This window comes from Fundulus heteroclitus, chromosome 5 (assembly GCF_011125445.2).
Source record: "Fundulus heteroclitus isolate FHET01 chromosome 5, MU-UCD_Fhet_4.1, whole genome shotgun sequence".
Taxonomy (NCBI): Eukaryota; Metazoa; Chordata; class Actinopteri; order Cyprinodontiformes; family Fundulidae; genus Fundulus; species Fundulus heteroclitus.
This window is the reverse complement of record NC_046365.1, coordinates 24,298,227-24,370,315: the sequence shown is the minus strand read 5'-3', so window position 1 is coordinate 24,370,315 and position 72,089 is coordinate 24,298,227. Positions and strand designations below refer to the sequence as shown.

General features: G+C 39.4%; 3 protein-coding genes and 1 long non-coding RNA gene across 4 annotated transcripts; 1 reads left to right on the top strand and 3 right to left on the bottom strand.

The window, feature by feature from the left end:
• Positions 1-16,103: 16,103 nt before the first annotated feature.
• LOC105917298 (stromal membrane-associated protein 1) lies at positions 16,104-29,783 on the bottom strand. Its single transcript, XM_012852067.3, has 10 exons — positions 29,500-29,783; positions 28,923-29,056; positions 25,744-25,829; positions 25,563-25,638; positions 24,770-24,832; positions 24,597-24,672; positions 21,845-21,975; positions 19,060-19,267; positions 18,634-18,971; positions 16,104-16,774 (listed from the first exon to the last, which is right to left on the bottom strand). The coding sequence occupies exons 1-10, from the start codon at positions 29,615-29,617 to the stop codon at positions 16,637-16,639; spliced, it is 1,368 nt and encodes a 455-aa protein (XP_012707521.2). The 5' UTR covers positions 29,618-29,783; the 3' UTR covers positions 16,104-16,636.
• Positions 29,784-34,382: 4,599 nt separating this feature from the next.
• cenpk (centromere protein K) lies at positions 34,383-43,850 on the bottom strand. Its single transcript, XM_012852044.3, has 10 exons — positions 43,765-43,850; positions 43,436-43,537; positions 43,270-43,326; positions 37,860-37,923; positions 37,578-37,624; positions 37,398-37,480; positions 37,163-37,261; positions 36,665-36,800; positions 36,530-36,583; positions 34,383-34,757 (listed from the first exon to the last, which is right to left on the bottom strand). Exons 1-10 carry the CDS (start codon positions 43,828-43,830, stop codon positions 34,602-34,604), a joined length of 864 nt encoding a protein of 287 aa, XP_012707498.3. The 5' UTR covers positions 43,831-43,850; the 3' UTR covers positions 34,383-34,601.
• Positions 43,851-48,245: 4,395 nt separating this feature from the next.
• Positions 48,246-52,559, bottom strand: lbx1b (ladybird homeobox 1b). Its single transcript, XM_012852045.3, has 2 exons — positions 51,911-52,559; positions 48,246-49,596 (listed from the first exon to the last, which is right to left on the bottom strand). Exons 1-2 carry the CDS (start codon positions 52,233-52,235, stop codon positions 49,100-49,102), a joined length of 822 nt encoding a protein of 273 aa, XP_012707499.1. The 5' UTR covers positions 52,236-52,559; the 3' UTR covers positions 48,246-49,099.
• Positions 52,560-53,256: 697 nt separating this feature from the next.
• Positions 53,257-54,412, top strand: LOC118563177. The gene is made up of 3 exons (XR_004931073.1): positions 53,257-53,301; positions 53,959-53,967; positions 54,162-54,412. It is a non-coding gene; the product is annotated as an uncharacterized LOC118563177 (long non-coding RNA).
• The last annotated feature ends 17,677 nt before the right edge of the window (positions 54,413-72,089 follow it).

Sequence of the window (72,089 nt, the reverse complement as noted above, 5' to 3'; positions counted from 1 at the left end):
GTATAGCATTCTCACTGATTAAATGCCATCCAGTTTGACTCTAGCTATAAAGTAATGTATTTATCTTCAGTTTGTCATCCAGTCATCCATTGTCCACACCTGCTCACCATTGCACGGTCACAGGTGCCTATCTCCAATGGTCACTGGGCGGTCCCCATGCTGAACAGGTCGCCAGTCTATCACAGGGCAACCAACCATGCACAAACACACTCACACCTAAGGACAATTTAAAGAGACCAATTCACCTAGTAATCATGTTTTTGGACTATGGGAAGAAGCCAGAGTACCCAAAGAGAACCCGTGCATGCAAACGGAGAACATGCAGACACCATGCTGGAATTTGATCCCAGGACCTTCTTGCAGGAAAGCAACAGTACTGCCAAGTGTGCCGTAGGGCAGCCTCAGATTATTATGCTAATTGATAAAAAATTAAATATTATTCTAATTGCTAAAAAACAAAAAAGGATTTCTATCCAAGGAGACCTATAGAAATCCTTTAGGAATCCCCGCTCCTTAAAGGTGCCATGAAATCATTATATAAACCATTTCATGTAGTTTATATTGCTCCATATGTAAATACTCCAGAAGAATTTCCTGAAAAATAAATAACGTCAGCTTGTTTTTTTGTCAGGCCAAATGTCCCTCCTCATTAAAAGGGTTGGGTACAGTAATGATATGCAGCTCTACCAAGTTGACTTCACTCTGATTGGATACAACCATATTTGGAAAACCTGTAAAACGCGGTCCCCCCCACACCACTTTGCCCCTCCATCCACACCCCCGCTTCTCAGCGCAACACTCCCTCACAAATCCATTATTCTTCTTTTATGGCTAGTGGGTATGTTTATGTTGCAGGATGTCGGACAGGCGAGGCCAAGTTGATCAAAAGCTTGAACCTGGCAGCTCGATTCAACACAGTGGGACAGAAATAAACGGGCACATAGACCGCGCCGGGGAGCTCGTTGCAGCAGCACAGCCGTGACACAGGAATATTATGCAGCTGGCTGCCAGCTCTTCACTGTGGTGACTGCGGAGGAGAGCTCACTCTCCCGGGCAGCGACAGGAAAATCATGCAGCTGTGAAGTTAGGTTGAGGTTGAATATGGGATAATGGCGCTCTGCGGCTTCTGCGACGACTGTCTGTTCGAGCCGATACAGGGAGGCTGATCTGGGGCTGCCGTCTGTTCATTGCTCTGCCTTCCTCCTCTCAAGTGGAGCCGTCAGACATGCTAGCGCGACTCACAGCAGCTGCATCAGCTGTGGGGATGAGGGGAGGGGGAAGGCTGTTTGGTTGATGGTGTGTTCTGATTGGAGAATATGAATTACGTAGAAAGATAACCTGCTTTCTGATCTGACCGCTTTTGAGCAAAGAAACAAAGCTGACCACGGTATTCACTTTTGACCTTGACTGAGCCTCATCAGTGCACAACAGATCATATTATACCCCCCAAAAAAACTCAGAAAATTTTAATTTATTGTCATGGCTCCTTTAAGTGTTGCAAATTAAAAATAATGGTTGGACTAATCCAAAAAAAAGCAGATGTTTATGTGTGTTCTTATACATATATTTGCCACAAAAAACGGGGGCAGAAGCATGCACTTTTTAAATATTTCCTTGCCCAAAAATGAAAATAAATTAATAAATAAATTGAGTTGGCCAGCACATTTTTTGGTCCAAAAGAGCAATCAATATTTATAAAATCTGGACTTAATTTAAGCATATTAAATGACAAGATCTTCAATCGTCACGTAAATGGTAGGGGGGGGGGGGGGGGGGGGGGACCTACCATTAAATGGTAGGTCTCCACCCCTACACAGCTACAGCTTCTTTCTGGAGCGTGTTATTTTTAAAGGGTGAAGCTTGAGCCTTCAGTTCCCATTTTTCATTTTAAGTGAAGCCAAAGGCACAGGAAAGTTTTAAGTGAGGGGACATGCAAAGGCCCACATTACATACATAGGTCCAAAAGAGACGGCAGAAACCGTCCACATGTGTGCAACAGCTGAACTGTGTCTCTACTGCCTGCAGACATGGTCGCCAAGCGATCAATCAGCACTCAGCTCGTGGGATAATGCAGCCGCTCTTTCTGCTTTAATGCCCAAGGTTTGCCCCTGAATAAAACCCTGAGTGAATTATTAATTCACCAGCGAACAGTGAACTGTTAAATTACATCGGAGTGACCAAGTTCATCATGTAAAATGATTTTTTTCAGAGTTCTCAAACATTTAAACAACTCCATTCTTGCAATCCATTGGTAAACCATGAAGTTAATTTAGTTTGGGATGGTTTCTACTAAGAATAAATAATATATAGAGTATACATATAAATAATCCATCCTTCACATTGTTATTGGTGTGCTACCTTGGGAATCAGTTCTTAGACCAAACCTCTTCAACATCTAAACTATACATCTGGATTACGTTATTGGCAAGTACAGAGTACTATTCACTTGTTCAATGGACGATACTGAATGCTCTACAAATTCTCAAGGAATTCACGACATAATCCTCAACAGGAAACACCCGTTCCACAAACACCTCTGCCAGCCAAGAACCAGACTTCACACGATGGCCGATAGAGTCGTTGCTGCTGCTGCCCTAAGGCTGTGGAAAGCACTTCCAGACTGTGCTCTGTTTTAAAAAGACACCATTGTGAGGTCTGTTCTGATCAGGAAAGCCCACCAGCACAATTTTAAGCTGTGTTGTGTCTTGCTTCTTTTTTTTTCCTCTTTTTGTTTCATCCTTAATGTAGCTTTTGGCAATTTCCCTTTAAAAGTATAGTGTTGACCAAAATTAATTAATTATGATTATTGTTATTAGTAGTAGTAGTAGTAGTAGTAGTAGTGGTAGTAGTAGTAGTAGTAGTAGTAGTAGTAGTAGTAGTAGTGGTAGTGGTAGTTGTTGTAGCATTGGGTTTCACAAATCACTCATAAACTCGTGTGATCTTATTTGTTGCTGTAGCATGATTGTGGTTCATCGTCTATTGACAGCTGAGGGTTTTACACATCAAAGAGTTGCTCCTGGTATTTGCCCACAGACAAATTTCTGCACTTTGAAGGTCTTATTGCATTGAACATGTTAAAACAAGTATAATCAATAATATAAAGATAACACTTTTCTGACTATATTTAATGTACCCTTAAAGGACTGAGATGCATCGTTGTTGGAAAAGATGGTTTCCACACATACATCTCCCTGCCTGCTGTTGTGAGTGGCTTGGGCCTCGCCAACGCGGACACACTTTTTTTGGTTCACCGTTTACCACAGTGATCCATTCAGAGATGTGCAGATTTCCCTATTGTCTCGCTTGTCTTTAGTGTACGATTCAAAAGAGAAAAGGAAGTACTGCAGAGTAAAAAATACCTGTTATCTCTACCCAGGATTTTGTTCCTGAGAACAGCAGACCTAACCTGGCCAGCCAGACTGATAATGTGTAGCACTCTAGTTCTGCACATTATCAATCAGGGACTGCTCCTATTGAATCCGTTTTGGGGAAAGAAGTGACATGTAGCAGAACTCTCTGCACTGAATGAAGCACACCTGGTGCCCACCTACCAAAGGTTGTTTTTTTAGCCAATAACGGTATCAAATTAAAATGCAAGGCAAGGCAAGTTTATTTATAAAGCACTTTTCAGTAACAAGATAATTATAAAAAAAACATAAACAGCAGATGTCACGAGAAACCACGACAAGGTAAGCTAGTCAAGGGTTCTTCTTCTGCTCCTGATCGGACTTCTTGATTTCATTAAGTGACGTGTGCTTGGCGTCCCATTTTTGATCTACTTTTCATGGAATCAACTTGGGATTAAATGTGATATTTTTATCAGCTTTTACTTTTTTTTGATTGCATCTGCTACGATTCAAAGAAATTACGAAATAAATCAAGAATTGTTGCATTCAATTTAGCGTACCTTTTGAACTTAGCTAGCCTCATAATGTCTGGTTCACTCAAAACATGTTTAAATAAACTGTGGTTAAAAATGTAAAAGAAAGCAAGTTCAAATGGAGTTTTTGCAAAAAAAAGAATGCAATGTAATCTTATATGCTTTAGAGGCGCTGGTAAAGATGCAAGGAGTTTCAGTCAGACAATACAATAATGCTGCTGGGATTGGATTTATGTCGCAAGTCCGGCATGTGTCATCAAGGGAAAGTGGGAAACGGAAACACCCAAAATGGCAGAAACAGGAACAAAGGCAGCTTTGAGCACCAGGTGTTTATAGGAGGACGGGTGTGGTCTAATCCATGTTCACTCAGTAGTGGCGTAATGCAGAGTCCACCCATTTCTTAATCACCGGTGATCTAACAGAGCAGGTAAACATTCCATTTGATGTACCTGCCTCTCATCCCCATGTCATCTGTTATGAGTATATTTTTTAAAGGATGATGACGATACTATTCTCTTTGACCAGAGACTGACTTAATCATCTCACAAGTTAAGGCAGGTTACCTCTAGACATGATGATTAGAGGTTGGTAAACCAGTGCGTGAGTCAAACTTTACTCATTTTACATGCCTTGGCATTTCTTCTCAACAAAATAAAATATAGCAAATTATTGATGATTAAGGCAAGACTAGGCTAGGCAAGTTCATTTGTGCAGCACCATTCATGCACACAGTAATTCAAAGTACGCAACAAAAAACCATAGAAATAGAACAAATAAAAAGCCGAAACATGATAGAAATGAAATAATAAAACAATCTTTGGCCTTTATGGGAATGCTGCAGTGAACAGTACAGTTTTCAGCCAACAGTTTCTGCACATCTTGGGCTTTAAACGGACTTTAAGGAGCATAGAAACTAATCAAAAAGGAAAAGTTAATACAATGTGGGCCTCATCGGCAACAACAAAGAGGGAGACTACATGTAAGAGGTTTGAATACTGGCAACATGGTGCAGGGAGAAAGATCTCATCCAGAACCCCAGAAAGATGAAAAAAAGGAGGATAATCCATCCAGGGATGAGCATAGATGGTATGCAAGTGCAGAGGGTCAGCAGCTTCAAATTCTTGGGGGCCCACATCTCGGATGATCTCACCTGGAGCCTCAACACCAAACAACTGATAAAAAAAAGGCCCAGCAGAGACTCTCCTTTTTGTGAACTCTCAAACGGTGCGGTCGGCCCAAAGAACTGCTGATTACATTCTACTGATAAACGATAGAGTCCACGCTGACTGCTGCACAGTGTGGCACTTAAACGGCACAGCAGAGGAAAATAGGAGCTTGCAGAGGGTTACCAAAACAGCACAGTGGTTCATCGGTTTCCATCTGCCTAGGATTGAAGACATCTACTCAGCCAGCCTGCTCAGGCGGCCAAAGAGCATCCTTAGAGACCCTTTACACCCAGGACGCAGCCAAGAATGCGTCCAAGAATGGGAGCAAATACCAACAATTTAGAAATAGCACAGGGCTCAGCCGTGCAAAAGGTCATAAAGGAATGTTAAAGACGACAATGATGACTGGACATACAAAGACGGTGACTTTTTTTTGTCAGATCTTATATTACTGGGTTTTTTTTATCTTTTGTTTTCTTTGTTCTGTTTGCATTTTGAAGCTCAACATGCCACCAAGATATGATCCAGCAGCTCAAAATACAAACAATTCAGTAGCGTGTTTGCATATATAGAAGCAGGGCAAGGGCAAGGGCAAGGTAGATCTCAAATGACCACCGATTAAAAGAAAACAGAAAGGAACCAAGGAAGTACCTGCAATCCTGATAATAAACAAAGGGGAAGCAGGGCTGCTTTTAACTGAGAGAAATGAAAAGAAGCAAAGGATGTCGGTACTTACTACAAAGTAAAACAGCAAGTTGTACAAAGGAAACTAAATACAACACAACATGAATGCAGAGAGGTCCAAAATCCAGAAACAAAAAAAGGAATCCACTGTTTCAAAAACCTTAGTTTAAAACAGCATATTGTGTAGTTTTAACAGTTTTACCCACATCTCCTCTCCAGCTGATTTTAAGGTTTATGTTCCTGCTAAATACAGCAGAACCTATCTGTAAATGTGCAATCATTGAAGGGTGCGTAAACAAATTGTTTTTTTAGTCAGACACTTTTCCAACTGAGCCGCTGATCCCTGCAGCTCCTCCAGAATTACAAAGGGCCCCTTCACTGCTCCTCTGATTCATTCTCTTTCAGTTTTGCTGTCCTCTGGGAGTTTGTTCCAGGTAAGTCTGGTCTGTACTATAAATTCTAAACAAGAGACACAAAATGTGAAAAATCTCTCTAGGTATTTGCGCTGTAATTATGAGGGATTGTTGTGACATTCACCGGCAGATATGCCTGGTATCTAAACTTCTAGTACAACATAGTTTCTGCTGCTTTTTATGACGTGCCATTTCAGCAGGGAAAACCAATTGAAACAAAAATGTTGTTCAGAATCAGATTCAGAATCAGACATACTTTAATAATCCCAGAGGGAAATTACTTTTGTTACATGCTCCAGACATACACACATTTATATATATATATATATATATATATATATATATATATATATATATATATATATATATATATAAATATATATTTAGTTGTTTTGAAGGCAACAAATGGTTATGAGTTGCAACTTTAACTTTTTGACAAACATTCCAGTCTATCTACATTGCTATTTAATGGGGTATCATCCAAATATTTTCCTTAAATAGAAAAACCGTAAGATCCAGGTGAGAGGTATAAAAAGGTTTGCTCTGAAACCACCTATAAAAAGATCTACAAAACGATTTGGACCAATTACTAATTCTTTTATCACCTTTTATAGTCATACTCGTTGCTGCAGGAACATACCATGTAGATTCACAGCAGTTGCTGCAATGAAACTAGAGTATTGTTCAAAATGTTGGGAGCTTAGGTATTAAAGGTGGGAGATGCTATAAATTTAAGTTGCTACATGATGAGTAGAGATGGGTTTACAGCTCTTTGAATGGAGCCAGATCAAACATGTTTCAACGGGCTGTTGACAGGCACATGTTTAATAATTGTTTATATTTAAGACGCCGGTCTGGAGTAGCATTCTTTTAATCTTTTAATTGTATTTGGAATATAATAACTGGGAGGATTCTTTTTTTAAATTATAGTTTGCTTGAGACAATTTTTTTGAAAATGTTCCGCTTTGCTTTACGGTTTTATGTCATTTTTCAGATGCTGCTCTGTTTTCTCTAGAACTTGTCATTTTGCCTTTTGGAGTGTTATCAAATCAAACTTCTGAATATCATATGGTTCTAAATTCGGCAAAAATAAAAATCCGCATACATATACATTTTAATTGAAAGGTCATGTCGTTCTATATCGTCCAAGCGCTCTTTCTCCTTTGCACCTCAATGTATTGGAGCAACTAAGCTTGTAAAAACAAACAAGGAAAAAGCATCTGAACCACCTGTAATGTTTGTAATGCTCCACGTATGCTTTTACTTTGAAGTCTCAAAACGGAGGTTAAGACAGGAAATGCCATCCATCCATCCATCTTCTTCCGCTTATCCGGGGTCGGGTCGCGGGGGTAGCAGCTTCAGTAGGGAGGCCCAGACGTCCCTCTCCCCAGCCACTTGGGCCAACTCCTCAGGAGGAATCCCAAGGCGTTCCCAGGCCAGCCGGGAGACATAGTCCCTCCAGCGTGTCCTGGGTCTTCCCCTGGGCCTCCTCCCGGTGGGACGTGCCCGGAACACCTCACCAGGGAGGCGTCCAGGAGGCATCCTGACCAGATGCCCGAGCCACCTCAACTGGCTCCTCTCGAGGTGGAGGAGCAGCGGCTCTACTCTGAGTCCTCCCCGGATGACTGAGCTCCTCACCCCATCTCTAAGGGAGAGCCCAGACACACTACGGAGAAAACTAATTTCAGCCGCTTGTATCCGGGATCTCGTTCTTTCGGTCACGACCCAAAGCTCGTGACCATAGATGAGGGTAGGAACGTAGATCGACCGGTAAATCGAGAGCTTCGCCTTTTGGCTCAGCTCTCTCTTCACCACAACGGATCGGTACAGCGCCCGCTTCACAGCAGACGCTGCACCAATCCGCCTGTCGATCTCCCGCTCCATCCTCCCATCATTCGTGAACAAGACCCCAAGATACTTGAACTCCTCCACTAGGGACAGGAAATGATATATGGTAAATACGATCGGAGATGCAGTAAATTTGTCAATTTAAATGGTGTTTAGACACATAATGTAAACAGTCAATCAAAAACATCACCGTAGAAATCAGCACCTCTCTGATAACATTAATATTTACTCCACCACATGGTCAAGTCCATAACAATGGTGCCACTTGTGACGTCAGCGCAGCGTTATTCGTCGCAGACTGATGCATTGGCCGGACCCTAAACCTGTGTTTTGCCATGAAGATGCAAACATAAAAACTAAGTTGGCAGAAATATCCACTTCGGTCATTTTCAGATATAATTGTTTTTAATGACATAAAAGAGTTTCTGCCTTGACGAAAGGCCAACATTGCACAAAACTTTAATTGTTTTCCCAGATGCCCAGCTATGTTTGGCTTGCCCTTTTCTTATTGAAGTAATTTTTTTTTAGTGATGTAGTGACTACAACACTAAAGTCTGTTCTTCACAAGAATCACCAACCAGTGTGAGTGCTGCTTTATAACACAAATGTGGCAACAAACAGAAAACGTTGAGTAACAAAAAACTGAGCTAACATGCTAGATGGCAGGAAGTGATTACATTTCTCACCATAGCAGGGTGTCTCATTTAACCACCGGTATTTTCTGGCTTCAGCTTTCATATGCTAGGACTGTAATATGAACAAAGTTCAATTATGGCAAGTTGTCTGGTTGCATAGACTAGTGTCATACAGCTCTGTTTAGTCATGTAATACAGTGCTGCTCTCATCTCTCTATGTTGCCCGTTGAGTGTACCCAGCCACTGGGAGGAAATGGCACACGATGTATTCACTTGTACCTGGAAATCTAGACATCTATCCCTTTAAGTACCAGTGTCGATGTCACAAAAGGTGCAAATAAAGGTTAGAGCAGCGCGCTTGAACTCTGACAAGGTTGCAAGTACCCGGTTCGATCCCCGCAGACTGCCACTGTGGGTCCTTGAGCAAGACGCTTAGCCCCAGATTGCTCCCTGGGTGCTGTGATAGCTGCCCACTGCTCCCCAAAGGATGCAGAAGACAAATTTCACTGGAATGTACAACTGCAATGACAAAGAAAGATTTCTTCTTCTATATTGTTTTAGTAGTACAAAAAATCAAATGTAACACAAATTGTAATATATTTCTTTTTACAGTTACTATAATTTAATGAAATGTTTTCTTCGTTAACTGTTACTTATTAAAGTTACTTAAATGTTGTGATTTAATATTCTCATGCAGTTTATGTAACAATTTACCCCCCAACTATGAGTGGTAGTCATATTTACTTCAATTCCTTAAATGGTAATCGGCACAATTTGAGGGAGCTGGATATTAATTAAATTTGTGGCTCATTTAACTGGATTAATGAACTGCCAGGTCCACTAACTGATAGAAAAAAATGGTTTGACAAGGCCACATTAGGGAGTTTGACAAGCAGCAGTGTCAAGTTACTAACTCTCATGTTTCTAACTTCTGTCCATTACAGCTTCCTTTCAGGCTAGCCCGGGGCAGGAGAATCAAAGCATGGGAGTGGAAGAGAAGACGTTTTTTGTTCGATGCCACATATTTGACAGATAACCAAAGTTCAGCTCCAGTCTCACATGCAATTTCTGTTTATTGTCATTTAGGGAAAACATCTGTACTATCTGTAACCCTTTCCTGTTGGCATCTTGCTGTTTAGTGCTGTGAGAAAAAAAAAATGTCACATCTGTAAAGACACAGGACAAAAAAATAGCTTACTATGTATGTATGTATGTATATATATATATATATATATATATATATATATATGTCCATCCATCCATTTTCTGATCCGCTTAATCCCTCATGGGTCGCGGGGGTTGCTGGTGCCTATCTCCAGCGTTCACCGGGCGAGCTTTACTTGAATTTCATTCAGAACTTTTAGATATCTCAGTAACTAGCTTTTAAAAAGAAACATTTTGTTAAACTTATGCTCTCATTATTCACATAGCCTTTAAAAATAAGTTCCAGCTGCCAATGGAAGCCCCAATTTAGAAACTTTTTGTTGGTTGACATTTTTTTTTTTAAAGTGCTCTTCTTGCAATGCATTTTTTGTTTCTCATTTTATGAATTTTTATGGCTGGAAAAACAAATGCTGATATTTTGCCATGGCTATCAAAGGGAACTACCAGAACTATGATGAAGCACACAGAATAAATAAAATGTATGTCTATTTAAGAGATGGACAAAGAGGCAGAAAAGCCAACACATTCCAAAACCATGAAGCCAATAAGATTTTTATTCCTTACTTTGCAATAAACTCTTGGCGAGTCGCCTTTTGTCAGAAGAGAAGAGTTTTAGCAAAAATATTTCTTTGGCAGGCCTGGTTCATTTCAGTGTTACATATAACTAGATCAAATTAACCTTTCATATCAGTGAAACGTTTGTCAAAGCATCAGTCATGTCTGTAAGAGTTAAACGGGAGGCCGGCAGCATGCATATCAGCAGGAATGTTGATGTCAGTGGGTCAAGGAGGACATTAAAGGGCTGGAAAAAGAAGAAGCATTTTTTTACTTGGATTACAGTTTGGGGGGGGGGGGGGCTCTATTCTGGAGGAGTGTTAGATTGAATCACACGCTGGGAGGAATGCCTAACCTCTTCGCTAAAAGCTGTCGAGCACCGCACGGCATCGAACCTCGATGTGAAAGTTTTCAAGCTCCCTGTTGCAGCGACGAGTAGGAATGAATGAGAGGTAGAGCCTGGACCAAACCCACAGTCGGCGCTTTTCAGACCATGCCAAGCATGAAACAGATGTGGCCTTTCATACATTTCCATGCCGGATGATCCTCCCAATGGTGTATTCAAACCTTAAAAGTACACTTTTTATTCAGTCCATTGTATTCCAGAGTGTAATCAGTTATTACTTAACCTTGTTGTTGGGAGCAAAGGGTGCCAGAGGAAAAAAAGGAGTCTAACTGGCAGGGTTGGTTTAAAGAAACACGCCCTCCGTAAGACTACAAATAAGGGCAGTAAATACCTTCAAGTCTACTGCTGTTGCTAGACTGAAACAGCAGCTTTGCACCGGTCTAGAACAATGAAAATTATAGTGCAGCGTGTTTATACAGTGACACTAAAACTTCCCCCATCATAGGTGCTGATGATTACCAGGATACACCATACCCTGTGTGTTTCAAAAAGGTACATTTATCTTGAAATTCACTTTAAATCTTTCCCAGTATACAAAAAGCCTGGAGTGGCTGTAACCACTCCATAAAAGTACAAACTCAAAAACCCTGAGAGGCCCAGTGAGGCAAACTTTCCCTCACAAAAAAAAAAAAAAGAAAAAAAAAAAAAGAAATGCCACTGACGCTACCGGTATGGCTGTATTTTTTCCTAATTCAGTAAGTGTTGCCCTAGGTCCGTATAAAACTTTGAAAAAAAGAGTCTTCATCGGAGCAGTTACATAAAACAAGCTTCAGGTCCCCCACATATGTTTCCTTTGTTTTTGCATGACGACAACAGGACAAACAGAGCACTGAGATCTTGGACATATTCTCCTCCACCACAGTGACACCGCCCCCAGCTGAAAGTTTGCCTGAACACAGAGGCTGGCTTTTTTCACAGATAGGAATCCACACTTCCAGAGACATATTTGAACCGCAAAACCCTCAAAGAGGCAGATGTTGCTTCCGGTGACAATCATTTTTCAGCCAGGGAAGATATGGTTTAAGTGGGCTGTGGAGCTGCTAAAGGTACCTTGCATAGTCAGCACAATTTCTGGGGGGTTTCTTTGCATTTTTACCTTTAACAGAAACTTCCTCAGTGTATCGCATTTAGGATAAAATATAAGAGCTAAGATGATAAACGACTGATAGAGATTATGTTTTTAAATGAATTTGGATTTTGACAGGGAGGGAGAAACTTAACTAGGGGATTATGACAATGTGAGTTGAACACAGTAAATGGCGATAATTGGATGGTGAGCAGCAGGAAATCCCCACAAAACAGTGTTACACACTCACTGCGCATGGTGCTTGTTATGTGTCTCGGTGGTATGCATCACTGGGGTGCAGTCTGGATCCATTTACAGAGCAAGCTCTGCTGAATGTTTCTAACATCACAACACTGCCATCTGGAGGCCATTAGCTGAAACGTCAGACACATTGGAGCTGGTTTGCAATTTGTCTGATCAGTTCTACTGAGGGGAAAATGGAGCAGGAGATCGACAGGCGGATTGGTGCAGCGTCTGCTGTGAAGCGGGCGCTGTACCGATCCGTTGTGGTGAAGAGAGATCTGAGCCAAAAGGCGAAGCTCTCGATTTACCGGTCGATCTACGTTCCTACCCTCATCTATGGTCACGAGCTTTGGGTCGTGACCGAAAGAACGAGATCCCGGATACAAGCGGCTGAAATGAGTTTTCTCCGTAGTGTGTCTGGGCTCTCCCTTAGAGATAGGGTGAGGAGCTCAGTCATCCGGGGAGGACTCAGAGTAGAGCCGCTGCTCCTCCACGTCGAGAGGAGCCAGTTGAGGTGGCTCGGGCATCTGGTCAGGATGCCTCCTGGACGCCTCCCTGGAGAGGTGTTCTGGGCACGTCCCACCGGGAGGAGGCCCAGGGGAAGACCCAGGACACGCTGGAGGGACTATTTCTCCCGGCTGGCCTGGGAACGCCTTGGTGTTCCTCCTGAGGAGCTGGCCCAAGTGGCTGGGGAGAGGGACGTCTGGGCCTCCCTACTGAAGCTGCTACCCCCGCGACCCGACCCCGGATAAGCGGAAGACAACGGACGGACGGACAGTTCTACTTAATTCTAAGCATACTAATTCACTACATAAAGCTGCTGAAAAAAAGTTTTGATTTGCATGTGCAGGAGAACTACCTAAATGCACCTAAAACTGCTTTTAGCTACAATCTTGACTCAACCAGCTACTTAAGATTACAGATGTGGATAATAATCCAACCTAATATCACATATATCATACTATTGAAGTATAATTCTATAAATTTAGAGCATTGCATAGCATTAAGTGCATGACTGCAAAGTTCTTTGTGCATGCTGCCAGGGGTTAAGAGCTCCAACGGACAAAAACAAAATCTCCTGACCCGAGTCGTTTTCTGGTTGTGTCATGTGCTTTTCTCCCACTGACCCTTTCCTTCAGACAAGTACTGCCAGTTCCTAAAACTTCTCGTTCCAGCGAAGGGAGGTGCTCTGGAGAACATTGACCTTTTTCTTTTTGGTCTCCAAAGAGATATGATGAATTAGTTTTCCACAAGCCAACATCTATCTGAAGAATTGCCATACTAAATTTGCAAGCTGCAGATTGTTGGACAAAAAAGAAAAAAAAAAACATTCTCTTCAAGACATGTTTGTCCAGTACTTGTAAGTTCGGCAAACTGAAAATTTGTTTTAAAAAAACAAAGTCTAAAGAGACACCTATTGACATTTATAAACACTATGACACTATGAAAAAAATTAGCTGTGACACACATTGTGGCACGGAGTCCATCAGGTCTCTGAAGGTCTGCTGTGTTGCCTGGTATCAAGCTGTCAGTAGCAGAAACTTTACATCTGTACGTTGCAGCTGGAGTGGAATGACACTTCCGTATTACTTCCCACAGATGGTAGATTGACCCGGGGTCTGGGGAACTCTAGAGGGCTTGCATTGTTGGTCTCCTTGAACTATCTTTGTATGGGTAGAGAGAATACATTGTGTAGGAGAGGAAAGGTCACTCTCTGTACTGGATACCGTTTCTATGCAGGGTTATATTTGGTTTGCAACCGTAACAATGTTGCACATGAAAACATCCTGGCTTTTCCCCATGGTACATATTGCTACAAGGCCTTTCCATATCAAGCAACAAAGAACCCTGTTAATCAAAACGAGGAAAGCAGAAAAAAGTGACTCATCAGACCAAGCTGCAGTCTTCTATCGTCCATATTGCAGCGCTGATGTGTGCATGCACGTCGCGGGCAGCGTCTGCAGTATGTACTATATACCCTGAAAGGTCAAAACACGTATTCAATGAATTTTGGTCTTTTTTTTCCTGCAGCGGCAGAAATTGTTCCATTTCGACCTGAACAGCTCTGCTTTTAAAGATCACATGAACTAACCTTTGCTCTTCAGATGGTTCTACGACTGCTGCTGGCTCAGTTTTCAGTGCTAGGAAAGGTGTTTATTTAGATGATTCAAGATCCAGTTTGGGATTCTCAGCATCATGGGGTGGGTAGAGATAACTGATACTGGAAACCTCACCTACTCCATCTGCAATTGATCCCTATTCAATTTAATTAAAAAATATTTAGCAAAACTCATGAGTCCGATTACTCTGAATTTTGCTCCTGTTATAGGCTAGAGATTGGAAACTAATGTTTGTTGCGATTGTTAGTTAAAACGTCCTTTAACACGATCATTTATTAAGTGAAAGAAAGTCAAGCTCATCACTCTCCAAACCGCTGAGTATTGAGTCCACACATTTATATTTACACTAGCATCACCTCCATTCTGAATTACCGTTTAGAAATCACAAACCAACAAGAATACGCTTTTAATGACTGCAGTTAGTCACACAAATTGGGTAATATCTATCAAATATTACATTGCTACAATAGACAATAACACATTTGTCTACACTCATAGCTTTCTTTAAATGTAGGATTTAATTTACAGGTTAATAAATCTGTGTATTCTGACCTCTTTTATGAGCCCAATATATTGATTTTGTATAATTTATCCAAGTTTAAAAAAAAAAAAAGAAACATTTCTTGGACTCTTACCTGTGCCTGACTGTCCTTTGCTGCTCGGCCTGTCACTTGTTACACAGATGCAGCCTTAGAGCTTTCAACCTCTGGCCATCATGGAACAAGCAGGATTTGGAAAAGGTATTTTCAAATCTAAGCTAAACTGCTGGGGAAAAAAAACACATTTGTCTGTATGTAATTCTTCTGTATTTGCTATTTTTTGCCATACTTTCATGTTTCAGATCAAAAACTGAGACAACGACGTTTGGAAAAAGGTGCAGAAGCACCAACTAAATGCACACTTTTAAATCATTAAAAAGCAGAAAACAGACTGGCCTTCGTATCATTTTTGTCTTTACCTCCCACCCATAAACAAATAAAAATATAATGTAAGTTTCAGAGTTGTCTCTTAAGCCCTCAGTTAAAGCTCTTCCTATTAAAGTGAAGCTGAAGGCGGCATAATCAGCTTCACAAGAGATACAGTAGCAGATATAAAGGCCGACATTATCAATATGGGTTCTCACAATGCTGGAAATATATGCTGCCCCAACACACACACAGCAGCCATCTTGATGGAAAGGTGTCAGGAACTCTTGACTATAAATTCACAATATCAAATATAGCACTGTTTTGTTCTCAAAAATGTGAGCCTCCCTCGTCAACGCAGTCATGCGAGTTTGTTTATATGCAACACCGACGACGTATTAGAGCAGAGACCTGGGGGCCAAGCCTTCTCGTGGAACATCAGTGTCTGACCTGGCAAATGCTTTTGGTGCAAAAACAGTTACAAACTCCCCAAAAAGACACCCGCAGACCTCTTGGAAAACCTTCTCAGAACAAGTGAAGCCAGTATAGCTGCAAAGGGTGCGCCGAAATTATAAAAAGAAAATGTATGGGTTTAAGACAGAGATGAAAGTCAAGTTTATCTGTGCAAAAGCAGACAAGAGAAATACCTTTGGAAATATAATGTGTGTAGGTTTAATTGGTGACGAGTATGTTATTATTTGAGCTCATCATTCTGGATATTCCAACCTCGTCATACACAAAGTTAAATGTCTTAAGAATTTTTTTTAAAGAGGATTATTAAGTGAAAACATATTAGCAGAGCTTGAAACCTATTTTTCCTCTTTTCCTGTTACCTGTGTGACCTCTAAGCATGGAAGGATAAAAACCTTTTCTAGAAGAACACAAACATTTTAAAGAGCCAAAATATAGAAGTCTCTCATTAAAATAACATGAGTCACTTCTAGAAGTCAGCTAACCTCTTTAAATATTTTTTTTATGGTTTAGAACCAAACTGGTAACAGAAGACACACAAGTGCAATCGGCTTTATCAGTTTAATTTTATAGGGGAACCACAAGTACTTTAAAAGGTTATACAGCGCTGTACATCTGGGAGCCGCACTGACTGACTTATAGCCGCATCTCCTCCCTTTAAATACTAATTATTTAAATGTTCTATAATCTGATATTGATACAGTGATACAATAAAAGCTTGTGTAACTGGTCCTGCAGCTTTACTGATATGTCGATGGTGGGACTGTTTCCTTACATTTAGTTTGTTTTGCTTTTTTTCCAAAAAAGGAAAATAAAAGTTAGGAGGCAGAAACTGCCACACTGTAATCCTGTATTACTCCCAATTCACTCACACAATAGAGAGAAAGAGAGCTGGAGAAGGGAGAAAGTGGGGAAAAAAAAAAAAAATAGAGAGAGAGATATAATTGTCATGTTCTGAAGGCTGGTCCGTGATGGAAAGGGGCATCAGTTCATAGCGAGGTCCAGAAAAGCCCAAATTATCCTTTGAGCGTTCTGCGACCTTGGCTCCTACTCTGCCCGACTCCCGACCCACTGGAGGGCTCACTTCCATAGCTGCGTGCTCAGAGTCTGACCGGACCCGGCGGCGGCGGCCCAACCGCCCATGGCTGAGGGAGGCTGACCAAAGGCCATCTGGCCTCCGGCACCGTTCAGAGTCATCCCCGACATCTGCTGGTTCACCTGAGGACGGCACAGAGGTCGGTCAGCAGCAACAAAGGAGTCCAACATTTGCTATTCATAATGATGGAAACCCCCTTTTGTCAATAAAACTGGAACCATCAAATATCCCTCTCTCTGTACAACTTCTCAAGCTCATCCCGAGTCCTTTGTCCTCTCCTATAGTCCTTTCTCTCAAGTTTAATCCTCAGAGGACAATGTAAATTGTCTGTTGAGCTATGTTTGTGTTTATTTGACCTTCTTTTTATATTATCCTGCTGAAAGACCCATTGCAGGCCCATCTTGAGTTTTCTGACACAGCCTGGAAGACTTTTACATAAAATAAGCGGATGTCCAAGATGCCTTGAACACTGGATGGTTCCCACTTCTTGTTCCTTACGTTTAATTTAAAAAGGGATTGTAACTCAAGGTTTCCACAAATGTCAGCATATCTAAGACAGACCAACTAAACTGTAAAAATCATCAACACCCCATGCTGTGACCAGGATCTCATATACGATTACGATTTAAACGTAAGAATTACAGGAAGTATAAAAAATACAATAACTTTTGTTTACTTAGTACCAGTACAGCTGGTAATCATAGTAAATACAACTTTGTCAACCTGAAATTTGCACCTAGGCTACTGAACTGCAACAACTGCAGTATACAGCTTCTTAGAAAACTATTCAAATTTTAATTAACTAAACATACAATTTTAAGCCAGAGGAGTAGTAGACATTTTTTGTCAGGTTCATGGGGAACGCTGAATGTATTTTCAACAGAGTATTGACGTTTTGCCACAGCATAAACACCCAAATTACTCACCATCAAACCATAGAAAACAGCTGATTCCTCCCCCCCCGAAAAAGAATAAAGGATTTCACAAATTAAAGCTTAAAATTGGCCTTAATTTAAAGTCACTCCTTATTGACTGTGTGGGTTCGGGATGCCAATTGCTTTTTTTCTTTGTTTTTTATCTTAACACATTTTTTTGTGCATCTTTTGTCAACAGGCGTTACCATGTATGTATATTAATTTATTTTATACCGTGGCCTGGATGAATACTCGATTCTGATTGGCTGCTGGGTGTCCGTTAAAAAGTGTGGCAGGTCACCTATGAAAAAGTTCTGGTCAAATAGCTTGATTGTTCTAAATTGTTCTAATAAGCTGGTAACAAGATGGCCGAGACATATTAAATAGCCCTCTCAACCGTTTCTTGAGAAAAACGTATGAATTTATCTGTGGGGAAAAAAAACATTAAAGTATTAATAATTGATTTAATATTTATTTATTTCGTAAGTGACCGTGGTATAAGCAGGATAATAAATGCATTTTGCGGTGTCCATTCTCAGAAATTAATGGACGACGCGGAAGCTTCACATCTCTGCGTCGTCCATTAATTTCTGATAATTGACACCTTGTCAGGCACAATCACTCACATATTACATAATATTGCATTATATTATTATTTTATAATGCATTGCTTTGATAAAAATGCAAAAGTGGCTTCAGAGTCCCTTTTTTATTATTTGTACCCTGTGGTGAACAGCTTTCTTTACATTTTTGTGCATTTAAAAGTGGAACAACAACGTGATAAAACAATACATAGTTTTATTGTGCTTTCTGGATATTTTGTTTAAAATATCAACATTTTCAAATCACGTGGAAAGAGTTGGTAATAAAAATTAGAGGTAACCCCTAAAGTTGTACAGTGCTGCCACCTGGTGGCTGTTGTATGGTAGTGTGGGCATATGTGAGGCAAGTTCCACCAGTCAAGAGAGCTACACTACTGAACCTGTTCCAAAATCCAACAATTTACACTTTAGATTAGACTTGCTGGTCAATTTTAATGCACTACTAAAGGAAAACAGTCTCCATACCTGACCCATGTTCCACTGAGCCTGCTGCCCCGGCTGGATGGCGTACATGCCCTGAGCAGGCACCATGCCCGCAGGCATCGCTGCACCCTGTGGTCCCATCATCCTGGGGGCCATGCCCATCATTCCAGTGGCAGGCGCGTTTCCCATGAAGCCGTTTGGCATCGTCATCCCGACCATCATGGCGGGATTGGGCCCCATCATGGCCGTCCCACTCTGGGCCATCATTGCGCCCATGACAGTGGTGGGCGGCACAGCTGCGCCCATGCCAGGAAAGGCCTGATAACCCGGAGTGGCCTGGACAGGAAACTGCATCTGAGAGGGGCCCATGAACATGCCGGCTGACGGGGAGAGAAAAACAACAGCGTTGAGAAAGTTTATAAAAGTCAAGGAGTCCCGACATATTTACTTTGACTCATTGGTTCTCACCAGCGGGGGCCTGCTGGGACATGCTGTTGGTTCCATACAGAGACAGAATTGAGTCCTTGGACATCAGCTTCTTGGCTCCGTCCTCGGCTTTAGCGGTGCTACTGCTGTCGCTGAACAGGTCCAGGTCGGCCTGTCCAGACCCTGAGCCGGCTGCGCCTCCTGCAGCCGGAGCTTGTGTCGGCGTGCTCGCCGAGGTACTGGAGCTCCCCTGGAGGGAGGAGAAAACGCTGGTTTTGGCAAGGAAACGTGCTGCTAAACAAACCCAACAAACCCTTTGTCTTTCTGCACACACAAGAAAGCACATCTTCTAAAATGTTAACATAACCCCCACCCAGTAAAAAAAAATGTTTCACCCCCCCACAAGATTGAACTACTTTTCTAAACTCATGGTTTTGTCACAATATGAATAGTTTATGGTCTAAATAAAAAAGCAACTAAAAACCATCAATTGTATATTTTCAACGTATTTCAAGTAAACCTGATTTTTTTGGTTTTAATATTGCAGCCTAGTAAATGTGAAAGATTAGCAACATTTATTTATAATAATAATTAGATTTTTCGTAATGTCAAATATCCTAATATGCTCATGTTGAAGCACCAAGCGCATGAAAATCTTTGTAAAAACTTTAAGTACTTTTTTATTTGAAAAAACATTTCTAGCTAAACATCAGTCTCCATCTCTTACTCTTATCTAAGAATAAAGAAACCAAAACATATAAGGTCTCACTGGGGTTATTGCTTTAGGGGAACAACAGACAGCTGTTTTGATGTGAACTTTAAGAATTTGGTGGAATTGCTTATTTGAGGTTGATGCTGACATCAAGCTGGCTCATCTCCTGATCTTCCTCCTGTCCTGATCATCTTCAGGTTGTTGATATGTGCCAGCCTCCATAATTCCCTGTTTTCTTCAGACGTCCTAACCAGTGAATTACCCTCATCTGAGGGTTGAAACCTGGACACATTTTGGGCGTTCTCAAAGGACGATGACCCAAACCAATCAGAATAACTGGATTTAGAAAGAATAAAATGGGCTGACGTTAAGCCTGGAATGGCTCCGACCTTACCTCTAAACCAGGGGTTCCCACCATCTGGACGAGATGATCCAAAATCTCTAACTTTACAATGTCAACAAGTATATACTTGTTTCAATATAGCAAATTCATGCCTTTAATCGTGAAAGATTATTTTTTTCTCGAAAATTCACATTTCTCGCAAATGTGTTTTTTCTGTGTGTGGAAATGTACTCCTTTGTGTCCAGTTATTTATTTTCTTTCATCTTTTTTGTGGCGATAACAAGAATAAAGAACATTATGAGAATAAAATAATATAATAATGTAACATTAAGAGAATGAAGTCATATCGTTTCAAAGTCCTGACACTGATAACAATTTGAAGCCGATTTGCTAAAAAGATTTAGTATTTCTTTATTTGTGAAATCAATACCAAAGTATCACTTTACAAAATGCTCAACATTCCTCATTTTACCAAAGACTGCACCGTTTTGTAAGAGTTCTTCTAAAATTACTACTTTAGTCTCGCAATTGTATAACTTTATTCTTGCAATTTCCAAAAAGAACAAAAGAAAGTGGTCAAACATCCAATCCGAATCATCCATGAAGCTTGGTGATGGCCAGTAATGTTACATGCTTGAGGAGTAACTTGCTGATGAAGACTTAGGCATATATCTGAGTAGGGCAGGACAATAATTCAATAACAATATATATAGATCGATAGACGTACATCGACGATATATATATATAAAAAAAGAGTAAATAAACAGTTCAATTAAACATTTTTCCTTCCTTTTGCATTCTAGCCTATCATGTAGGTTAATATTAGAGTCATTACATCCTCCCAACCAATCAAACGCAGAGCCAGGAATGCTCCGTCACCAAGCTCCGCCCCCTTCAAAAAGCTCAGAGAGCAAGCGTTCTTTTTCATTTTTTAAATCCTTGCAGTTTTGATAAACAGTTGGTTGAATAAAAGGGTTGAGTTTAAATTCAGTGTTTGTGAATTTTGCATATAAATATAGGTTGCTAAGCAACAGCATAAAACGGCCATGGCAGCACTTAAAATATATGTTTTGAATTTGTTGATAATTATCGAACAATATGATTTCTATTTTATCGATATGCTTTTGGTCTATATCGCCCCGCCCTGTATTTATCCCTGTGTGTATCATTCTGACCCTGAGGATCATTTGAAAAACGTGCAAATATTTCTTGTTATAAAGCTTGATATTACAACACACAACAACAGTTGTGTGTTGTAATATCAGTCACAGCGATAGCAAAAACTGCATGTAAACTTCTGATAGGAAATGCACGTCTGTTTACTAGAAATGCTACTTTTTTTCATCCTTTGATTGAAACTATACCTCACGTGTAGAAAATATTGCCCCATAGCATCACTATAAACACACGATAGTTAAAGACATAGTAATACATTTGGAAGTGGAAGCTTTCTTTTTTCATTTTTTAAATCATTGCAGTTTTGATAAACAGTTGGTTGTTATGTTTTAATTGACAGGTTTAGCTAAATCTATATGGAGACTGTTAATAAAGAGAAAATCCTGTATTAAAATCTTTAACTGTGTAATCAAGAGTGAAATTCTGCTCTTTTTAAAATATATTGATGTCACTAGTTCCCATTTCCTACATATCTACGGTAATTTCAGTTCTACAACTAAGAAACCACCGCTGGCATGCTCTGCTGAGCAGTCGACTATATTCATTGTTGAATCAGGTGAGAGGTGTTATGGGATGGTTTCTTTTTTTGTATTTACCTGAGAAAACTGAGCTGCAGATGTGGATGATGGCAGAGGGTTGGACACCATTGGGCCAAATATATCCAGGTCACTGTTCTGGTTTGTGCTTGTGTTACCATTGTTAGCTGATGCTGCAGCGGCGGGCGTGTCTGTGACAGAACGGACAACAAACCAGTTTTACAGGAGGAATATCGGCTCACACGGAGAGCTGCATTCTTCCAAGCCGCGTTGACGCATCGCGGTAAATCTCGCAGACATTCGACATGTATTCGTTTCAAAATGTAGAATGACGAAAACACGGAAACACAAATGATTGAATACGTGCCACAGCTGAATCAGAAAAAACACAACTGGATAAACATTATCAGCTCAATAGCTGATTTATTTAAGGAAACAGAGGCAAACTAAAGAACGCGACCACTTCTCCCTGTGTGCCGTGATGTCGGCCCGTGTGCGATCACAGATCTGTAATACAAAGTGGGATTAGGGGCTTATTGAGGCGACTTCGGGTTCAAGGATTTTCACTTTGACAAAGCTGGTTCGTTTGTCACATGGTAAGGTGAGCTGGAAACCTAACCTAAATCACGGCAGGTTGAGTACGCAGTGAGGATTAGGAGGTCAGCACACCATAGAAATGCCAAATTTCAATCAGTCAGTGCAGTTAAAACCCCGCGTGGGTCAAGGATGGCTCAGGCAGCTGTACTGATGTATACCAAATATTTTAACAGCAAAAATCTCAAAGCTAAACCTAGAGCTAAAACCTTTCCTCATGCCAATCCAACAGTTGAATGTCCTCTTTATGACGTGGCAGAGAAAGCACGGAAGCCCCAGGAGTTGGCTCTGGCTGTAAGGAGCATAACGGAGCACGGCGTAGCCTCTCCCCCACCTGTTGCTGCACGTTGCTGGTCAGCTGGCTCACAGAAGGCTACTACAGGCTGTATGGAAATATTTCCAGTTGCAGAAAAATAAGGACAATTTGTTGCAGCGTCCCCGCTCAATATTATGAATCTGGTTAAACTTTGATCAGATATAAAAAAGCCTCATTAATGCCAAGATTAGTCCATTTTGGCGAGTCTCGGCCTCGCCCAAGGTTAAAGTTGCACAATTTGAGCAAAATATGCCATTGTTAATTTATCATTGAAGACTGGCGATGAATGATGATATTTTGTTTCAACTAACTAGATCTGAACAATGCATTCCGGCTTTCTATGAGAGAAATTTGATTTTAATTGTTGTTTAATAGAGCTGAACATTTTCTAGTAAAGTCATTAACAAACTAAGTTGTTTATTTGCCTGAACAGTAAGTATATCCAAACCCATTTTTTTTATATATATATAAAACTGTGCAGCTAAGATAGAAACAATGAATTTCTATTTTCCTAGTAGCTGGTAGACTACTTATAATCTGGGGTCAATGTTAGCAATGAACCCAAAACAAAGACACTGACACTGTTTGGCTAATTATTTGTTTACCACAAGTCACATCATCACTGCGACATTCACAATCATTATCATGTTTCCCCCACAAGACCCACAATTAGCCCAGATTTTCCCTCACTTGTTTGCCGGGATTTCAGCAACACTCTTTCTGAACTTTAGCATTTATAAATATTTTTGGCAAACACAGCAGTAGGGCACAACACTTATTATGGAGCAGGCTACCAAATGTTGCATTCAAGCACAGTGTTGCCATTGCAGCATTGCATATATTAACAGCGCCATGCGGTGAAGGCAATTGCAATATTGTGCATCTCAAAGTAATTTACTTCAGCTGGCTTTAGGTGATTTTATAAAGGCATCAGTGGACTCACTGCGGGTGTTACCGGAAGCCCACTAAGAGATGAGATTATTGGAGAAGTGTGTAACTGAGATTTGATCATGAAGATAAGACTTTAATACCAGGTGTTAATGGCCGGGCTTTGCTTTGTCTACCTGTAGGTGAATCAGCCACTTTAACACCTGCTGTAACCAGAGCCAGTGGTTCTTTCCGTTTTATTTTGTCTTTGTTCATTTTATTTCTGAGTTCAGGAATCAATGTAATTTTGTTGCAGTGCTGGCAACAGTGTGCAACGACAAATAAACCTTTGATCTCATCCACAGCTCCCCTGAAAGTTGCCTTCAATGTTATGTCAGGTCTCTGGAAACCCTGGCCATGCTGAACCTACTTCATGACGCAGGCCTCTGGTGCTGTGTTATTTAACTGAGTGTAACCGGGCCGCTGTAAACAACCCGTCCTATTTGTTGCATTTGATACTGAGCCGCAGAGAGTGTGAAACGCGTATCAGGTTTTTAATCGAAAACAAGAAGTTAGAGGTCTGGCGTCAGCAGCTTTAGCACTTCCTCTTCTGAACGCAAACAGACACAAAACAGCATTCGGCGGTTTCTGGTGTAAAACAGTAGGAAGAACGTCCAACAGGAAGTTAGAAGTCTTGTGCTGCTTCATGGGAGGAGTGAAAATATTTTAGCTCAAATGCAAATGGTGCTGGCTAAACAGACTTATTTGTTCTGATCGGTGATGTTAAAGAGGGTTTGGCAGAACAAGCTTCCTCTCCAACTCACCGGCTTGATCAAAACAACAACATAACAATGAATCAAACACAGAAAGGGAAATAAAGATTTTCATTAAGCACTGCTGTTAATATGATATACTCCTATAGCAGTTTGACTACGACTTCAGCAAATGTAGAATGTACACAAAATAAGAGAACTTAAAAACTTTTTAAACTTGTATTCCTATCTAATAATATCTGTTTGCCTAGTTCACACTCACCAAGTCCTAGTAGGTTCACAGGGGGCTCTGAAGTCTTTGCAGGGCTGATTTTAGGAGCAGGCCTGGGTTCTTCACTCTAAAAGCAAAATAAGTTTTTAAAGCAAAATTTAAAAAACAGAAAACAAATCAGAGGGACACCTTTGAGGCTTAAATTATGGGTATATCGGACTTACCTTGGTGTAAGATGACACCTTGGTCCCTCTCTCCGGCTCCTTGTCCTTCTTACTATCTTTTGGCTGACGACACACACACACACCAAAAACACTGAACAGCTGATACCACTTCTATTTACAGCCCCTTTGTTAGGATGTGTAAAACAGCCTTGAGAGAAAGTATTGCTATGGAGACCCGATGACCCCCTAAAAGGTCATAATTTGGTTTTCTCCAGATAGTTTGAGAGATTTTTTTTTTAGTTAACTGATCATCCTACTCAAATTTTCAGTAGGTTTAAACTTGTAGTTATTGGTCTGGCTGCTGATGCCGACAAGTTTTTGCAGCCGTTTCTCACTCCAGTCGTATCTTTTCTTGTTTGTTAAGTTGATATAAAGACTTCTGGGTCCTATCATCTTATATATTACACATATATACACATCCTGCACCACTGGTGTGTGTGAATGGCTGACTGTAGTGTAAAGTGCTTTAGGGTTATCGGACTAGTTAAGGACAAGATGTATCATTTACATCTGGGAAGCATGAATAGACTTTACTAAACTCTCCAACTGCATAAATGAACCTTTACATTTAAAAAAGGATTTGGTTGCATTTATTTTATAGGATTTTTTTTGGACATCCCACCAATCTGGGAACAATTTTGTTAAAAAAAGAAAACAATTTCTTTAAAATTTCAGTCTGAGATTACGCTGCTTGAGAAAGGATAAAACTATTACATTTTAAGGCTTTTTACACATCTTTAACAGGGGTGCCAATACTTATGTAGGGGGCGTTATATGGGCATTCTATACATACACTGCTTCTATTGATTCCATTCTTGTTGTAGTATTTCTTCTTTTCATATTTATCCCTGATGAAGAATTCAACTGCTCTGAGGGCAGAGTTAAGAAAGAAACGGAGAAACAAAGATGCAAAAACATAAAACAAAATGACCACCATTAGGGAGGTTTCTTTGTCGGCTGACAGCAAAGGATACTGGTCTGTCTGAGGTCTTCTGAAGCTGTCTGGAAGGTTGGCTTCATAAAGCTGCCTGGCCTTGGTGTTACCCATTTCCTGTATACTCTGGAAAAAAGTGGATTAAAAAGGTGTAAGCTCGGCAATCAAAAAGACCCTGCCAGACCGTCATTGAAAAGAGGCTCAATGATGCAATATCAGACTTATCAGAGGTTAATATTTATAAAAACAGATCTGCACTGTAAACCAGAGGCATGGAAACATGTCAAAGTAAAAGCAGCAGTTTTGCATTTAGTTTGAATGGCAGAGCTCCGTTGGTGCAGGACTTTTTGTCCAACGCATCTATAAGTTTAAAAGTGGAAGGTGCCGTCTTCATTTAGAGACTAAAAGATATTTAATGGGAGGTTTCAACACAAAACCTTTCTGTGTGGTTAACAAAAAGCAATTTAACAGGCAACACAAATCTTCTCGTGGTAACGTCTCCCATAACCTTAAAATTAGAGCCGAGAAAGCCTAATACAGCTCTACTTTCTTTGTTACTCCAAATGTAAAGTTTTCAAGCGTAACCTAAATGCACAAAATTATGCAATTTAATTTGAAACAATGAAGTAACAACTCAGGATTATAATAATTTGCTTTTCAATAAATTTATTTTAGCAGTAATATCATTATTACTTTCAGATTGACAGGGGTTGTTTTGTCTGTCGAGACTATCCTGTATTTTGTTAACAAAAAAAAAAGAAAATCAAAAAACAAACAGCAGTTTTGACTGGTATCAGATTTCAGCTGCTGTTCGGTTCAGTCCTTTGTTTGTTGCTTTCCTTTCTGCGTGTTTCAAATGACACGACAGACAACAAATCGCCGCTACTGGCATGTCAGATTTACAAGCTACAATTACAGGGTCGACCAACCTGGAAGTAACATTTAAAAACCAGGCTAGCTGCTGGTTAATAATCATGACAGATTATTTCTTTTATTTGGCTTTTTTTCCTCTACCTGTCAATTTTCCCTTTGAACACGGATGAAATGATTATTAGTAGTAGTACTGCGCAAACAGCAAATATTTGCAAAAAAAAAAGGGGAGGAAAAAAAATAACTGTCATCTGGCTAACAAGGCTGGGTCAGATAAGCAATATCAAGGAGCATAAGCTGTCGAACTATCAAAGTTTAAAAAGCGCTAAAAGTTGCTCTCATACTGCATGTCCTTTCAATAAGATGCCGGAGAAATTTTTCTCCACAGCACAATTGTTGCTGCACTCTGCTGGTCAGCTGGCCGAAAGAGGCTACCACGCTTTCAGCCCACTTCCAAGAAATGCACTTGCAAATATAAACAAAAAAAAATAAAAATCATGGGGTGGATCCAAAAGGCGCGCCGCCCATCGCTCTTGAAGGCGACGGCGTCTTAGAGCAACAGTCTGCAAGCAACAGCAGATCTGCTAGGCGGCTGACTGAGCAAATAGCATGACTAAATAAGCCAAATCAAAACTGCAACAAATAAACGCTTAACATTGCACTACTGTAACTGAAATAAGTAACATGCCCATTGTTTTAGCAGCCCCAGGAATATGTGCTGCATTGCTGCTCTGCGTGATGCAACGCAATTTGCTTTCAAACCTTTGAGCCATTCACATAAATTTGTGGTATTTTTACTTCAGGTTATCATAATGTAAGAACCTCACACCAGCCCCTGCCTGGTCTCAACATTGTCTTGTTAAGACACCAAAGTTATTTAGAGGCTTTTGTCGTTATTGGTTTTCAACTGTTAACAAAATGTGCCACCGGTGGAAATCAAAACTAATCCAAGTTAAAATTGAATAAGCTAGGCATTGATTAAGAAGATCTTAGTTTTACTACTGGCAACGTATTAAAAGGATTTCAGTGCTTTTAACCTTTTTCTAAACATGTGATTTACACTCGATTCCATCGTTCAGTTACATTATTCAGACAGGCAAACAGATTTCATAATCACGGTTCTGTTAGACATTCAGGATGCAGCTTACAAGACAGATATGGAGAGTTAGAAGTAGAGAAAACCCGTGTGTGAGGCTGTTTCTGCAATTTATTGTTTGGTTTTTTGCTCCAAATGCTTGATTAGTGACTAAATCAATGACATGCTAAATATTTTCATTTATTTACCCTTTATTTTTCCAGGAATGAAATCTGTCTGTTTAACAAGGACGTCCTGGCCAAGAGGAGAAACAATGTGCAAGGTGCAAACAAGCCATTACAATTACAAAGTAACACTAACAGATGCACAAGTGTCATTTGCCCATAAAAAAATTGGAAGTAATTTATTTTTTGTTTTGGGGTTTAGTAATGATTCAGAAGAAAAAAAAAACGCAAGCTGAAAGCTTTTTTTGTTTTTCTTTAATGCAGAACAATGCGTTTTGAATAGAAAACATCACATTCCTCTGAAATTAATGTTAGCTTTTGGTTAGTTCAAAGTAGGGCAGGTCAATTAATCGCAAATTTCAAAAACATCATTTTCTAATCGCAGAGGTCTGCAATTTTTGGCTATGTAACAAATTAATGAATAAGACGTGCACTTTAGGAGTCTGTAATTATGTTTAAAGTGGGTTTGCCTCCACATAGAAGGGAAGAGAGTTGCAGCAGTGAGATTATCTATTTTTATAATTTCTTTTACCGTTTATATAATCATACTTTTTACCAGAAACTTTCAGGAATCTCATCATAGCATTAAGCTCTGGTTAAAGTGTTTAATGCATGGACTTGTTTGTTGGTTGCACTTTGCACTATATGTTCAACCAGGATTGATGTCCAACTCAATTAAAAGCTATTCTCTTGAATAATAATATTCTGATTAATAAAAACAGTCAATTTTCTTGTTTTAAATAGTCCTTGTTTACAAACATCTTTATCCACAAGGTATTTTTGTGGCTTGTGGTTAATTCAGAGAAAAGTAAAAATTAAAATCGCAATTATGGTTGAAATATATCACAATTTTGATTTTTGGCAAAAATCGTACAGCCCTACTTCAAAGGACTGTGAACAATTAACTGTTATTTATTCAGAACATCAGTATGCTGAATATTTCATGGGAATATCTTAATATCTTGGATCCCCCACCCCAGAATTACATGACACAAGTTTTTCATCCCATACACACAATCCTGGTATCGTTTAAATGAGCTCGTTAGCTTCTGGAAACCCTGCTAAGAGAAAGCATTAGCAGAAGAGCACCTGGATCTGTTCTGAGGTCCACTGGTCCAGGTTGACCGACTTCACTCTGGATATATGGACCCCCAGGTTCCTGTGGATGCCTGCACACCGGATGCAGATGAAGACCCCCAGATTCCAGGATGCCCATCTTGGACCTGTTGAAGACGGAGAACAGGGGAAGGTATTGAGACGTTCGCGGAGGAACGGCACCGAACATGTTCGATCTTGCTGTGAATTTAATATACCACCACCCAAAAAAAAAAAAAAAAAATGAAAAAAAAAAAATGGAGAGCTACTAAAACGTGCCCGAACAAGAAAGCAAGCCCGGAGTTTCTTGGAAGGAACGATCGGTGTATATTACAGCGGCGGGCAGAGGGAAGCACCGGGGGAGCTTAGGTAGATTTACAGAAGTTAGCTCGCTGCTTAGCAACTTAGTTTAGCTCCGGGGGAAGAAATGTCAGCTGACCAGTTTGAGCCGTTTAGCTCAAAAGAGCCACACAACGGTACAGAGGCGCTGCTATTTCTATCACAAAAGGTTTAAAATATTACATATTTCAAATTAAACCAACAAAACAAGTGTCCGGTGTGAACGCCGCACCTTTCGCTTCGCAGTCGGCGCAGTACTTGTTGTCTTCCTCCCTCAGCATTTTGGACAGGATGGCCTGGTGCTGCTCGTTAAGTTTCTGGGCCTTTTCTCTCTCCGAGCGGGTCGTCATGTTCGCGGCTTCGGTGGCGCTTGTTTCGGTGAAGGAAACGGTACCCTAATCAGTTGTCAGTGAAGAGAAGTTTTGCGGTAAAATATCATAATCGGAGGTCTGAAAACCTCCGACTGGGAAATGAAAACACCCGGAACCGGAATCCCGTCTCCGCCCACAAGAATTCTAGAGCTGACGAGGCGGACGCGCCGGATTGGACGAGAGAACTGACGTAATGTGACGCGTCACACAGAGAGGCACTGTAGCAGTTATCCATACAAATAAAATAAAAATAAAAACGTTTTACATGGTTTTAAACATGAATTTTAATTTTATAGAAGGGAATAACAATGTGTGCATGTTTACTTCTTTATGTTCAAGAAACAACAACATCAACAACAATAATAATAAAAATATAAAGTATAGTATAAATATAATACTTAGTAACCAGAATTCTTTAAAAGTAAATTTTAAAATAACAATAAAAACGCATGATTAATGTTTTATCCGGAAATCAATTGAATCTGTGACGTTTTGAAATCATAAATAATTGATTAAAGTCAATGACTAATCATCTTTATTTATGAGCATTGGACCACCCCACTGACATTGATGGGTAACGCTGACAAAATAAATCCAAGATGTGCTTCAGAAATGGGACCATGTAAATTAATATATTATATTAATAAACTGAAGATATTTAAATATTGACCCATTCAAACGTCTTTTGTAAAAACATTATTTTACGTATGTCTTTAGAATCCCAATTATTTAATGACTTCTTTTGTTTTTTTTTTATCATTGTGTTACAGGACTTTTGGCTTTGAAAGATATAGATGGTGAGTCACAGTGGTCACATGGGACACTGCTGTAGGCAACTGGCTGTGGGGGTCTTATCAGTGGTTAGGGTCAGTCTCACTGAAATTATTTCATGGTGCACAGAAAATCAGCAACCATGAATTTGTAAAAAAAAAAAAAAAAAAACATTTTAATAAGTAGTATTATTATGGTATTTAGATTTAAAAAATTTGCAAAGTTAACAGACAAATTTAAATAAATCCACTTTTTTTTATTTTTGAGAAACATGTAATTAATGAACGAGTCCTTTATCGGTTTATGGTACTTTTGCCCCTCCATTGAGTTCCTCCCAACTGTTTGTAATTTTATTTAGTAAACATATTTAAACTGTCCATACCGTTTAAAACTTTGTAAATTATGCTGTTTGCTCTGTTTGCAACAATCTAACTTAGACACTATTGTGACAAAATAAATTAAAAACACTCTATATAGCAGCAGTTCACAACACCTCATCTCAAGGCAGAGCCAATTCAATCAAATCATACAGACAGATTGGCCAAAAAGTTTTATTTTTATCGAGTCATTGACTAGCAGCATTCTCTCTTCTTGAAGAATCACGTAGCTACAGTGGACAGTTGTCTGCATTGTGTCATTGGCTTTGCAGCAATCCCTCATTCCGAGCATTTATAGTGGCAGGGGAGAGGAAAACTCCTCTTTAACGGAATGAAAGCTCCAGCTGAACTCAGTGAGAACAGCCATCTGCCACGACCTACTGGGGGTTTGAGAAGAAAGAGCAGAGACACAAAAAACACAGAAGTGCTGATCCAGGAATACTTTCTGGTGGGTTAAGGGCCTCTGACGGTCCTGTCCAGCTCTCACAGAGTAACTGCCTGCTCCTGGAATCTCCTCCATGCTCTTGAGACTGTGCTGGGAGAAAGAGCAAAGCTTCTGGCAATGGCATTGGTATTGAAGTGTCATACTGGTGGAGTTGGACCACCTGTGCAACCTCTGCAGGGTCCAGGTATTGCCTCATGCTAGGGGTAAGCTAAAGGTAAAGAATGGTCATGACCTCCACCTACAAAACCATTCCTGTTTTCAGGGTCGTCTCAGTTTTGCCTCTATAGATAAAACCAAAGATTTAGTGTTTGGACCGAAGCCAGTGTCTCGCTAAAATTACATTATGGGTCACACATTCTTTAATAATTAACAATAGATTCTTTATTCTTGAAAGGAAGATAATTTACAAGTCATTGCTCTGCTCACCTTTAACCCGTTGGTTCAAAAAAAGCTCTAAGAACGCCAGAAATCTTGTGGTCATCATGGACCCTGAACTGAATCCTTACAACCACATAAAATGTATTATAAAGACAACATATTATCCCCAAACAAACACTGCCATACTTAGATGGCTGATGTCCCAACAGGCCCTGAGAAATTAGTTTGTACGCTTGTTTTTTGTAGCAGACTTGACTACTGTAATGCTACTTTTACAGGACTTTTAAGAAACTTCATAAGAAAACTACAACTCATTCAAAATGCTGCTAGAGTCCATACAAAAAAAAACAAAAAACATCCTGATTAGTCCAATTCTGGGTTCCCATCTACTGAGGCTACGTATCGCTCAGAGAGTAGCTTAAAATTACATTAATCGTCTATAAAGCACTCATGAGTCAGAGTCCTAATCACATCTCTGATATTTTGCAGTGCCATACACCTTTAAGAAAATCTGACTCAAACCTACTCTTCATTCCAACGAGAACAGGACACGCAGCAGCAGCAGCAGCCTCCAGTTTTTACGCTCCAAGAATCTGGAATAAGCTCCCTGTCTGCTGCAGGACTACTTCCACCCTGAGCTCCTTTAAAACAACCTTAAAAGCCCTTTTCTTTACAATTGCCCACTCTTATTTTAGCTGTTTTTAAGCCTTATTTTTCTACAAACTTTTACAATGTCTAAGCACTTTGAGTTGCCTTTGGCCAAAATGTGCTACATAAATAAAGTTGACTTGCCTTTAGTGCACCTGTTATTATTTTCATTTAACACTAGACACTGATAACCAACCGCCTCCACTACTGAACTGACCAGATTAATATTCCTGAAGTAAAACGGACTTGGTATGATGCTTTGATTAAAAAGTGTTCCTTTTTTTAGCTATATATTATCCCTAATTGCAGTTCACCTTTTGTGGAGTAAAACAAGTAAAACAAACTGATATTGCCGGATCTGTCCACTGCTTAACAGACTTGCTGTTCATAGCTTGATAATAGTAATTCTAAGCCTGATGGGTGATGCTCATATAGTTTCGTATAGTAGTGGCTATTGTGACAGAAAAAAAGAGATTTTTTTTCTTGAATGCAAATTACAGTAGCCTGTTTTTGGCCAGGACACATGCAGTGTGCAGCTGCAGGTAAGGGAGGGACTTCGCTGTGTTGTTACATGAGCTTTACAACTGCAAAAAGGAAACTACAATCACTCTAGCACCTTCTCTGGAATATTATTAAAAGAGCTTTAAACCAGCGGAACGATAGGATGTGGCGTTTTTAAAAACATTGATAACAGCCAGAACCGATGAAGAACATTGCGTGTTTCCAGAAGCTTGAAGAATGACTTGGAGTCACCAAGCTTTATTACAAAGTCTTTACAGTTTTAGCTTTTGAATCAAGCATTATACATTGATACATAGAACTCTTTCATTAAATATAAAAATTTAGCATTGTTTGAGGCAAATTTGCTTTGCTGCTGTCCCATCTTGTAATTTTAAGCAAAATTAAAAATGCATCCTGTAAGTCCTCTTTAGTGTTGTATCCTTTTTTTGTTTGTTTTTGTTTCAATTAGTCTCTTTCTCAAATATCAATAACTGAATAAACTGTCTAGCAGTCCTAAAAAAGTAGTTTATTAAAGAAACAAAAGCATTCAGAAATAAATATCAAAGATCAAAATACATGCAGTCTGCATATTAGAACGATGAATGTGACTGTTTCAGTGATGTCAGAACAACAAATGAAGACCTGGTTTATTTCTAGTCTGTATCAAGTTATACTGGCTTGAAGAACATGAAATATAAGGAAATAATTTTTTTTATTATTATTTATCTACAGGGCCACAGGAAAAATGTAGTTTACAAACTTTTCAGATTCTGACAAAAAAGAATACCTACTAAAGAACCCCAACAGCCACTTTTGTTAATCTCCCCTCGAAATCTGAAACATGCCTTAATCCACCAATTTGTCATTTAATTTGATCTTCTCAATCTTCTCAATAAGAGCTTCATGAGCCAACGTGAAGCCCTCAGCAACACGGAGCTTGATTTGTCTCAACATTCGGAGTTGGGAATAATAACCAGTCCAATTAAGAGAGCATTCTAGTCGCATTCCAAAAAAGATTTAAAAATAAAAAACAACTGGCCTTCTATTCTGAAGCTGAAGATGTTTGGCTTCCCATCCAGGAAGCTTTCTCAAATCAAAACATCTGGAGTAGTGTGGCGATCCAAGCTTTATAGACTTGCTAGCGAGGCCTCATCAGAGCTTTGGAACTCCACCCTACTACAGACGTTTTGATTTGAGAGATAGAAGTCCAGTATTTTTATTTTTTAACCTTTTTTGGATTGATCAAGACCTGGATGACTGAGAATCTTCACAAACATATTCTAGTTGCAGGCTGGAAAACCAGCGTAAATGCAAATTGGTAATGAGCTAACTATCACCAGCGACACAAGAAGATAACGGATTTTATGCAAACCAAAGGAACATGTTCACAAAAATATATTGTTGCACTACATTATGTTGGTGCAACAATATATTTTTGAAATTGTAACTTTCAGTACATTTTAGATGCATTAGGATCCTGAACTGTCTGCTGCTCGGTAAGCTCCGGCTGACCCTGTTGGAATGTCGGCTTCAGCTGATCAGTGTCTCGCGTTTACAAAGGAGAACTCAGAAAATGAGAGAGCGCACCCTTACTGCCCAGAGAACACCATGCACAAGTTGCGTTGGGGGGGTTGGTTTTATTACAAACACTGTAAGAACTTTAAAATACAAGTTTAAACTTATCAAATTGCACATGGTCACTGTAAATACAAAACATCTAAAAATTACAAATAAATGAAAACCAGCTTAATAACTCTAATACATATATTATCCAATAGAAACAGACATGAATAAAAGACAATTAAAAATGTGTTTCCTTACGAGGATAATAAGGATCAGTCAGTTAGAAAAAGGTTTCCAGGCGGATCTTGAAGTTATTCTCCTGGTGTCTCACTGCGACCCCGTATCGAAGCAGCATCTCCACGTACGGTGGCCAGAACGTGTCATCTACTGTGACGTAAGGGTCATGCGGTGTGTTTATGACTTTGTCCATAAGAACCTGCGGGTGTTGTAAAGACAGAGAGGTTTTGAGGTTTTCCCAGACTGTTCTGGAAAAGGAACCATCAGGTGAAAACACGCCATGCGTTTAATTGAGTTAGCTCTGATGTTCTGATTCCTTATATTAGATCTTATTTTGACAAGTAGACCAATTCGGTCAAGAAGTCCGGTCAAATCTCCAACCAGACATCAGCCAAAAGCTTAACAGTTACCATAAACCTCCAGGGTACAGCTTGATGAATTACATTAAACCAAATGTTAGACTGATTTGGCCTTAATTCAAACATTTTTACTGAAGGACTTTAATCTTCAGTGTCAAACTCTTGAATTGTAACATGAAGCCAAACTACAATGGATATATAGTTTTTTGCTAACATTGCCTTTTATGACATGAATTGATGCATTATTTCAGCTTGTTTTTATGCAATAATATGAAATAACTTTAGGCTCTTTAGGCTCATTCTTACATTCTTTAGACTAAAGAAAAGGCGCAGGATCTGACATGAAATAAAACCTTGATGAACCTTTTGTTTCATATAGTTAATTACTACAGTAAAAAGGGAACACAGGAAGCAACTCCTGTTTTTACTTTATAAATGGACTAAAATAACCATTGCATAACGGATGCAAAGTAAACTCTAGCAACAGTTTAGCCCTAAAAGACTCATAGCTCTTTATTGTCATTATTAAATCATAAATCGCTTGTACTTGTATAGAGCTTTATTAAGTTCTGAGGACCTCAAAGCGCTTTACACTACATTCAAGCTACATTGTAGCCATAGCTGCTCTAGTATGTGCATGTGTGTTTCGCGCCTACATCTGTGTGCAGGTTGTTCAGCCTCTACACTGTTCGAAGGTTACAGCTGTCTGGACTTAAGGAACAATTTAAAACGTCTAAATGTGAACCAGAGAGTTACAGAGGAACTTCATAGCTTTGGCCTTCTCTGAGGCGTCGGAAGCGTTGTGAAAGGAAACGGACGCTGGTTGAGCACTGAGAGTCCAGACAAGTCTAGCAGTTAGCCCACACAAAACATCTGTACCATCCTCAACTATGGCGATCATCCATGAAAACTTAGACTGCGTCCAGCTTCTATCTGTGCAACGTGATGTGAGGGATTGCTGTGTTTTTGTCTTCACGTGGAGATGGCTATATGACTTAATCCTGGACTCTGCTATCCAGGCTAACATGCGGCAAGCGAGTTTTAGTAGAAGGCGGAAAGACTTGCAACTGTGAGTTGGGTTTAAATCAGCGATGCTTGGTGCCGCAACACAGTGGTGTTCCTAATCTGCTTTATCCACCAGGCTGTCAGGAAGCCTCATTTTCTGGCCCCTGGCCCTAGATTTTAACCCTCATTCCTGTTCTTATCCATTTATTTTATCTTTTTTATTAACTTTTTTTCTTTGAGAAACTTCATTTTGACGTATCTCTACGTCCTACAAACACGGTGAGTTAAAAAATAGAAAAAAATGGCCTGGTGGAAAAGCCCCGGACTGTTGTTCAAAGTGGAGCAGATTTCAGCCTAAACCATCAAAAGTCTTGTTGAGTTAAAGCAGACTGGAAGCAGGAAATGAAAATCTGATGCATCTCCATCTACTGTAGGACACATTTCCCTGCATATTACAGCTCACCCACATGTAATCACTTCTTCAACCCAAATTTTAATATTAAATACCCGTTGATGATGCAAAAGTATATAAAAGTTAAAATATTGATAGTTTTAACTCTTAACAAGAATGTGCTAAATGTGTCATTTCTATAGCGTGCACACCCACCTCTAGGATTTCACTGAGGGAAATATGGTTCTCATTTAACTCCAGGGGAAAGTTCTGAAAATAAGAGCAACGTTAGAATATGAGAAAGAAAGAAAAAAAACACTTTGTTATTCACACTACAGTAGGTTTCTGCACCTTCTTGTTTTTGCTGGCACTGGACTCTTTCTGAGAGAGAGGAGCATGCATCGCCAGGATGTCTCCCAGGTTCTCCATCAGATTTTCCTGATAAGCCTTCACCTTCTGGATTTTGGCCTTGGTTTCCAGAAAAATACTGGTTGGACGGAGACGTATATAAGCAGAGAATAACGTTGGTAATATGTCAATGTTGAATTAAAGCATATTAACATGCATTCCTACACCCTTTGACAACATTGCATGTTTTACACTAAAATGTAACAAACAAAGATGGACGGACGGCTGAATCGATGGATGAACAAAGGTTGGTGGGTGGATGGATGGATGGATGGAGGATTTTTCCACTGTAAAAAGAGGCTGATGGAGCACCAGACAACCCCTTTGAGCCAACTCCACTATGCTGCGGTTGCATCCATAACTCAAATTTTAAACTTCCCAGGCCACTGAGGAACCCTGACTTTCACTTTCAGTGTGCTGAGGTATTACCATCACACTCACTTGTGCTCTGAGCATTTCTCCATTTCCACTCGGAGTCGTTCAATATGATCGTTGATAGTTAATACCACCTGTTTCTTCTCCTCCAGCCATTTCTGCTCTCTGTAAAACACGAGATGAAACAAAGTGTGGAGTCACAGAAAGGTCTCGTTTATTCAGTCCTGGAAAACATTTATATGCTCTGATGAAGCAGAAAGTAGTGAAGGAAAGCTTGCAGGGTAATGGAAAGGTCACGCACAGCTCTTTAGTCTCTCTCAGTTTGTCTCTCTTGGCTTCACAACAAGAAACAACCATCTCCAGATCAGAGCAAAGCTTCAGCATCTGCAGAGAACAAAAACGTGATAATTTTATTCTCAGAAACGAGGGAAATGCTTTATACATTTTTTAAATGAATTATTTGTTTCGGACATGAACACACCTCATCTTTTCCAGCTTTAAGTAAAATGTCAGAATTAGTTGCCAGCACTGTGGAGGAGGACAGAAAAAAAAATATCAATCAATAATTAATTTATTTTCCACCAAATTTAACATCACCACATATTTTATTTAATTCACAAGATCTGACATCCTAAAACCTTAATATCAATGCAATATGTGGGACAGCAATGTGGGCTGTGGTTTGTGATATTAATATTAGAGCTGGAAATAGTAAATTTTACCCGAGTTTTACTGCAGCAGAAAAAAAAAAAATAGGACTTACAGCTCGGCTTCATTGAGAGCCACTGCTTCAGTTCAGCATCTGTTGCCATCAGCCGCTTTACTAACTGCGCCACATGAAAACACACAGCAAAAAGCATTGAGTTAAATAAACATAAATGCCACAAAAAAATAAATACAAATATCTAGCTAAAAATTGTCAACAGCAGCGGTAACCCTGTTACCACCATGAACTTACAGTCAAAATATTTTCCCAATCATAACGTTCCTACGATATACACGATGATTAATGCACTTTGAATTGTCTTGTTACTGAAAAATGCTTTATAAATAAACTTGCCTTCCCTTAATGAGCTTCTAGATGATGTGGAGTGACCCGAGTGTGTAACTGTGTAGCGCATTGGGCTGTGTATATAAAAAAAAAACAATTTGTTTTTTCAATTCTGAATCGATTCTTATATTAATTCCCAAAGATGGATTTTTAAAAAAAAAATGCATTTTCCACTGTGAATTTTCCGCTCACACGCCACTCCAGGGGGTGAATTTTTAATGTCATATTTCTTATAATGCACCAGGTCAGTGCCCAAATAGCAGCTGTAGATATCTCTGGCATCCTCTGTTTTCTGCTCTGGATCTGTTTGGGTTTTCTGCCTCACAGCATGTTTCTAAGAGCAATTGTCTCAACATTCAGGGGGAGAGCTCGGTCCTTACAGCTGCCATTAATTACCATTACTCGCCTGTGACCATAACAAATCTTGCTGGATGATAAATTTTCCTAAAAATTACCGGGACGAACCATAATATCATCATTTGGAGACCAGTACACCCTCTCCACATGCCGGCTCAGATAGATTAAACGGTTGGCTGCCGTCACTTTGCCGTCAAAAACCTCCCACACTGCAGCGGTCGTGTTCGGCTTTGACACGGTTCCGTTTTCTTTTCAAACTAGAGTTTCTCAGGCTCTCCCTCATGAGGCTCTCATGTTAAACTTTGAGTGTGTGCCTACCTGACAAGATTTAACTCCTCCTACACAGAAGAAAGGAGAACGGAGGGGTAAGTAGACACCAGTGCATTGTACTGGAACTTTTTGTTATCCAGTCCCAGAGAGAAGAGAGGGAAACACAGGGGGAGCAAGCATACGCCTTTTTTGATTAATCATGTGACTAATCTTTATCGTGCAATTCATTTACTTATTGATCATCACGACAGGCCTAACCATTAATTAATTTGCTGTTGAATCTTAATATGATACTAGTATCAATATGCTGCATAGCTGCAATACAGGTAACAGCAAAAAAAAAAATAATTAATACCAGCAATCTAATTTTGACATTGGATCGAGAACAATGGAGTCTAAATCTTAAGCATTGGAATCAATTTTTGAAATTTGACACTGGTGCATTGTACTGGAACTTTTTGTTATCCAGTCTCAGAGAGAGGAGAGGGAAACACAGAGGGAGCAAGCATACGCTTATTTTGATTAATCATGTGACTAGGGCTGGGCGATATGGATTAAAAAAATAAATCTCCGATTTTATCATACCAAATCGGATTAATCGATTTTTTCCTCCTTTTTGTTTCATAAAAAGAAATTAAAGAAATAATTTTAAAACCTTGCTTCTATGTCAAGCATTTCATCAGGGAGTTGACCTGAATTCAAAGTGCAACTAAAAACAACCTGTGAAACAGGCTTGTAAAACAAGATGGCAGCCGTGCCATTATAAACAATGAAAATATAACAAAACATTTGCTGCTAGTGGTTTTACACATTGAGCTAAGAACAGGCTTCACTGCACTTGTGAACTTCAAACTAAGTTAAAAAAAAAGTAAATAAGTAAATGAAGTACCTCGTATTATGGTAAAAAAAAGTTTCTACTCAACAACATTTTCACAATACATTTGCCTAAACATATATTCAGTATCACATGCTGTTCTCTTCATGGAAACCCAATGAGTGTATTGGCAAAATAAAATCCAGATTTTCCAAAAATGAAATCTTAAAGAATTGTAAATTCGAATTAATTGATTAAATCGATTAATCGCCCAGCCCTACATGTGACTAATCTTTATCGTGCAATTCATTGATTTATTGATTATCACGACAGGCCTAACCATTAATTAATTTGCTATTGAATGTTAATATGATACTAGTATCAATATGCTGCATTACTGTAATACAGCTAACAGCAACAACAAAAAAAATGAATACCAGCTATCTAATTTTGACATTGGATCGAGAACAGTGGAGTCTAAATCTTAAGCATTCGAATCAATTTTTGAAATTTGAAATCAATACCCAGCCCTAGTAGCGCACCTAATAAAACAAGGCAGTGCCTCTTCTGTCTTTTACTGTGCACTGCCCGTCATCTGGCTGACAAAAAAAAAAAGGAAAATGGCTTGTACTTGTACAGCGCTTTATCAAGTCCGACGACCCCAAAGCACTTTACACTACAGTCATTCACACCCTGACGGTGGTGAGCTACATTGTTGCCACAGCTGCCCTAGGGCAGACTGACAGAGGCGAGGCTGCCAAACATCGGCACCACCGGGTCCTCTGACCACCGGCAGCAAGCAATGCGAGTGAAGTGTCTTGCCATCTGAGACGGTTGGAGCAGGGCATAGAACCGGCAACCCGCCAGTTACAGGACGAACTCCCTAACTCCAGGGAGCCTGACTAAACAACCAATTTCAGCTTGTTGTACTTGTGTCACTCTATGAATAACAAGTTATAATGGCCTGCAAAGTACCTAAGTTAAAGTTACTTCTATATCTAGTAGTTTTTTCAGCCCATTTATTAGATAAAAAAATGTAACAATTAGAAATGGTTTTAGATAACAACTGTAGTAAAATTGTGTATTGTTTTAGCCTCAGGAATAGCTGTTGCTTTATCTGTAAAAAAAAAGAAGGTAAGTAGGTCATGTTTAATGCGGCAGAGTATTTCGCAAATATATCACGATCGCAACATCAGTGTGTGCGCAATATTCATTTTGCTGAGAACTGTTTGGAGTGCAATAATTGTTGGCTAATCCATTCCAAGTGTTATGAACTTCCACTTTACATGCTGATGTAATATTTATCCAGTTGGGCAGGTTCCCATGGCGGCAGATGCTCAAAGCAGGCCGAAATGCTGAAGGTCCCAGTGTAGGAAGGACAGGTGAGAAATAGAAGAAATAAGAAAACAGACAGCACTAATATCTTCATCGCAGTATTTAACGATATAATTACAATCGCAAGGTTTTCTAATATCAGTCAGCCCTATCAAAGTTAAACATTGTATTTTTGGGGTTTTTGTGTAAATACTGCAAAACCTGTACTTTTACCTAAAGCAATCACACTGTGAGTAACACATATATATGTCCAACATCAATTTTAAACTTGGACCATAAAAGCGAGATAGAACAGAAATAGAAATATCCTTTATTTTCACACAGTGGGTAAATTCAGGTGTACTGGCAGCAAAGTGAAGGGCAAATTGAAGCAAGCAGATACGCACAAAAGGTAAAAAAATAAAAATAAAATGACAAATTTACACCAAACAAAAAATTATGTACAGTTTAAAAAAAAGAAGCACCCTCAGATTATTAACAGGTTTTAAAGGTGCCATGACTTCACTGTATAAACCATTACATTTAGTTGATATTGTTGCATATGCAAAATCTCAAAAAAATATATAACGTCAGCTTGTTGTTTTGTCAGGCCAAATGTCCATCAGTTAAAGGGTTGGGTGCAATAATGATATGCAGCTCTACCCAGAAGACTTGACTCTGTATTTGAAAACCGGTCAAACGAACGGCGGTGCATCAGCTGGGGAGGATTGTTTGCTTGATGGTGTGCTGTGATTGGAGAATGTGAATTACATAAAAAGACAAGCTACGTAGAAAAATAACCCGTTTTCTGATCCGACTGTTTCTGAGCAAAGCAACAAAGCTGACCACCCCTGAGCAGGTCCTTTGGTATTCACCTTTGACCATGACACAGCCTCATCAGTGCTCAACAGACCATATTATAGTAATAATAGTAATAGTAATATCATCTTTATTGTCATTGAAACATACATTGAAACATACATTACAACGAAAGTTGTTCTCTGCTTTTAACCCATCACCCTTGGGGAGCAGTGGGCTGCCATGTGCGGCGCCCGGGAAGCGTTCTGGGGTTAAGGGTCTTGCACAGGGACCCAGAGTGCAGGCGCTGGGGATTGAACCAGGTACTTGCAACCTTCTCTGAGTGCAAGCGCGCTGCTCTAACCACTAGGGCCTAGTGACTAGGCCAACACTCCCTATATACCCCCAAAAGTTCAGAAAAATGAATATAATACTAATTAAAAGGTGATATAGTTGTGAGTTTTTCACATTTAATTTGTCTTTACCTCCAGGAGTTTCCAAATGAAGGCTCATAAACAACCTAAACAAAAGTATTGCCTAATTTATATCCATAACCGTTATGTTCTCCTGAATATCTTTTCAAACATTATCCACTGCTTCAATGTTGAACTTTCAGATGAAATATGCATTTTTCAATGGGTACTTTTTGTACTTATACTGGTCAAAATGGAAGTCGCATTATAAAGTAAATAGAAGAAATTGACAATACTCTCCAAATCGCAAACATACTTTTCAATTTCACAATATCTTTCATGCTTCTGGAAGAACACAATCCTTAAAAGTCTTTTCACTCGTGTTCGATTATTTGTTCGACAAATGCTTATTGTTTGTGCAAACGGTCCCCAGCGCGCTTCCTCTGAGCACAGCATTCTGCCTGTTTTAGATGTGCGACTGGTGGCAAACACTTGGTTCAAATCAATGGGTTTGTTTTCTGCAAAACTCCATGTCTTGCTGAGGAGGTCATGCATTATTATTATTTTTTTACTTGGCTTGGTGTAGGGCTGTGCCATATAGCTGAAAAAAGTATCACGATATAAGCCTTTCATATCAGTCAATATCGATAATTATTGAGAAAGGTTTTGTTTACCTATTTGAAACAATGACCAGTGAAAAAAAAATGTAACCTCTAACATTTGAAGTATGTCAGCCCTGCTACCAACCTTGCTTAGTTTGGCCCTGAGAGGCTAAGTCCTTTCCTCTGTCTATAGCAGAAGAAACACCTAGACACACCAGCCCTATAGCTTGGTGTATCCCAACTAAAAAAAACAAAGTGAATTCCAGTTGTACAATCCTGCTAATTACCTAATTAGTCCTCACTAATTATTTGGCTGACATGTGTTGAAGCAGCTACACACGAAATGGATGCAAGACATCAGCCTTTGACGACTGCAGCTTTAGACCCCCACTTTGCTGGGTTGATTAGGTCTTAGTTAAGAGGTTTGATTTAAAAAAACAAAACAAAAAAAAAACACATTCCTCTGAAAGATGTGCAAGTGCAGGAGCAAAAAAGCATCCAAAGTGCCGTTTGCTTTAGATAAACTTTTACCACCGACTTTAATGAAATCTGACCTGATCTTCTGGGTCCTCGGAGCTGTCTGGTTCACACTGTATTATTTCCTCCTGCAGCTGCAAAACAGACACACATCGGTATGCATACTCATTATTTGTCTGTGCCAAAGCTTGGCTCAATCACGTTTGTTTTTTTGTTTTTGTTTTTGTTTTTTTGTTTCTTTACCTTCTCCAGCTGAGCAAACTGCTCCTCACAGAGCTCCAGCAGCTCAGCCTTTGCGGCTTCTGAGAGCTGAGCTGCAACCTCTCCATCTGCCCGAACCTCGTCCTGAAAGGTGGAGGCAGCCCAGGCCGAAACACCGACATTACAAACACACTTCGACACAGAGAAAACCACGACCAAGACAGCGGACGCTTTCCGGTTTAGGTCGTGTTACTTCGTAAATAGAGAAAATCTGACTAGAGACTGGCGTGAGTTAGCGCAGGGTAATATTCTATGTGGTGAAACATAAAAACATCGGTAAGAGGAATTAAACAGAAACAGCTAAATCTTACCATAGTCAACAAACGGTGACGATGTCCGTGCTTGTTTCGAAATACCGCCAACTTTGATGACGTCATGACGTCTGCAGCGCAAAGTGTTGGGGGCCGTTGTTGCTGCGCAGGACTGCGCAAGTCAAGTAAATACCATGTAAAAAATAAAAGAAAAAAGTCTACTGAAAACGTTTTATAAACGTTTATAAGCACATTTCCAATAAATCTTGAGTTTAAATGGCAGATTTTACAGAGGAGGAAAATGTCTTCATCTAACTATAAATACGTGTTAATTCAAATCAGAGCAGCCCCAAAGTTGAATTAGGGTTAAGACGAATATAATACAATAAACAAATAGGGGCATTTATTTATTTTTGCATCGTGGATTCAACACAGGGGGGAAATGTGTGTCTGTTCCTGGGCAAACACAAAATAAAACTCTTACAGTCAGTTGAAATCAGATGTTTACATGATAATTGTTACCCCAACCTTTAACAGTTATTCAGATTTCTCCTGTTTCCAATTAGTTAAGATTACAGACGTTATTTGCTAGATACCAGAATGATTAAAGACAGTTTAGGAGGATTTATAAATAGCATTACCTTTTTCTTTCAACTGAGAAGTTTAGCCTCAGACTTCGAATAGAATATAAATTACTTGAAAAGGGTATCATTTCAGTGGTTGGACTGCAGTGTTTGGACTGTATTTGGAAGTTCTGACAGTAGTAAATAACTCAGCTGTGTTGTTTTCTGGGAGTATTTTATTTTATTTTTTTTGTCTCGTAATTGACATATTGTACACCGTTTTTAACAGGATGTCAGCTAGAATCACTTTCCTCTGATAATGAACAACCAGAACATGCAGGTTCATTCGTCTGGGAACATCACCACTTAATTCCCATGAACACTTTCTACAGAATGAACTGAACTATACTTTGTGTTTGACATAGATCAAGTAATGAATGAAAGTATGTCTAATTTGATATGGATAAGTATGAGGGTGTGGTTTGTTTTGAGGAGAATATTTTTTATATGCATTAGATATGCACAAAACATTAACATTTTTGTATGACATGGTCTACAGATTTTTATCTCAAGTTTATTACTTGTCAAATCTTTCAACCTGCTTGTTTTCCAGAATGCTGTCTTCAAAAAATTACATTACTATAGCTCTGCTTCACTTTGCAGTGTTGTTTTATTCAGGTTTGATGAACAAATCATTTAATTGTCTCAGACACACTGAGGTAACTGTAGTCTAAATTTCACCAGCAGGTGTCTCTGTTTCTCTCTTTGATGCAGCTAAATGGAGTCAAAACCGCTCTCCTTTTCAGCATTCTAAACAGAATTTTGCCTGAACAGTGACACATTTCTGTAACAGGTTTTATTACTATCTGATTTTATAAAACCCAGAATTAAAGGTCCACCCAATTAATTTCAGTTATCACCTTCTTTCTGTTTCTTTATCAATTTTATAAAATGTTTTATTTAATTGTACTACTCCTACTATTTCTACTACTACTACTACTATTATTTATTTATTTATTTATTTATTTATTTATTTATTTATTGCTGCGTGTAGTCAGGTGGCAGATCAGTTTTATTTGTAATATTTATGGAAAATGAGTTGCAAAATTTGTCCCAGTTCAACCGTTTTTGTCATCATCCAGTTGGTACATCACTGAATTACACAAACCCATGTTAATAAAAAAAAAATCCTGACTGGTTCAAAACATGAATTAAGTTCATGTAAAGGGTTTAAACATTGATATAAGTGTAACTATTTCTGTATTTCATCTGGTGTGTGGTTTATCACCTGAACAATCTCAGCCTCATGTTTTTCTACACATAAACTATTCCTCCTCTGGATGTTAAGTTCAGCGCCCAGAGAGCAGTTCTGCAGCACAGGAGTCTATATGAGGATGTATTATCCGCTTTTCATCTTTCTCCAGCTTCCGCCCCAGAAATCACACAGCCTTGATTATTTGAATGATCAACTAGAATTTGATTAATATGCAAATTTCTGAAGGAACCGTTCCATTTGAGCCCTCAGCACAGCCTAATTAATCAACAGTTAAAGGAAATTAATACATACATCAATTCTGTCAGGAACATGCTTAGTTCAATCGCCCGTAAAATTGAAGTTTGAAGTATTAACTGGCTCCACAGGAAGGCCATGATTAAAACTCCACATTTTTGGCTCCATTTAGAAATATAGAGTGCTCCACAGTAGCTCCATGCAGGAGGAAAAACCCCTAAGGTTGCATTCAGCGTAATAATAATAATAATAATAATAATAATAATAATAATAATAATAATAATAATAATAATAATAATAATAATTCACAGTTGTTGTTTTTTTCCACACTGTCTTTTTAAGCAGAGTAAAAGGTATACGGGACATCAATCAAATTGTACTTTACACTCGCACCTGACACTGCTTTCCACAAGGTGCAGAAAGAGAGAAGGAGAGAGTATAAAAAGGGGAGGGGGAACAAGATGAAAAGAGAGAGGGCAGTACTATTGTTTCAGTAGGGACTCATGCATCAAACTTCAATTTTCCGGCCGATTGAAGTAGTGATTTTTCCCCCCCCTCTATCTTGAAGTGAAATACTGAAATACACTTAAGACCTCCAGATTAATTACCACGAACTGCAGTATTACTTATCGCCGGAGCCCGTCTGACAAGCACTCATAAAATAAGCAAGTGAAATCCATAAACTTAGCCTCCCTTAAATATGCTTAATATATATATATATATATATATATATATATATATATATATATATATATATATATATATATATATATATATATATATATATATATATATATTCTTTTTTCTTCCTATCTATCTATCTATCTATCTATCTATCTATCTATCTATCTATCTATCTATCTATCTATCTATCTATCTATCTATCTATATATATTATCTATCTATCTATCTATCTATCTATCTATCTATCTATCTATCTATCTATCTATCTATCTATCTATCTATCTATCTATCTATCTATCTATCTATCTATCTATCTATCTATCTATCTATCTATCTATCTATCTATCTATCACATAAATTAACATAGCTACATGCGGCACAAAAAAACAACATAAAGGGATTTTGAAACTTTTTCATACAAAGTTAAAGAATTATTATATTATTTCCAATGAGGTGACACATTCTTTTATATGGTAGGTCTAATTTGCCTGCACAGAATCTTCAAGAGTCCCGCTCGTATTAAGTGTTTGCAGGTCTGTAAAGCTTCAGGCGGGCCTGTTTGAAGTGCTCTGCAGAAGTGGGAAAAAAAGGCAAACACTATAAAACAAGTCCCAAGAAGACAGCTCAACTTATCCCCTTCTTCTAACAAAGAGGGTTAAACGGGAGGCCGGCTTTTGAGCTCCTCTTTTGGACAGCCTCTTTCTCACATCTCCATGTTTTCAGCTTCATTAAACTCCTTAAAGACAAAAGAAATAAAGAGCCAAGATGAGAAGAAAACAAACAAAGGGACTCCCTAACCAGGCTTTGGCACAAATGCCACAGTCCCCACAAACTCTTTATGACTTCCCCATTTAACACTGCAAACCTTTTTTTTTTCCAACAAAATCCATTTTTTTGTTTAGAAAACGCTCTTGGACAGAAGTCAAACATATTATCCCAGGATAAAAAGCGGATAAAGACAAGCGGCTCCCCAAATAAAAATAAAAAAAAAGAGGGGTGGCACTTTCATTGTAATTCATTGACTTGTTCCAAACGCCATGCAGTCACAGAAAGGGGCCCGGGCATTAATAGCCGCAGATGCCCTCATGAAGGGGGGAGTCTATGTAGGCATTATGGCCTTTGTTCGCAGCCAGTTAAACTGTTTAAAAGGAGGGTTAACTCAATCCATCAAATTGTCTGAAATTGTGAGGAAATTTCAAAAACCATATGGCTTCCAAACGTTTGCGTCCTTTTTGTGCGGTGGGACACACTTGTCTCAGTATTGCTGCCTGCGGGGGACCGAGGCCCTGCTCCTTTTGTGGCTCGTCCCATCAGGGAACTGCTGCTCATTTGTCCCCACTTTTCATGCTTTGCGCTCAAAATTACGGCCCCGCAGTCCCGCGGAACAAAAAGCCGTGCTCTAAAAAAAACAAAAAAAAAAAAAAAAAACGGGGGGCTCAGAGAAACTGGCCCAAAACTTTTTTTTTCTTTTCTTTTCTCTTCTCCCTCCCCTTTTTTTTGCACCAGATTTGTGTTTCTCACATAAATTTTTAGCCCGAATGGGGAAACACGTCTGAGGGTCAAGAAGGCACGATACGCATTTATTGGACGTGAAAAGGAGAGGATGCGGGGATTCCAGGAGCACAAAATGTTTAGAGCAGAGGGAGAAACAAAGGGGGACAAAATAGCTCAGAATAATAACTCCAAAACAGGGCCGCTTTTGACGAGCGTAACGACAAGAAAACACACACACACACACACACACGCACGTTAAAAAACACCCTGAAGAATTACAACAAAAAGAGTCAGAAAAGCATTTTGTTTATTCCCATCGTAGCCTATGTACAATACAGTCTGTGCATTGGTTTTTCAGATAATGTCCTGATTTTAGGAAGGCACTTACAGGTGTAGAAAACATAACAAATTTATAGAACTGTAAATCTATTGTATCCAAACAATAATCTAAAAGCTTGTCGGGTGAGAGAGAGAGAGAGAGAGAAAAAAAATCACCGCAGTGTTTATCCGGCCGAACATCACCACCTTCATAGGGACTCCTGGTGAGAGGCTGCAGTCAAAGCGGAGGCAGGGAGGAGGAGGAGGAGGAGGTGGAGGAGGAGAGCCGGCAGTGACAGAAAGGGGATTTGGCTCTTCTTGGATTAAAATGATACCGATAAAAAGGATCAAATAAATATATAATGTTTACAAATCAAATCATGCATCTCCATGCAAACATATGGAAAACAGGAGTGGGTTTATAGTAGTGTGTCTTTGTGGAGGGGGCTTTATGAAGCCAAAAAAGCAGGTGTGTGTGTGAGAGAGAGAGAGAGTGTGTGAGTGTGTGTGTGTGTGAGTGAGAGTGTGTGTGTGCATGCGTGTGTCGTTGCTGTATACTGTAAAAAAATATAATAAGTTATTTTTAGGCCATATTGCTTTGATGGAAACAATAACAGTTCGCTAATGAATACATCACTGCATATTCGTAGTTCTGCGCTCATGCTTTACTGTGAATCTGTGCCGATAGAAAAAAAAAAAGTCATTCCGTTTTGGTACATGTTCTCATATAAGCGGTAAGTTTACAAGTCCTCTCTGCAGGATCATCGCCATCATCCTTCTCAGTGTCTGTCTCTGTGTGTGAGTGTGTGTGTGTGAGAGAGAGCCATCAGTCATCCACGTCTATTTCAACGTCCTCGTCCTCCGAGCACTCCTTGCTCGTTGTGTGGTCCGAGAAGGGGGACAGCGGAGAGCTGCGCAGTTTCTGAACCAGCTCGTGCTGGTGGTCCTGCGGGCCCGAGCCCCGCGAGGGCGACTCGGCGCGCGGGTGGCCCAGCGTGCCGTTGGCGCACTTCTCCAGGTCGGCCAGCTTGGCCAGCTTGTCCAGCGGCACCTGGCCGATGGCCTTGGCCGACTCCACGTCGGCCTTCATCTCCTCCAGGTCCCGCTTTAGCTTGGCCCTGCGGTTCTGGAACCACGTGATGACCTGCGCGTTCGTCAGGCCCAGCTGCTGCGCGATCTGGTCCCGGTCTGCGGGAGACAGGTACTTCTGGTACAGGAAGCGCTTCTCCAGCTCGTAGATCTGGTGGTTGGTGAAGGCCGTCCGGGACTTCCGACGCTTCTTCGGCGTGCTCCTCTGGCCGAACAGGGTCATCCCGTCCCGGCCTGTGAGGGGGGAAAGGAGAATGAAGGAAAAAAATGGGTGTTGGTCATTTCGCCTCTTGTCCGTTTCCTATATTCACGGGTGTTCCTATAAAGGGGGAAAACTGGAGCACACGATTGAGTAGTGAATATAAATAAAGCCCAGACCCTAATTTAACCCAGGGTCATGTTGCGCCCATGCATGCGTGTGGGTTACTTTCTCATTGGAAATAAAATGGTTTCTAAATAATGGGAAATAATGTTAATAAAAAAAGCTCATATATAATTTTGTTGAACCCAAGTGTTTATTATTCTCGGAAAACTTTATGTTACAGCCTGGTCCTATTTATTGTGGTCCTGATCGCTGGGTGGTCCAGTTGAATATGGCAGTTTAGGACCCCCTCAACCCAAAAAAAAAAAAAATAATAATACGAATTGACCTCCTGGTTGTATTGGTGGGAGTCATTCAACCACATTTCTTTTCTTATAGGCTTTGAGCAGAATATAGAGAGGGATTTATCAACGTGAGGTACAGAATGTCCCCTTTCACTCCATGCATGTAGATACAAAACGTTGTGTGGAACAAGTCGGGTACGAAACGACCAAAACTAAAGAACTAAAAGGCACGAAACGGCGAGGAAGAAATTTTTTTGCTAATCTGACATTGTTATATATGATTTTGTTGTTTATCTAACAGATATATAAACCGAGTTTATGGTTTAAATGACGATCAACATAACGTTTTCTTGAAATGTTCTGAACATTTATAAGGTTTTAGGATAATTGGCTTCACAATGCAACCTCATCTGCACAAACGGTACTGTGGAAAACACTTCAGTCTCTCTTTTTTCCTTTGTATTTTCCTTCCAAGCAGTCAGACCTTCTTATATCATTTTAAAGTGGATCTTTGGCAAATGTTTGGTGAAATCTAATCAGGACTTTTTTTTACTTTTACGGGTTAGAATTGATCTATTCCTTCCACTGAAAAATGATTTATTGTGAAATAAAACTAACTCAATGTATTATTCACGCTAAAGTGCAGTGGAGATCTCGTACCACTGACAGCATTGAAACAGTTTTACTGTAAAACCGTCCAACAGTAAATAACATTACAATTTATAACATACAATTTTCAAGATTCTGCAGTTCTACTTCACAATATTTTTTTGCAGACAAATGTGATTTTTACTTTAGCTTAAGTAAACCAATTCAGAAATTATAATCAACCTGCAGTATCCCACTTAAGCCTGATTCTTTTATTGGTGGGCTAACATCACTGTAATTGAAAAAAAAGTGCCCTCGATTTCCCCCCAGAATGCCTTTAAATCTAACCTGAATATCTACACGTTTCGTACAGAACTACTGAGAATACCGCGGTTTTCTGTTTAAAAACCCAAAGTCCACAGTTGCATGCTGAAAATTGCTTCACCTGCAAAGAACTGTCGTGAAAACAACCGATTACTGTTAAAACAACAGAAAATTATTCACAGTTTTACCTTTGCGGTTTTAGCCACTCGATTCCTCTACACTCGACTTTATCCGGGTACGAAATGGAACAGCCTGCCACAGGACATTTCGTTCTGAGCATGATTTAATGTTTTTCCTACATTGGGGGGCACTTTTTTGACAGCTGAAGATTTAACATAATTTACTGTATTTTACTCCAAGTCCGCTGCAAGAAAGTGTGGTTGTACCTCTCCAACGATTATGTTCAACCAGCAGGAGGTCGCTCTGGTCGCTCCCAGAGTTATTCTGGTGCGATCAGGGGTCATGATGTTTCATATTTCAAGCGAGACAGCTGGCTCGAACAGTGATCAGAACAAAAACAAAAGAAAATGTGGTGTAATATGAGAAAATAATGCAAAATTGAAATATCTGAGATTTTAGTACTTTCATGTTTTTTTTTATCGCCATAATCAGTAAAAAATGCTTGACTGCAAAACTGATGTAAGCTGATACAAAGTGAGTATGAAGAGGATGGGGACCAAATTGCACCACATTGTTACCGGAGAGAGCGATGAATCGGAGATCCCGTGAAAACGAGGGATTTTTAGGGATGCTTAGACTGCGCGTAAAAGTGTTCCAAAACGCACGAAAACACAGAGTTCTCAATTTGAATCTTCAATTTCACGTTGATTACAGGAATGGGAAAAAAAATGCTTTACAGTTCCATGTTTGAGTAGAAAACACAATACATAAAAGCACAAAGTTAACGCGTGGGAAATGGGGTAAAAATTTAGTTATTAAAAATGGAAACAAGTGGAGACATTTTTAGTGTATTGTTTCCACACGTAAAAGCACTAAAGGGCCTGAAGCGAAAAGCTGCCTCGGACTTTACCTTCCGCAGCCTGCAGCACGCTGACTTCCAGCCCTTTGAAGGTCTTGCTGGCCAGCTCCTCCAGCGCGCAGAGAGGAGAGGTTTGTGTGAGCAGCGCGCGGCTGGACAGCGGCAGGCTGGACGGACGGTGCTTCTCGGAGGACGAGATGAGATGAGCCGTGCCGCAGATGGCGTAGCTCCGCTTCACGGACGGCTTGTTTAGGATGTCGTCAATGCTGAAGGGCGTCAGTGGCTTGTTGGAGTTGGCAGGAGGCGGCAAGTGGTCCAGCGGGCTGCGCCTCCTGTTCTCCGCCGCGTCGCATTTGGCGACCTCTTTGGATGTCATTATGGGCTGGAGAAAGAGTTTAGTTGCTTGAGATTTTATAGTTGACCAAAATAAAATCGAAGATGTGTGGAGAAAAGTCGCATAACACTGCGGATGTAGAGTAAAAGAAGAAGAATAAAAAAAGAAAAAAAGAAAAGGAAGGGTTATTCCGAAATGGGATGCGCTCAAAGTCTCGATCCGCAGGAGTGAGGTGCCTCCCTGAAAATGGCGAAGTCCAAAGAGCTGAGGATTACTAACAAGTTATCATTGATTGGTGGCTAATCAATTATCTCCAGTGGCACTTTCACCCTCTTCCCTTCCACTCTTTGACTATGTTGCAGTCCAGCGCTGGGCTTTTTGCGACTAGGGGGGGTGTCCCATTAATTAGGACGCATGGTTGGAAGGAGGAGGAGCCCGGCGGAATTATAATGCTCGGTGCTCTTATCATCTTTGGTCTAATTTAGTCGTGTGGTGAGACACCAGAATAGGTATGTGGGGTAAATGAGGGGAGGCAGAAAGAGAGAGAGAGAGCGCGAAAAATAGAGTGAGAGAGAAAGGGGGAGAGGATCACAATCTGTAGCCAATTTGTGCGTTTTTACGCGTGAAACTCCAGTCCAGCAACACTTTATAGGCGTTCATGTAAAAGTATTTGGACAAGTCGACTCGGGTTCCATTAGAGGCCGCAGATCATAGACTAAGATATTTTCCTCGACCCACAGCGCGGATGATCCTTTGTTTTTGTAAAGGTAATGCGGAGCTGGACCATATATCAGCTCTGATGATACCTCCTCTGGGGCGAGAGAGAGAGAGAGAGAGAGAGAGGCTGCGGCATGCATCCCTCTCAGCGACGCCGAATCCGGGCCATAACTCAGACAGAAAGGGCTCCTTTTATTTATCATCCGAGAAATATTTCATTTCCTCTCAGAGCGCCGAGCATCCTGCAGCTGTGATGGCGTAGGCTTCGTTTTGACGCTGGACTCACCAAACGGCGAATATTTGCATATGCATGGCTGTGTTGCAGAAAATATGTCTTTTATTTGACAGAAAAAAAGAGACACATTTTTACAATGCAGTTCAGAAGAAACATGTAAGTTTTTCTTTTCGTCATAATTCAGGTTTATTGTTTTAAAAATAGTAAATTAACTATTATTATTATAATAGTGAATTATTATTATTATTATTATTATTATTATTATTATTATTATTATTATTATTATTATTATTATTATTATTATTATTATTATTATTATTATTATTATTATTGTTGTTGTTGTTGTTGTTAATCCATAATACATTGATAGGTTTGATCAAGACAATTTTTTGTTAATCAAAAATCTAATAATAATAATAATAATAATAATAATAATAATAATAATAATAATAATAATAATAATAATAATAATAATAATAATAATAACACCAATTAAGCTTGAAATTAAAACTAACAAAACTAAAAATTATGAGCTGATTTTAATGTGGACTAATTTTAAGTTAATTAAGTTTAGGCATTTTGAAAAGATTTTTTTTTCAATTGTGAGTTTTAATAGATGGATATCTAATCATTTTGCTACTTTGCCTTTATGCATCAACAGCAATGTTATTATGCATGCTCTATACTTTATTTTAATTTTATTTTTGGTAAATGCATTTGATTAATTTAAATTAGCTTCCATTTTATATCAACCATAATTGAACCAGATTTTTCTCATCTTCAGTTGCTTGATATGCTTTTTTTTTTAAACAGGAAAAACCAGTGAGTATCCTTTTGCTGCTGCTAAGTATAAGTATAAATATTTGTTTCTGTTTCTTTATATATATATATATATATATATATATATATATATATATATATATATATATATATATATATATATTTTTATTAGATGATATAATATAATATGGTCAAGAGATTAAGCTAACTAAGTTTTTCTCTCTTTTTCTCCAAAGTGAATTTCCATCCTGAGCTGAGGACCCTGATGTTCGGTCATGTTCGTTAAAGCCAGGTTGTCGTTGTGGCCTTATCTCTCTGTCTTTCATGCCAAGGTCAATGCTCTCTCCTAACCAGGGATGAACCCATCCATTGTATTCGTGGATTGTGCAAACTGCTCCGTGTCCAGTTGTTTTGTTATGCTGTGCCCTATGCGTGTCGCTTCAGTTGCAGGTTAGAAGTTCAGGCTGCAATAAAACCTGAAAATGTTCATCTTGTTTCAGCATTTCTATCGCGACCCTCCTTGTTCACCTCCAGACTTTTAGCGTGTTTGTTTCTTCCCCAAAGCAGGTGTTGATCAGAGCTCGTCTCACTGCGGTCTGCGAGCTTGGAGTGCCCCCATGCAGTATGCAGTGTGTGTGTGTGTGTGTGTCTAAGTGTGTGTGAGAGTGTGTCAGAGAGAGACAGGGCAGACTCTGCCTGCGATTAGACCAGCTGCAGGGGAAACTGTCCCCTTTCGAGCCATTTCGTGACACGCCATAGATGGGCGTCACATCTCCCCCTCTCCTAAAGGCCTGCCAGTTATCTCTGGTGACACCAGATATGGATGCAGCAGAGGCAACCGGGGGAGAAAAAAGCCCGGGCTCAGACGCGTGTGTGTCCTTTAAACTTGTACTGTATAAATCACAAGTCATTACCAGAGGTCAGCGGCTGAGGAGCGACCATTGGACGGTTTCGTCGCGGAGGGCCAGCCTGGTTGGAGGAGCGAGGATTTATCTGGCAGTCGGATCTCTGGAGAGGCGGCCATATTTTATGTGACTAGAGATGTAATAACAGGCCTTTGACAAATCCCCGACGGCCCGGCTCCTGCAGCCACGCTGTGCAGAGCCAATGCAGCTGGAACAAAAGATTATGAGCAGCACCATTAGCAGCGCGGTGTGCGCAGACTCAGCAAAGTGTTGCTCTTTTCTTTTTCTCTTTCCAGGCAATCTGGCGGCGCCTAACAAGTTAGGCCTCCTTTTTCAGTGCCACACAGTACAGGCGCATTGAAAAGTATGTTTGTTTGAGTAATTCAGCTAAAAAAACAACAACAACAGTAATACAATTTGACTCATAAAATCTATCGATTCTTTAAGTGCAGATTTGTATATTTCAAGCATTGATTTGTATTATTTTTGAGGGTTACAGCTGATGAAAACACCAAATTAATTTAATCAGAAAATGATGTCATATGGCCAATAAAAGAACAGTTTTTAATAGAAATGTCAGCCTTACTGAAAAGAATGGCCATGTCCCAAACTCTTTAAAGACCTTCGCTTAACAAACCTCTCCATATTAGGTGTTGATCTTTTTTCTGCCACCATTTTTCCGTTCCTTTATTTACTTGGATGCAGCTCTCTGATAACAGAGAGTTTCTTTAGAAGTTAACCTTATTTCGGCTTACCTTCCTTATGGAGGGTGTCAGCAACTGTCAAGTTGGACAAGCCATGATATGGGGGCAACATTTCTCTAAATGTCCTGATTTTATGAAAAGCTAAATTTGGGTTTTATTTCTGCTGCAAAATTAAGAGAAATAAATACTTAAACATCTCACTCTGTGCATAATGAAGCCATTTAACATGTAAGCATGAACCTTTTTAAGAAAAAAAACATACAAATGGAAAGAAAAATCTACGTTTTGTGGATATTCCAGTTCAATCAGCTTAATCTGCAGTTACTAACATTGTTACAAATAAAAAGTAAGAGAACCTGCTTTAGAAATCAAAGACATGGATTGAAATTAGACATTAAATATTGTGATTATAGTTCAGAAAGGTTGCTGCAGAACAACTCAGTAATCTTGGAGAGAATTAAATTAATTTTAAGACATTTGTGTCCTGGTCTGCTTGTTGTTTTAAGGATTACTGCAATGAAGTACAGAGTGATTGAAATACAAATCATAATATAAATCCAAACATAAACCTCGCAAAAAAGTGCGACATACTGTAAAATTATACCATAAATAGGGAAAAATAATCAACCATTGAATTTTTATGTATGTATAAAGGCAAAGTCACACCCAAAAATCTAAATGTAAATGAAAGTGGCCCCAGATAATAAAACACTCAGTTTCATTTGCCTTGTGTTTTTTTATCCAAAAAGTATAAATACAGCCCATTACAAAAACATATAAGTTGAAAACTGTGCACTGTTGTATAATTAATATTATCTAATTTTATTTAAGCAGGAATGACCTGTTTAGACACAAGATCTCTGTTGAAAGATGTGACGGAACATCTTTTACATTGACTGGAAAAATAAGCTTAAATAAAAAAATAACAAAAATAAATAAATAAAATAAACTGCACAGGAAATAAAAAAATAAAGAAAATAAAAAAATACACCTATTCAAAAGTTTTTAAAGCAGCGACTCTGTTCTATTTAAACATTTAACAGTTTTAAAATATATATGTATCTAAATCCGGCGGCAGTGAAACTAGGAATGTTTTACGATTCATCACATGAGATGCAAATGTTTCATACAGCAGTTTTGCCTGAATCTGTCCATGACTTTGGTGCCATCAGAATCCGATAAAGCTGTCGGCTGACCGAGCATCAACGATAATAGTTGAGGTGATTGACGAAACAATGTGGTAACTTGCCCATCAGGGTTTGTTAAAAGGAAGATAAAAATTTTAGTTTTTCATTAAAGTGATGACCGGGTCCAACTGAGCCACAAAAAAAGCCTGAAAAGAGGAGTTCCAGGCACAGACGTGTTCGTGTGATAACCTTAAAAATCTTAACAAAACAAATGTACAACATGATCTTGCTGCTTTTATTGGAACACAAAGAGCAAAATTTATACTTTTTGCTACCAAAATACTATCTCATAGTGATAATTACAGTTATAATGATTTTATCTGTATTATTATTTTTTCTAGTTTTATTTTAATACACTGACTTAAGCAAATGCTTTTGCAATAATTTCAAATTTTCTCATCTTAACAGTGTAACAAGTCTGAAAAGGTGATATTAGCTGCTCTATTGGTTGAGCTATCTGCTCCAGTAGCTAGCCTGAAGTTGGCATCCTAACATTCATGCTGCTTATAACTTGCCAGCTGTAACTTTAAGACGACATTATCTAAGATAGTGATAGATGGGCCTTTTTTAATATCCACTCCTTGATTATCCATGTGTTTTGCAACACAAAAACAGCTTAATTGGTATTTCGTGTAAGCCAACTTTGAGGATAGACGCCATCTTTCAGCGAGCTGAGTGGAAGTGAAAAGCACTACAGGTTTCATTGCAGCATTACAGTTAGCATCCACAGCTGGTTCTCAGGGTCATAGCTGAAAAAAGTTATCACTCTGGCACTCTCTCTGGATTCTAATTAAAAGGCTTTTAAACCCAAAAAAAACCTTGAAAAAAAATTAAAATAAATTTTAAAATGTTGTTTTAAAATTTCTGCAGGTTTTGATATGGGCAAACAGTCCACGCTAGCTTTTGCTCTTGTTACCAAGTACAGAACTGCATGATAAGTTTCATCCTGTTCTTTAAATTTATTTTATTATTCAATATGTGTAAACTGGAAACCAGACAACAAATGCTCTGGAGCAATGTTTTCCTACCCGCAGAAGCAATATAAAAAATATATGAGAAAACATAGCCGTGGTTCATACATTTTCAAAAGACTGTATGGTCATCATCCAAACAAATTCCAAAATACTTACAACCAATTTAATCGTGTAGTAACTGTAAAATAGGTAATACTTAGTCTGAAGAAAATCTGTTACGATGGGTGTCAATTATTGTATCGTCCGCGAAAGAAGTAGAATAGAATATAAGGTCTTGTCATTTGTTCAATTTTATTTCTATAGGACCCATTCACAAAGCATGCCATCTCAAGGCACTTTGCAAAATCCATTCAATCAAATCATACAGAGATTGGTTAAAAAAGATTTTTAGCTAAGGAAACCCTTCAGCTTGCGTTGAGTCAGACTTGCAGCATTCACTCCTCCTGGATGAGCATAGACCCACAGTGGACAATTGCTTGCATTGTGGCATTGACTCTGCAGCAATCCCTCGAGCTGAGGGATTGCTGCAGAGTATATATATATATATATATATATATATATATATATATATATATATATATATATATATATATATACATACACAAAGTAATGCAAAGGTTAGCAACAATCAGGATATTTACTGCGTTCTGTCCATTAGGTGTCTTTAGGTGACGGGTATTCCACAGGTTTTCATGATATTCAGCTAAAACGTTCATTCAATTAAAAATGCTGTTTATCTGTCGTGTTAGATGAATATTACTTATGAAATAGTTTTAGATTATCAAGACTAACTGATAGGAGGTTAATTTAATTAGTCAAATAAAAAATCTTATATGCAATCAGTCTGAAAATGCACTAGATCACACTTGCATCTAAAACAGCTATAAAATACCGAATTAATGAGAAATTCTATATCAGTTGACTGTATCCATAAAACACCTGGTTTTAGACCTAACAGTCAATAAATTATGAGTCCTGACCTCATCCTTCAAGGAGTAAAAAAAAAAAAAAAAAAAAAACGCCGACAGAAAACAGGTGCACCACCTCCCAAGAAACACAAGAAGCGCAGGAGTTTCCCCCCTGCAGAGCGCTCAGTGTGGAGCTGCTTCCTCCTTAACGAAACCTTTTCATGGGTCTTTGACTGTGGTAATGTGAAATCTACTCACTGCTGTTCAGCTGCAAAACCAATCGTCCAGTCTGAAACAACTATTTTAAAGCTGAGGGATTTTTCCCTCTCTCTCTCTTTCTCTTGCTTCTGGTGGGTCATGATGACAGTATAATCTGAATCTGTTCGGGTCACAGGATGCGCCGACTGCATCTCACCTGGTGGAGTTGTTCTCACGCTGCTCTGCCAGCAGGAACAGACTGGCCCTGATCATACTGCTGTGGTTTGGGGCCTGTTCACTTGTTGTTGGCGCAGACAGCACATAAGCATTCCTAATTCACAGAGCACATGTTTTTTTTTTTTTTTAAAGCTGCACATATGTGGCAAGGAAATGAAAATGAGCCTGCACCATTTCAGTTTTTTTTTTCTGTTTTACCCTCTCCTCTTCATTCAGAGTTCAACAGTAATCAAACTATCACCTCCGCACACCTCTTCCCTCTCTCAACCCGCTGATGAATCCCCGCACTACATTATGAATACCACGGAGCAGCAGCAGACAGTGCTTCATTTCAATGTTCCTCCTTTCTCATCTGCACTTCTCCATAAAACAGAGTAAGCAGCCGAGGCTGAAGGATTGTGTTATTTGGAAAGGCCGGAGTGGAAAAGATTATTCAGAGGCTTTGGTAATAAAAACTGCCAGAGGAGAACTGAGGAGAATTATGACAGCAATCCTTTGGTTTTCATTTGTGGAGGCTGTTTTTTTTTTTCTGTCTCTCTTTCTCTCTTTTTGGATGCAAAGGAGGACAAAGAGACCCGGAGGTGAAAAACAACAGAAAATCCCATTTGTCACGTTGAGAAGTGTAAATGCCAGCTGCATTCCTGATGATTACTCACATGGTAAATTGGGGGATCAAACTGGATTTTTTCGGACTGGTTACTTAACGTTTACGGCCGGCTGCAATTACCTGCTCAGCGTCTTCCAACCCTAATGTCTCAAAATGTTTATTTTAGTTGCACCGTTGCCGTTACTTACGTTTTACACAAACATGTATTCAATATATAAATTTAAAAAAAATGCTACATAGTCAGTACAATTACAAAAAGTGGGCTTTGTGGCCATGCTAATTTAAAGCTCCTGAGGGTTTTTTCACACAAGGGACTGAACACAGACTCTTCTCTTTTCTCTATGTTTCCATCCTTCCTTTTCTTTTCTTTTCTTTCATCCCTTTCCTATGTCATGCCCCCCTTCAAACACACATCCTTACATATATACACAAACACCCCATTTGAGAGATGGCCTCTGTCTTTCAATTAGCCTGCAATGGCCCTCTTACAAGGCTAGCGTCTGGCGAGTCAGGCCTGCAGCAGATGCTGCTGCGGATGGGCCGTTCATCTGCAGCCTGCGGACTGTATTGAATAGTCATTAGGGTGGAGCTGACTATTCATGGCAGGAGAAGTGACTTCATGAGGGAGGAGATGCTGCTGTTGCTTCATTATTGTCTCTGAGTGATGTTTCTGTTTTAAAAAGGAAGGGGAGATCTGATGTGATACAAAACACACACACAAAAAAAAAAAAAAACGCACCACTATACTACTAATTATTTCCATGCAAAATTCATATATAAAATTTTGCAACTGACACTTCTGTGTCTATTGACCAGCTTCCTGTTAAAAATGCAACAGATTTTTAGAAATTATTCAGTTTTAAAGCTTTTTTCAATAGATACAGTATCGTGGCTGTCCTGGGGTCTAAGTTGAGTAATTTGAAATATGTACTCTTGCATCAGTGTTTCCAAAGGTCCTTACATGAAGTGCATGAACATGAGGGCCTCCAATAATTACACTAACTGTGGTTTGTTTGAAATAACTAGTTAAGATAACCAAGTCTCTTATTTTCTTGAAATAACTTGAGAAAACGTAAAGTATTTCAACTATCGAGTGGAGTTAAAGCTGTTAATATACACCCCCCATATAAAAGTACTTTAATCTTCCCATCTTATATCTGTTTGAAGTAAGAGAGGAAGTAGCTAGTTGTACTGACATAGTTGACTAAGGCCCTGTTTACAAGACAACAGTCAATTAAAAACAGGATTGTTTTTCTGGTTTCTGTGAAAACATCAACATGACAACATTAAATTATAAGCTGTGTGCACACGTTAAAAGAAAATTGGTGTAATTTCACCACCAGGCCACCAGTAGTCAGTATGTCCTTTAAAACTCGATGACACCGCTACGTCATACTGCGTAAGTGTGTCAGGCCTTCCCCATACTGGCAGATTCTGTTTTTTCCTGACCACACGACAGTGGAGGCTGTTATCAAAACTTTACTCTCTGGAATCCTTTTTCTCACCATTTTTTCGGATGGTGCAGTTTTCATATGAAATATGCACGTTGTGTTGTAGACGTACAACAAATGTGCAACAAACTGTTTCTATTTTTAATCAAAAATGTTGTGTAGATCTATTTTTAATTACTTCTTAATTAATTTTAATTACTTTGAATTAGTTTTAACAATTTTAACAGTTTTTAATGATCTTATATTTCTATTTTAGCTTGTCTGTGTTTTACTTGTCTATTCTAATTTTACTGGTATTTTCAGTTGTATGTACAGCACTTTGACAGCCTTTGTTATTTTAAAGTGCTTTATGAATAAAGGGGGTATGGTATGGTGAATGGGGCCTAAGGCCCTGTGCACAGAACACAGTTTCAGAAAACAGTCCAAACGAACAGACTGGTTGTTTGACAAAAAGGGTCTGCCCCCTAAACCTTATAACCAGGTGTGTCAAGTTTGGGAGCAACAACTTCCATCATTGAATCTTAAGCATCATTGTGGAAGAGTTTTTGTCCACTCTTCTTTGCAGCATTCTTTTAAAACCTCTTAAGCCCCACCCCCCGTACTGGGGGCTATAGGGCTCAGTGCGTTTTTAATGAATTTGTGCTCAAGATAACATTTTTAAATCTAATTATGTCCACTTCAGCAATTATAAACTTAATTTAATCATTTAGACATCTGTGTAATATACCAAAATGTCAAATTATTTGTAAAAAATATAATTATTAATATAATGGTTATTTCAAAAGTTCGCAGTTGCTGAAAAGCTGTGTTCCTGCAGTACTGGGGGCTGGTTCAAGGCTGGGGCTTATTAATTCAGCCTCAATCAAGTTTTTTTTTTTTTTTTTTTTTTTAGCATGAACAGGCTATTTAAGTTCCTGTCACAGCAGCTCAATGGGATTCAAGTCCATACTTTAACTAGAACACTCATTTGCTTTTTTTTGGGTTAATAAGAGGTTGACTTGCTGTTGTGCTTTGGATAATTGCCTTGCTGCACAACTCCAGTGTTATAATGCCTAAGCTCACAAACCAATGGGTAAAATTTTCCTTCAAGATTTTCTGTAGAGCAAAATTTAACGTCTCTTCAACTCATCCTGAGGCAGAAAAACCGCCCCACACCATCACACTACCACCACCATGTTTGACTGTCGGTAAGATGATCTTTTTCTGAAACGCTGTGTTGGCATTTCACTGGAGGCAACGGGGCTTACATCTTCCAGAGTTACATTTTTGTTTCGTCAGCCATACAGAACTAATCCTTGCAGAGAAATACTTTTTCACAGTCCTGTATAACTGTTTCGGTAAAATTTTCAGCCTAACATTTCTTTAGCCATGCTCAGAATATTCTTTTGATGTTAATGTAGTTAATTTCAATGTTACGTAGCTTAGGCATTACTCCATTTTTTTAAATCTTAAGTCAAAAGGCAATGTAGGCTTAACTATTGATTTTAATTAAATAGAACAAAGATATGAATAAAAAATGTGAAGATTAGTGTAGCTGGGTGTTAAAGGGCCATTTTATATTATAATTTCCAAGATTACCCTTATTTTTAGGATGGAATAAATTTAGTAATTATCAATTTATATTTTGATAAATTTAATCATTTGAAATTCATGAAAATGTAATTGTATTTGTAAAAAAAAAAAAAAGGTTTGGTAAATTATTTTACTCGAGGAAAAGAAGAAGGAGTAGCAGAGACTGCCCTAGAAACCCCCTGTTGGTTCGCAGATCCACGAGCCAGTCTGTTGCGTTCGTGCCTGATTTGTCAGCTCTCAGTGGGTCTGTTCATGAAGCACCTGGCAACCCTGCACTGCAGAATACGGTGGCTGCCACGGCCATACACTAACACACACACAACCATATGCCCCCATTGTCATTCCAATGAGCTTGGACAACATTCACTTTCGCCTCCTTTCAGCAAACGTTATCAATACAAACCCCATGTGGAGGGGCCTGGGTCAAGAGGGAGTCTCTCTACAAAGTGGCTGCTGACACACAGAGGCACACAGAGAGAGAGAGAGAGAGACACACACACACACCCCGGTGCCTCCCTCTGCTCCTCCTCCTCTGCTAAACCCCCGTAGGCTGGACTGAGGAAATGTGAATTAGCTTCATCAATGCAGAGGTTAACATTGCGCAAAGATGATGTTGACCTCTCGTTGTATTCTTGGTTTGATGTCTTTCTTAGGGGCCAAATGCTTATGAATAAAAATGGCGAGGGGAGAGGTTGACAAAGGGATTTGTCTGACTAATGCCAAAGGAGAACCCCTCAGGGAGAGCCTGGTTAAGCCCAACACTGCTGAATCCCCCCCTGCAGTATTATCAATCACGGTGGGGCTCACACGGTGCTGTTATTGTTTTTGCCATAATTGTGTCAGGATGGCTTTCATTTGTCTCTAATGAAAAGTGTCTGCATTCGTCATGCTAATGTGATGACAGCATAAATATTACACAACATATGTGTTGCCAGTTTGGGCCTCTGTGGTCATAAATAATTTATTTTCACTTAAATGGTTAATGGAAGAGCCACTTTACCCAAATGATGGGAAGAAAGAAATCTAATTTACAGCTGACAGGTAAAGATTTTAGACTTAAGGTGTCCAGCTTTGACAACCCAATGAGGCTGGTGTAACAATAAATTGTATTTAATGCATTTTAATCAGTATTTATGACAATAAATTATATGAGTTTAACATCTAAAAGAAAAGTAACTCCTGTTTTTTTTTGTATAACTCTGGTGACTCAATGCAAATTGCATTCATTTTGTCTAGGCTATGTATTTTGGGGTGGATTTAAAACGTTTCATCTACCTTTAATACTACACAGAATACCTTGTCTGTCTTTGTCACTTTTAGCTGTTGACTCCCATTCAAAAATTATTCAAATTGTAATTTCTATTTTTATCTTTAACTCATCTTCAAATGTTACAATGCCGCGTTAGAGTGATGTGAAAAAAAAATTAGACTTTGATAAATTATTACAAAATGTATTGCACCTATGAGGTGACTGTCATGGTTTTGGTGTGTGCGTGTGGCGTGCACTTGTCTCTGCAGAGTTGCAGGACTATTATCTGGGGCGTGGCCGTGGATGAACGCTGAATTCACACCCGACTGAAGGTGCCTCGTCTTTCTTAGATCACTTAACGAGCTTTCTGATGATCATTCGACCCTCGATGATCAATCACAACTGGTACCCAGTCAAGCCAGCCTGAGACTTTACCTCAGACCAGAAAACACCCCCTTGATTGAGTACCTTACCCGCTACTCCCGGTCTCAGAAGCTTCCCCCTTCAGGACCATCTCTCAACTCTCAAATCCTCCATAACATACACCAGTCTCCACAGTCTTCCCCCACAGCTTCCTACACCTCAGGTCCCCTGCTGCCCATTCCCCAACTTACCTTCTGCACTTTCTGCAAACCTCAGCCTCTGGCTCACGTTGACCACTTCATCTTCAAGCTAGACTGAACCCTTCCTCTCTGATTAACCTTCATCCTGCAAAGACAGCTCAGCAATATATTCAAACATCATTGCCAGAAATTATGTTAATGTCCTTCATTTTCTAGATATCCAAGAAACCTTAGCTCTTTCTTAATTTACAGTAAAATTCTTCAATTAAGCCTAATCTCTGTGGTTCAGAAAACTGAATCCAAAAATGACAGGGAATCCGAATCATCGTTCTTCGGCCACAATTGTGAGGACAAAGAGTTTGACTTTGGTTACAGCACTCACACCATACGGACATTTGGTATACAAAAGAATCAGTATGTTTCTTTTGTGTGTTTTCGAATGGAGAGAAAAGAAAAATGGAGCCTGTGAGTTGTAAAAGTGCAATTTATTTATTTAGTTTCACAGCAGACTAGCTGACTAATCAGGCTATAAGGTGTCCGTTGTGTTCATCACATTGATAGCCTGGGGGTAGAAACAGTCTCTGTTCAGCTTTTTGTTGTTGTTGTTAATAGCGCTCTGTAGCGCCAACCTGAAGGTAAAAGTCAAAACTGTTTTTGTGGAGGATGTATTGGGTTTGCAGATATGTTGCCAGCTTTTTTCCTCACCCTAGACCTGCTGCGGTCCAGGGAGGCGGGAAGGTCAGTCCCAATTATTTCTTCTGAAGAACAGCTCCTGTTTAAGGTTTTACTTCTTGACTTGGCGCAGGAAGTAGAGTCTCCGCTGGGCCTTCTTGTGAACGCTGTCTATTTGTGAGGACCAGCCCAGGTCCTGAGAAAGGGTGGTTCCCATGAACCTGAAGGGATCTAAAGTAGACACAGTGTTGTTGAGGATGGTGAGTGGAGGCAATGTGGGGGAACATCTCCGGAGGTCCATCATCATCTCCACAGTCTTGAAGGAGTTTCTGACCGCACCAGTGGACTATCCGATCCACTTGCTGTCTATAAACTTACTCGTCACTGTTCTGGAGCAGACTAATGAGAGTGGTGTCATCTTTAAACTTCATAAGTTTTGCAGTCTTGTATATATAGAGTGAGATTGTACAGAGAGTGAGTCTGGTAAGCTTTGGGTGGAGAATGACTGGGTTGATGGTGTTGAAGGCCAAGCTGAAGTCCACAAACCGAATTGTGCCGTATGTCTCTGGGTGGTCGAGGTGGTGCAGGATGAAGTCCCAGGTTAACTGCATCATCTGCCAACCTGCAGGGGGCTCAGCAGGAGGCCTCTGATCTCCTTCAGATGCTTCAACACCAGATTCCCCTCAAAGGATTTCCTCTCATTCTAACTTACACAAAAACTACAAATCTCTGAGCCTGAGGTTAGGGCTGTTAGGAAGTGGACTGATGAGTCAGAGAAGATGTTACAAGCAAGCTTTGACTGCACAGACTGGAGCATGTTTGGAGTTTCAGCCACTGACCTCGAAACATTAGCTGACACAGCGGCATCGTACATCAGTTTGCGGACCAAGACCAAAGCATTTCGCAAAAACAGCAACAATAAACCATGGATTTCTTGACATATATCCAGCACACTTTGTGCTGGATATGTGTCCATCATCATATATATACAATGATTGTTGCATCGTTTGAATATTTGAAGAAAAATAAAAGCTACAACAACCTTGTTGCATACAACTGCACACCCTTAAACCAATTTTTAGTTAAAACAACTTTTGATTCACTTGCAGAATTAGGTCTTCAGACACTCCATCAATTAAGGTGAGTAATGAGAAGCTGTTTATTTTGATACAGAAAGAATGCAGCATTACATATACACCATTGCACGGTAAAGGGAGCCATCGATAACAGGAGAAAATCTTGTGAGACTGAAAGGCTGCCAAAGGGCTGACAGAACAACAAGGGCTGATTGTGTTTTACAAGTGTCTGTTCTGCAAATGTCTGAGCTAAAATGTTGCAGGACAGTAGTCCTGTCTTCTAAAAAAAATGTCCTTGAAATCTTCCAAGCTCTTCTGGGAGAATGTGTTGTGGTCTGATGGATCCAAACTGGAACTTTTGGGCACACGTCCAAAATGATGTCTAAGCAATCTTAAAGAGTTGTGGAAAGTTGCAAGGTGGACTTGGCAAATATGACCAAGATCTGGGCTACTGATAGATTTCCACCAGAGAAGCCTTAATGCTAAACTGAATTAGAGTATCACTCCAAAGGTGTGCACACTCATACCAAACTATTGAAGGTTTTGGTTTATTATGCATTTTCTACATATATAGTTTTCAACTGAATTGTAGGAGGACATTTATACCAGTACACTGGGAACCAGTTTTGAAAAGATTTATCAGAGTCACATAAGTCAGGAATTTTAACTGGGATTTTTAATTATTTGAAAGGTAATGAAAACATGTAATGCAATTAAAATGGTAATGTATTGTACAAATTGCATTTTCAATCTGAGTCAATGGTATTAAAAGCCCTAAAAGTGCCTTTATTTCTTTAATTAGCTTGAAATGCATATGGAACTCTTTAAGAATTGTTAAGTCACAAGTCTTAAGACCTTTTTTTCAATTTAAGTATTTTTCTTTTCAATACATGCCCTTGCAAAATTAGTTATCCTCAATTTACCGCTGTTGCCTCTATAGCCTCCATTAGTCAGTTCATGAGAGAGTGATTCAGCTGGTATTCTCTGGGTGTGGGTGTGACGTGCTGCACGTTTTTGTTCACCTGGCTACTATGTTGAGTCTCTGCCACCCTTGACGTAATAGCTAGAGAACATGGGCTAACTTCAATATTTATAACTTTCTTAGCTCAGAAGAAACCATGTCTCTGAACAAAAGAGCTGTCCAGTTTCAGTGGTAGATGCCTTTCCTCTTCTTCCATGTGCGTGCTCAACACTGGTGTCATTTCAACTTCTCACCAGAGGGAGCAAACTTGTGCAAAATCTCAGGAATTTGCAAAATGTACCTTCAAGTGCAAGTCAAGACTGAATCTTAAGGCTCTGTCTCTGCTGAATAAAAACCTAAGTTTGGATACATTTCAGTTAATTTCAATTCAGTTTTATTTGTATAGCACCAATTCACAATACATGTCATCTCAAGTCACGTTCAATCAAATTCAATCCAATCAATTCAGACACATTGGTTAAAGATGTTTCTAAGAAAACCCAACAGATAGCATCGAGTCTTTTAACAAGTCTTAAAAGTTTTGAATTGAACTACAGGTGCTGTGTGACTCAGCTGATAGAGCAGGTTCACCATAATCCCTGATGTGGTTGTCTTCGGTTCGATTCCCAGTCTTGGGCCATTGGCTGCATGGCTTTCCCTTTTCTTTTCACTCTCTTCCCTTTTCAATAAAGACCACTAGTGCCAAAAAAAAAATACTTATAATCATAATTCAACATTACTTTCACAAACTAACATGCTTGATTTAAAATAAGATGTTTTCTGTGTCTGATTTTAAATGTATCCAAATGGTCACATTTTTAGGTTAGGATGACTTCTCAGGTCAAATCCTTGATCTGGAAATCTGTCTATTAACCAAGAACCAGCTTTATTCTGATACCTCAAAATAGGTCCTCTTTGACCATGTTTCTTGACTAAAGAAAGGAGGATTGATTGGGGTCCTGGTTTTGTCTTGAGTGGGAAAATTTGAATATCTTAATGTATGATAACAAGTGACAGTAGCATGTTGTTGATGAGGTTGTTGTATGTTTTATATGTGTTTAACTGCTGACTGTGCAGCAAATTGCCCTTTGGGGACAATAAAGTGTAACTGAACTGAACTGGAGCAGAAGATGGATAGGCAAATTGAGACATCAGGGGTTTTGGATCCACCCTTTGGTGATCCAAAGTATTTATTTTGGCCTGAGTGTGCCTGTGGATCAAACAGAATGAGCTGCAGAGTATCACTGGGTTTAGGTTTCGTTATTGTACCTACTGCTTCCGCTATCCAAACTCAGATGAGAAGAAGATAAGGACTAGACGGTTATATAAAACACTTTTTTTTTAAATTGCTGCCCATTGTGAGGCAGTAAATTTGCAAAATTCCCAACAACAAAATAAAATCTTAAGAGACGTTTCCGGGTAAAATTCAAAAAAATGTAAATGTGTGAACCAAAATTAGAATCAATAAAGAGAGAAACTGTTTCAAATGTAAAATATGGATTTACATGAGCTGGATGCCACAGAATCAGCACTAATTTTACAATAATTGTACTGAGAACTGATAGACTCTTCCATAAATGGGTTAATAACTATTGGGAAGAACATAAACAACAGCAAAACCTGAGGCGAGAAGGGTGAGGCAACCTTTAACCCTGATATAATTGAGAAACACGTCAGCTCTGGTTGGTTACACACTTCAGATTTGATTGGTTTCAGAATGAGAGCCGGCCTCAGCTATTTTTGTGACTGTTTGTGATTGTGCGCGAGTGTGCAGGTGCTCATCTTTGCTTCCCGGTCTTCTTTGTGTGCAAACAAATTAAACACAGAAGCACACTCCCACACACGTTCAGCTCCACGGGGCCTGAGCTTGTGTTTATGACTTTATTAAAAGCGTCTTGTTTCATATCACGCTCTCCCAGCAAAGTATAGCACACTCCATATATCACACCGTTATTGTAGGTAATTAAGAACAAAACTTGGTATTATGTGAGGCCTGTTGTGCATATAAGCAGAATTGACCATTTTAATTGCTAAGGATATAAACTTCCTTGCACTTTATCTTCTGCGAACGATATTATGAGAACAACCTGGCAAAGGCATTTATTATGCTAACAGCCCCCCTTAAAAGTGAGTGGTAACGAGACACAACAGCTATCTGCTTTATTTCAATGCCAGAGTTAGAGGGGTAAATCAAGTATCGTGCTGCTGCCCACAGCTTTTAAAATCTTTGGATGTGTTGCAATGCAAAATAAATACATTTTAAGAGGAGGTCATTGTTTGCCTTCAGTGGGGTTCAAATATTCATAATTGTGAGTGGAATGAAACTGACAGATTGTGGCCAAATCTGCCGGTGTGGCATGGTTAAGAGAGCCGAGTCTAGTATCAAGGCCCTCCATAAACTGGTCTGTCTACTATCTAAACCCTCACTGATGGTCATTATATGGATCATGATGGAAAGAACAGGATCCGGGAAACAAGCAGGAACAAACTTCCTCTGTTGGGTAGCTTGAAGCCTTAGTGATAACGCAAGGAGCTCCATCATCCGGGAGGAGCTTGGAGTTTCGATTTTCTCCAGATGTTCTGGTTTTTGTTCACACTCCCAAAAACATCGAGTTACTTGAGGAAATCAACAGAGATGAGTGACAGACTGACCACACGCACTAAAATCCTGCATTTTCTAATCAGTAAGCGCATCATGCATGAAATCTACCAGGTTGCACTGACAGTGGTACTCTTCAGGGTGGATGATGTAACTGAACAGATATGACTCAATGTCACCTATTTTCAAAGCTGTGAGACGGTTAACAAAGAAGTCAGAGGACGCGTGGGAATATAAGAAGCTGTTTAAAATAAAATGGTTACTTAATGCGGTACCGCGCGCGAGCTATTTTTAGAAACACAACGTCACGATGACGTCACATCACGTGGTACGCAGTAGGGCATGCTTGCATAGTCCGCCGCTGTGTCGCTGTAAAAGAGACGTGCGTTACCCTAGGTTTTACTCGGTAAACAAATGCTTTTTCCAAATCTAAGACCATGGTTTTTAAACATTGTTGCTATGGAACGTGCAACAGCGACTCGAGTTACGCTGATCGGCCGCACATGAAGGATGTTTTCTTCAAGACTGCCAAGGAGAAATGTGTGCGCTGGGTACACCGGGGCGGTCGGCCTACACAACAGTTCAACCCGGAAAAAGTTACCAAATTCAAGTACATATGTAGCAAGCATTTTGTCGGAGGAAAGGGCACAACCGAAGAACATCCTGACCCAATTCCAGCGACATCAAGTCAAGGTAAGAGTATTTTGGTGGCCGACATGTTAATAAAGTAGCGCCTGCTACCATGACAGCATATAGGCTATCATGGTAGCAGGCGCTAACATGATAGCCTGCTACCAGGATAGCTTACTCAAAAACATTTCAAATGAGACAAACATTAAACATATACCCATTCCTGGACGGTGATTGCAAATAACAACAAAAAAAACGGCCGACGCTGCCATGATCGCCGCGCAGGAAAAAAAAACAAAGCTTACCGTTCATCAACTCGGCTAGTTTTCCAGTCTTTTTTTAAGCCCTCGAACCTCAAGCCATCGTTTGAGCTGAAGGTTGGTGTGTTCTTCGACAGTGCGACCAGTAATCCGTGTGCCTGGGACATCGTCTTGGGAAAGTTTAACGGCTGTAAAGTCGGTCATATCCGTTATCCGTGCGTTCTCTCCTGTATGCGTTCTCTCCTGTATGCCCTACCTAAGCGGCAAAAGGGGCGTTGCTCTTGAGACGGTGACGTCACGTGCGCGGTACCGCATTCAGGCTGCCAGAGAGAGAGAGATGAAGCTCTACGCCTCTTTTCCACTCTACACTACATAGAAATATTTTGTGATTTTACCTCAAAGTCCCATACAGCCACAGTGACGTATGAATACCACCGATGCCTATTGATGCATATTTCACACATAACAAAGATTGTTACAGAAGCCCTTTGTCACCACCTAATGCTTAGAGTTATATCCAATTATACATAGTGTTACTCATTTGCATAGCTAATTATTTCATTTCTGTTATATGATTTTATTTATTTATTTATTTTTACAAAATAGCAAATGAATTTAGGCTGAAAGAGATTAAAGAGATTTATTTTTGCATCAGTAAAAGAAAAAGCGTCTTACCAACCGATCTGTAGAACAAGAGTTTTCAGAGGCATTTTTAAATTAGGTAACAGAGAGGGTCATCAAAAAACAAAACGTATTAATGTATCAGATTTTTATAACAGATATTTGATAGCAGACATTTCTTTCCCCTGGACTCCAAGTGTGTGTGGTTTTACTTTAAATCTGGCATTGCAAAAGCAAATAATGATGCATTAACATCAATGTTGCTTTCAACCACTGGCCCATCTCAGGACCTAATAAAACCAATAATCAAATACCCTAGAACTTTATGCTGTGGAATTTATTTTTATTATCTTAATTTGCTTTCTGATAGTAAGATTGGAGCAAGCAGACTGAGATTTAAAGGTGCATAGCCACGTTATTTGACATTTTTTAATTTATACGTCAGTAACTCACTCTTGTTGCATACAAGTTTTTCTGAAAGATTATCACGTCCTGCTAGTTTATTAGTTATTATTTTCGATGTTTTATACTTTGTTTTTGCTCAATTTGTTAGTATATAAAGCCTTTTGTGTATAATTATTATAATAAATATACACAAAACAATGAAGAATGTTCCATGAGCTAGACAATTTCATTTCAGGGGGTCAGGCTCGGTCCGGCATTATTTACAAGTGATTTATTATTTAAGCAAACCGGCGTTATGATGGTTCTGTGATACTGCTGGTAGATGACTCCACGTATGTTTATATCTGCTCATCGTGCCCGGTGCTGGATTTTATTTAGCCTCAAA

Coding starts and splice junctions, on each gene's coding strand:
- lbx1b (XM_012852045.3), bottom strand. CDS start 52,235: ATGACATCCAAAGAGGTCGCCAAATGCGACGCGGCGGAGAACAGGAGG. Junction 49,597..51,910: donor CGTGCTGCAGGCTGCGGAAG/GTAAAGTCCGAG, acceptor CCCCCCTCACAG/GCCGGGACGGGATGACCCTG.
- LOC105917298 (XM_012852067.3), bottom strand. CDS start 29,617: ATGACGACCCGCTCGGAGAGAGAAAAGGCCCAGAAACTTAACGAGCAG. Junction 18,972..19,059: donor GTCCCAGCAGGCCCCCGCTG/GTGAGAACCAAT, acceptor TCTCCCCGTCAG/CCGGCATGTTCATGGGCCCC. Junction 16,775..18,633: donor CTCAGTGGAACATGGGTCAG/GTATGGAGACTG, acceptor TGCCGTCCTCAG/GTGAACCAGCAGATGTCGGG.
- cenpk (XM_012852044.3), bottom strand. CDS start 43,830: ATGACGTCATCAAAGTTGGCGGTATTTCGAAACAAGCACGGACATCGT. Junction 37,262..37,397: donor CTGAGAGAGACTAAAGAGCT/GTGCGTGACCTT, acceptor CGTGTTTTACAG/AGAGCAGAAATGGCTGGAGG. Junction 36,801..37,162: donor GAGAAATGCTCAGAGCACAA/GTGAGTGTGATG, acceptor CCGTCCAACCAG/TATTTTTCTGGAAACCAAGG.